We start from the raw sequence: 72,089 nt of genomic DNA, 5'->3' as shown, positions 1-72,089 counted from the left end.
AGCTTAGGGTAGGGGTGCACTCAGAGTGAAGGGGATCCCATGGTGAGGGGGTATAGGTTGAGGAGTGTGGGGCCGCTCAGATTGGAACTGACCTGGCTGAGAGGTGAGGAGTATAGTTTCAGGATTTTGGGGGTCCTGTGGTGAGGCATGAGGGTGTAGGGGCCATAGGTTAAGACCAAGCAGGACGGAGTGTCAGGGCACAGACCTCGGTGTGAGGAGAAGAAGCCCTGTCTTTAAGGTCTGGTGGGAGACTGGGCCTGGCCAGGGGTGGGAGGGTAGTAACAGGGAGGGGAAGGTGAGCAGGGGAAGTGGGGCTGGTGGGGTGTGGCCTGGCCCAGGGCAGTCGTGGTTCTAGTTCAGTGCCAGGACCCAGTCGGTGGCGGGGTGAAGGCTCTGGGGATGGAGACCCGGCGGGACGAGCAGGAGGGGCACCACCTGGCTCCTCCCGGCCCCAGTGGCCAGGTCTGGTAAAGCAGGAGACCCACCCGAGCAGTTTGCGCTGCAGGAGGGAGGAGGAGGAGGGGCGCGCACGCGCTGACGGACAGATGCGCGGACGCCGGAACCCGCCCAGAACGAGTGGAAGCTGGAGGCAGCCGGTTGTTCCTGGACCAGCTCCTGGAAGAGGAACACGGCCTGGGGTCTGGGCCGCCTCTTGCCCTTGGTTTGGCTGCCGCTGCCGGGCAGTTAAGGGGGCGCTGGTGGGGGCGTGCTGCTCGAAGCCGGCGGGTGACGCCTGGGCTGTGCGACTGAGGAGGTGCACAGGGAGGGGTGCGGAGGTGAGGTCACGGCCGCGCGTCCCGTTAGGACCCTGAGGCGGTTCCCAGCCGCCGCTGTGGTTAGTGGTAACCCCGCTATTAGTAGTTCCTGAACCCCTCGTTTTTGCCGCCGCTTATACCCGGGTTTAGGAGAGCAGGTACTGCCCCGGGAGGTGGGAGGGCACCGGACGGCTTCGAAGCATCTCTGACTGGCCCTCAGACCATGACCTGCTCCCGGGAGGCGGGTGCGGTGCGGTCGCGGGGCCTCGGATGCAATGGGGGCTGCCCCATGAGAGCCCCTGGATTTGCTCCCATCTTCCCCGCGGCCTGACCTTGGGGGCGGCCTCTAAATCCCCAGGTTCTTGTGACTCAGGTTACAGGTCAGGCTGCCCCTGGGAGGTGGGCGCAGTGTGATCAGTGTGCTGGGATGGCTGCAGCAACAGCGGGAAATGGTCGCAAACCCCGCGCTTTCACAGGGCAGCCCCAGTCCTGCCATCGCAGCCGCCGCCATTCCCTGACAGCACAGCACCTGCCTTCCAGGAGCAGGCTGGCCTGTAACCTGAGTTCCACGAATCTGGGGCAGCAGAGGCCAATCTCAGGCCATGCGCTGGGGAGTTTGAAGCCAATCCACGGGCTCTCATGGGCAGACCCCATAACCCGCCACTGCCTTTGACCACACCGTGCCCTCCTTCCAGAAGCAGGCTGACCTGCGGACCATGCCTGGAGCAGCAAAAGCCGAGCCCTGGACAGGCCGTGGGAGAGAAGGGGGCAAGTCGACCAGCCTGCCAGGTCGCTGCCCATCTCCCTGCCGCTGCCCCAGGTTCGTGGATCACTTGTTTTCAAGTCAGTGGGTTCCTGAGAGGCAGGAGCGGTGCAGTCAGGAGGCGGGGTCTGCGGGGAGGGGTGCTGCCCCAAGGGGATCAGGTGGACTTGCTCCCATCTCCCCCAGGGCCAGATCTGTGGACGGCCTCTGCTGCTCCAGGTTCACAGGACGCATGTCATGTCAGTCTGTCCCTGGGAGGAGTGCTCAGTGCCCTCGGGGCAGCCTCAGTGGCTGACAATGATTTTGGAAGTGGGCTCTAGCCCAGCATAACTAACTCTCCTTTCTTCTCTTGCTTCCTCAGTTGGTGGCTGTATAGGCTTTTTCATTATAGGTTATTGCTGGATAATGAACATAGGTTTCTCTGCTATACAGAAGAAACTTTATTTAAAATCTATTTTTATATATAGTGGCTAACATTTGTAAATCTCAAACTCCCAAATATATCCCTTGCCATCCCCTTTCCCTGGTAACCTTAAGATTGTTGACTAAGTCTGCAAGTCTGTTTCTGTTTTGTAGATGAGTTCACAGTGTCTTTTTCTCTATTTTTTTAGATTGCACATATGAGTGATATCATTTGGTATTTTTCTGTTTCTGGCTGCTTTCACTTAGAATGACGATCTCTAGCTCCACCCATGTTGCTGCAAATGGTTTTATTTTGTCCTATTCATGGTAGAGTAATATTCCAGTCTATAAATATGCCACAACTTCTTTATCCAGTCATCTGTTGCTACATTTAGCTTGCCTCCATGTCTCGGCTACTGTATACAGTGATGCTATGAATACTGGGGTGCAGATATCTTTTCACATTGGAGTTCTTTCCAGTTATATACCCAGATGTGGGATTTCTGGGTCATAGGGTAAGTATACTTTTAGTTTTTTGAGGGATTTCCATGCTTTCCATAATGACTACACCAAACTGGATTCCCACCAGCAGTGTAAGAGGGTACCCTTCCCTCTACAGCCTCTCTAGCATTTATCATTCATGAACTTCTGAGCGATGGCCATTCTGACTGGTGTGAGCTGATATCTCATTGTAGTTTTGATATGAATCTCTCTGTTTGTTAGTGATATCGAGCATTTTTTCATGTGCCTATTGGCCATTTGTGTCTTCATTGTAGAAATGCTTGTTTAGGTCTTCTGCCTATGTTTGGATTGAGTTGTTTGTTTTTTTGTTTTTAAGTTGTATGAGCTGTTTATATATTCTGAAAATTAAGGCTTTTTTGTTAGTCGTATCATTTGCAAATATTTTCTCCTATTCGTAGGTTGTTGTTTCCTTTTGTTTTACTTATGGTTGCCTATGCTGTGAAGAAATTTATGAGTTTAATTACGTCCCTTTTGTTTTTTTTCTCTTATTTCCATTGCCTGGGTAGATTGCCCTAGGAGAACGTTGCTAAGATTTATGTCAGATAATGTTTTGCGTATGTTTTCTTTTAGGAGATTTATCATGTCTTGTCCATCTGCAACTTAAGCCTGTACTCTAGATCTGTGCTTCAGTTTTGAATTTTGAGCTTCTTAGAGAACACCTACTCTTAGCTCATATGTCAGATTCAACATGTCTAAAGCTGATTTCATAATCATTTTTCTTGCAGCGTATCCATTTATTCAGTGGCATAATCATTCTTCTAGTCTTGAATACCCAAAGGCTTGGAATGGTCTTTGATTTATATTTCTCTCACCACCCTCCACATATTCTTGGCTTCTGGAACTGTATGTTTTTGGTTTCAAATGTCTATTCTGATTGCTGATACTCTGATGAAGAGCGTTCATCCCTGATACAAGAATTTTTCCTTCTGCTGAATTCTTGAATATTCTCTCCCCTCCTTTCAGTCAACCTTCAGTTTTGACCCTCCAACATCTAGAGTCAAGTCAAAGACTTACCACAACCAGATCTCAGCCAGGTAGTCTCGACCCTTAATCACTTTGGCCTTACCTTATTTGTTCCAATCATTATGTGACTTAGCCTCCTAGGGTAACCTGTGCCTTATTAAAAACCAGGAGTCACCAGTCTTTTCCTATCCAGTCCTCAGTTAAAACAGCTTAGAATTGCCCTGAGAACTAGTTGGAGCCCCATCCCCTTCATTGATTCTTCCCTATTTACTCCAAATATTTCTAGCTCCTCTTTGTATTTCTGCACTGTTCATGATCGGTAGCCTGTAATCTAGTCTTTGAGTACTGACTTGGTACCATTGCCGGTTGGTTTCCAATGTGTCTCCTCACTTAGCTGGTAACTGGAGAAGACTCCCTTGTTCAGCCTCCTTTATACCCTCACCCTGCTTAGCATCGGGCAATAGCAGGCATCCAGGCAGTGCTAACCTACTTTATTCGCAGGGGTGGTGGTTTGGAGTATAGCTAATAACTATTAATTCAGTGTTGCAATTAAAAAAGAAAGCCAAGAAAATCCATAAAACTTTATCTCCATGTTCAGTTTAGCGCTTTACCTCAACAGTTTTCTTAATTCTGTGTTTACATTCACATAGTGTTCAGTGCTTTTACAGTTCCCTGAGGCAAGCAGGTGAGTTGTCATTATGTTTGACTTTCACGTTACATTTCATATTGGATATATTTGTGCAATGACAAAACCTTCTTTTTTAAGTAAACAGCTGGAAGCCCAGAGAGACTAACAGCCTAACCCAGGGTCACCTGGTTAGTGTTTGGCACAGGCCAGGACCGCGGTTCACATCTTCCAGCTGCTCCTCTTCCAGTGCTGGGAAATGTAGCCCCATCAGCCAAACGGCCAAGTCTCATTGCTGCCCCTTTACCTGCCAGTGATGGCAGTGCTACAAAACGTGGCAAAGGAAAGGTCAGAAATAGGAGTGATAAAAGACATGGAAGTGCTGGAAATGGATCCTCAGCCTCTTCCTCCCTATTTGAGCACCTCACAAGTGTCCCACTCTGACACTGCTGTTCATTGATTATAACACAGTCTTTAAAATCAGACTGATCTTTTGTAGGACATGCTTTTATCCTGGTCCCTTTCCTGCTAGTAGTCACCGTCATGGGCAGAAAGTGCCTGACTGTGCTCTGTTTGTCACTTAGGTGGGAGGGGAAGTGGGAGACGAAGCGGGTTGAACTGAAGCCGAGCTTTTTACAGCTCTGTTGTTCTAGGACCAGAGCAGTTCCACTCCTGCTTTCATCACCTCTCCACCTCTGAGTCCCAGCCACCCACTTCTGCCTGCTTCCCCACATGCCACGTCCTGGGGGAGGACAGTGTGGTTGGCAATGCCCCCTCCACCCTCCGCCTTCCGCCCTGGGAGGTGCAGGAGTCTGCTTCAACTTTTGAGCTGTTTTGGTAGTTGGGCTTTTCCAGCCTTTCTAGGCATCTGCTTTCCAGCTCTGGGAAATTGGAGATGTAACTTAACCATACAAGTTCTATACTAATGTATTCAGTGGCATTAATGTGATGTTGTCTTTAAGGTGTTCTGGGACTGGATAGGAGGTTTTTAACACAGGATGCTTCACATCCAATTCTAAAGGCCTACAGGATGCAGGTGTAATTCAAGTTCTTACATGGCTGTAAGGCAGACATGGACATTATTTTATAATATGACCATATGTTCATAGATTACGGTTAGTCCGCCGGCTCTGTATCTAATAAAAGTTTAAATTCCAAACGCTTGAAGAAAATTTGCGGACCATGTCTTTTTGCCTGTAACTAGTTGCAAAAACTGAAATCAAGACTCTACCACAAGCCAGTGTTTCCCAGTAGAGAAACCCTCTAATTTTACAACCTCTAAGTAATGCGGTGGTTCTTTGGGTGAGATGAGGGATGCCAGAGTATTTTGTTGGGACACTAGAGTGGCATGACAAGTATTCTGGGACTGGTTACAGTTGAATCTCTGCTTCCTATATCCTGGACTGATTACAGAGTCAATGTTAGTGCGTTAACCAGCTTCTGAATGCAAGGGTAGCTAGGAAGACAACAGAGAAAATAGAAGGATATAAAGTAATGGAGAGACTTCAGAGCAGTACAAATGTTGACTTTGACACCACCAGCTGCTGACGTGAACTTGGCAGGAATTTGTGAGAAATGGTGGGTGTCACTGCAAGCAGGAGAGTCCTGCAGCTTTTGGGGTGAACAGGCAAAGGGGAGAACAGTTATTGTGACCACTCGGGGGCTGATTATTTGTGTCCTGAATGTGAAAATGTCTGGTCTCCTGTTCAATTTTGCAGCCACAACTTCACGTGACTCAGGGCATTATTTCCACCAGAAAACCATAAAAACATAAACAACCTCTGTTTCCCAAAGTGTTTGTTCTCGATCTGAGATGATTGTCCTGTGGTGGGAGGTAAGTGGGCGGTGGGTCCTAATACATCACTCCCTTTCACTAAAAGTCTACCTCGCTGTTTTTCACCCTACTGAAGAGGTGCTGCCATTCTGTTACACCTAGACCTATAAGACGGGCTTGCCTGAATCCTCAGGTGAATAGGGATAGTTATGTGAAATTTTAAATAATTGCTTGGGTCATGTGGTCCTTTGTTCCCTCCATTGGAAATCACTATTCCAGAGCAAATAGTATGAATCTATATAAACTATATTGTTTGTAAGATGTCTTCAGAAGTTTTGCAGTAGGTTTAAATATTTGCTTGGTGATGGCATCTTGATTGTTTGAAGGAGGCAACACTCACTAGGGGCTTTGTTGGCTCCCTTAGAGTTCCCTTACTGGCAGTAGAGTGTTTGTAGGCAGAGTTAGAAATTTAACTGTGCTGAGAAGCCAAATTTGCCCTCAGCTGGGAATTGGCAGAAGAGTCAGTTATGGAAGGAAGGCTTTAGGATTATCTGGTAGCAGAGTTGTGGGATCCAAGCCCTGGGAAACCTCAGCTTTTGTAGAGTATGTTCTGTAACAATAGGCTATTGGATAATTTTAACACTTGTTATGGGATGTAGAGTTGGGGAAAGACTTAAAAGTGAAAGAACCTTAAAAAAGAATCTCCAAATATTTTAAAGAAAACAGTACTCAGAATGAGAGCTTTCCTGGAAAAGACTAGTTCTTCACTTCACAGGGGAAGCAGGGAGAAGGTGTAACTGCACTTACGGTAACTTAAAAGGTAAACCTTACCCTCCCACTTAGCTGTTTCCTGGTGTAAGTTCATATTCCACATCTGTAGTTTTAGACATGATGTGTCATTTTCTGGTACTCCATTCTGCTTCTGAGTGAGAGACTGATGCAAAGTCACATAGCAATTGAAAAATTGCACAAAAGTCTTTATTGTTAAAAATGTAGATATGTGGCAGAGTGCTGCATTTGCAAATGACTTTCAGTACAGAGAACACTTAAAAGAATGCGGTGTTATTTCTTTTTTTATTCCTTTAAGCCTTTGAATAGAAGGTTTTCTTTGCAGAGTTTCTGGAGTACATCAGAACAAGCAGGAACTAAAAATAGCTTTAAGAAAGCACCAGTATAGATGTTGTTTATAGTATGGTATCTGTCTTAAAGTTAACTCTTTAAAGCAGGAAGTTGTAACTCTCAATTTCTTAAGCAAATAAATACATTCTTGACTGTTAATGACATACTTTGTGGGGTGAAGCCGCTTTTGCTTCCATTCTGAGCATTGAAAGGCCTTCAAGGATTATTCTACCAGTCCTCAATATTTTATTTTCCTTCTGTTGTGAACTTGTTATTAAACTTGAAGCAGATATAAATATCATTAACTTGCTACATATGTAGATATTTAGTGTTACATAGTCAGAAAGTTTGTGTACATCACACGTATCTACATAATTCCCCAGGTTCCAACTGTGTTCCTGATAAAAGAATGGTGGGAAATGGCATTATGGGGATATGTCTTACAGTACACAGTGTTTCCCCTGTTCCCTCTACCAGATCTGGATGTTCTTTCATCTTTCGGCTTCTAGAATTTCTACCTCTTTTTCTTAAGACAGGTGTAACTCATCCCCCTGCTCACACAAATATGCGTACACACACACACACACACACACACACACACACACACAATGTGCCGTAGGGAGTAGCGTGCACCATCCCATTCTCTGACTCCAGCTCTGATCCCACACACTGGAGGCAGTGTCTTGCACGAATTCATTTGTAAGTTCCTTTTTAAAACTCGAGTGGTCGGGAAATAGGACTGATATCCTCACCTAGTAGGCAAGCCCTCAAGGATAACTTCTATGGTTAATGCCAGGGTATCTTAATGTTTGAGTACCTGGGTTTCATGTCTTCCTGTACCACCTGTGTGACCCATGATTCCCACAGTTCTGTCTCCCGTTAGACTTTTTCTCTCAAACTCTGGACTCTTATAATATTCTGCTGATTTGGCATCTTCACTTGGAACTCTGATATCTTAAAACCAACATGTGTAAAAACTGAACTCTTGGTCCTCCTACCCCCCAAACTGGTTCTTTATGCAGCCTCCCCCATTCAGTTAGTGGAAACTTAATCCTTCCAGCTGCTTGGGTCAAAAAACTTGGAGTTATTCTGACTTTCACTGACATACCACATGAATTCTGTCAATAGATCTGGTTTAACACTGCCTTTAAAACATATCCAGAGCCCAGCCACTTCTCACCATGGCTCCTGCTTCCACTGCTGCTTCCCTGCCCTGAGCCACTGTCCTCTCCTCCTGCATAGCCCTTCTCAGTAGCTTCCCACCTTTCATCTCTGACCCGTTTGCACTATTCTCACCCCGCAGTCAAGTGAGCCTTGAAAACCTAAGTTAGATTGTGTCGTCCTTCTGCAGTGCCTCCCCATTTCACTCCGGGTAAAAGCCACAGTCCTTACAATCTCCTCCAAGGCCATACAGGATCTGCACTGACCCTTCTCCGCAGCTCCATCCGTGCCCCCATTCTGGAACATGCGAGGTCACGCTGGCCTTGGTGATGGTTATTCCGTCCTCCTGGGACTTCTCACCTCCTAGTCTTAATTCTAACCTCAGTTCACAGTGTGCCCTGCTCTGGTATTTAATACAACATCACCCTCATCCTATACCCTCAACTCTCTTTACTTTGCCCTTTTTACTTTTTTCCATGGTTCCTCTTTCCTAGCATGCCACCTCCTCTGCTGCTCTGTTGTGTGTATTGTCATCTCCACCCCCCACCCCAGCTAGACTCCAACCAAGCTCCGTGAGGACAGGACTTTTGTTTTGTTATTGATCTATTCCAAGTGCCTAGAGTAGTCCTGGGTACATTGTAGGCCGTCAAAAATTATTTGCTGAATAAATTAAAAGGCTATTTTAAAAATGAATCATCCTTTCATTAACAGGTGAGGAAAGGAAGCTGCATGAAGGAAAATGGTGCAGTAAATAATGATATTTGCCTGTTGTACTATGTATGATATATATATATGTGTTTTAGTCTTAATTTGGTATCTCAGTTTCTTAATTTAATAGCTGTATTAAGGTGTAATTTACAGGCCATACAATTCACATATTATAATTGTACAATTCAGCCATTTTAACTATTTCTAGAGTTGTGCAACTGTGTCCTCATAAAGTCCCCTTGTGTCCATCCATATGCAGTTCGCCCTCCCCTCAGTGGCACCCTGATTTTATTTGTTTTTGTTTTTTTGGCAATCACATCTGAAAAGAATAATTTACACAGCAGTACTAATATAGCTTTGCACTTTTAGAAATGACACACTTAAATATGAAATCAGGAGTCATTGCTGAATGTAGGCAGCAGTATCAGACATCGGTGAGAAGAATGGACTTGAGTGTCAGACTGGCTGCGATATTACCCAGCTCCACCATTTACCAAGTTACCCAAATTATTTTCTGCCTCAAGCTCTATGTCTGTTATATGGGTGTAATAATAGCAGCTTACAGAGTTGTGAGGATTAAGCAAACAGGGAAACAAAATTTAGTATAGTGGCCAGCTTATGTTATTACCTAAGAAATAGCCTTGCAGGTAGAGAGCAAAATTCAAATCAGTTTCTAAAGTATGTGTAAAATATGATCCAGTTCCTGCCTGGTTTGTAAACACGTATGCCTACTGCAGAATGTAAAAGCAGGCTAATTTCCAACAGAAAAGATCATTTCTCAGCATTTCTTTCAAAGGTAGTTGCAAAATAATTTTTACTAAATTTTCTGTGCCCATCTCTGACAGAGCTTTGACACCAGGGAGGTAATTATCTACATTTTTGTTAAAATGATGCTGACCATCAGGAAGTGTTCCGAATTATATTTTAGCCTTTATGTTGGGAAATATTGTGAAACTTCTTCTAAATTAATGGAGGAGGGGCATTCATTGTAGCTCTTGTAGCCTGATAAGGCTTCTCTAAATTATCTTTTTTTAAATTTTAATTAAAGTAATTAATTAATTTTTTGCAGGGGGTGGTAATTAGGTTTTTATTTATTTTATTTTTATAAGAAGTTCTGGGGATTGAACCCAGGCCCTTGTGCATGCTAAGAATATGATCTTTCACTTGAGCTATACTCCCCTAAATTATCTTTAATAAGGTCTTTTTCTCTGTTTTGTTATTTTCTTTTATGTACAGATGCACAAAGCAGGGTCATCAGAAGCCTCTCAATTCCAAAGATGATTATAGTGAAAAACATTGCACAGTGACAGTGAATCCTTGGAATATGAAGAAAGATTGTAAAGTCCTGAATGAATTAAGAAGGAATTGTTACATTAACTTACATGTAACCATGGCTCTCTTACCTTTATTTTTCACTTTATAATGAAGATATTCCTCACCCGTCAAGGTTGCTTTGTTAGATATAGGGAATATCTAAAGCCTTTTCTGGAAGTTTTTTAAATAAATAAGAGCAGGTAATTTATCAGAAGTGTGAATGGTGTAATCTGCTCTGTCTAGTATGGTAGCCACCAGCCACATGTGGCTATTGTGAATTGAGATGTTCTATAAGTGGAAAATACATAATAGATTTTCAAGACTTCGTACAACAATAATAATGTAAAATATTTATTAAAAGTTTTCAAAGTGTTAATCACACTTTTGAAATGATAGTATATTGGATATTTTGGGATAAATATAATTATTCCTGGAATTAAGTACACTTGTTCCTTTTTATTGTCTAAATGGGATTACTGGAAAATTGTGACTTGCACTATGTTTCTATTGACAGTGCTGGCTTCTAACTTATTGCAAATAATATGAAAAAAACTTTGATTAAGTATTTTATAATTGAGTAGTTGATTTCCATCATATTATTTTCAGGTGTACAACACAGAGGCTCAACATCTTTATATATTATATTCCATTTAATGTCACCATAAAATAATGGCTATATTTCCCTGTGCTGTATGATACAGCCCTATAACCTATCCATTTTATACATAGTACTTTTTACCTCTCAATCCCTTACCCCCTTCCTGCCTCCCTCTCCTCCTTCTCCCCATTGGTAACCACCAGTCTGTTCTGTGTACCTGTGAGTCTATTTCTGTTTTATTATAGTAATTAATTTGTTTTATTTTTTAGATATACATATAAGTTAATAAATAGAATATTTGTTTTTCTTTCTCTGACATATTTCACTTAGCATAATACCCTGTAGGTCCATCCATGTTATTGCAAAAGACATTATTTAATTTTTTAATGGCTGAGCAGTATTCCATTGTGTGTGTGTGTGTTCATGTGTATATATGTGTGTGTATATGCGTGTATATATGTAAATATACATATATATATAATATACCACAACTTCTTTATCCAATCATCTGCCAGTGAACATTTGGGTTGTTTCAGTGTGTTGGCTATTGTAAATAGTGCTGCTGTGAACACTGGGGTGCATGTGTCTTTTTGAATTATATTTTTCTCCAGACATATACCCATGAATGGGATTGCTGGATCACACGGAAGTATATTTTCAGTTTTTTAAGGAAACTCTATACTGTCCTCCATGGTGGCTGCAACATTTACATTCCCACCAACCGAGTAGGAGGGTTCCTTTTTCTCTTAAAAGGTCAAAAATTCTCTACATTTATATACTTTCCTTACAGTTTAGGACACAATTTGGCAAAAGCCAGATAGAATTTAATAGGAGTAAATACAGTATTTTTTCAAATGTCCATGCATTATGGATAGATATGTTATTGATGAGTTGGTTCCCTATTTTTGTAGATGCAGAAGTTTTTATAGCTTCACAGACATTTCAGTCTTGCAGAAAGAAAAATGTCTTTGCATTTTGCTGAACTTGTCCGGGTGGCTTTATGGAATTTGGTCCAGGCCTGCAGAGGTGAATACACATCCAAACCTGAACCATTTGAATGTCTGCAAGATTTTAAGAGTCTAGAATGTCAGATCTGGACTATAACTCTGGTGAATGACATCAGTGAGTGGACTCAAGAAAACTCCATTTGAGTGCAAAGCCTTTCATAAGCCAAAAAAGGCTTTGAAATTGTGGCAAAGCCAGAGACTTTTGTGCACCACATATGGCCACAAACCCATGGGGACAACCACAGGCCTTCTGGAGTGCCAAGGGAATTCCATGTGAGGAGTCCAGCACTCAAAGGAATCCAACAAGTCCCTGCCAGCCAGAGCACCTTCATTGCTACTGTGGTATTTTGAGCAAATGTCTTTTCTTCAGGTTCAAATTGGTTTGTTGTTTTTTTTTTAATAAAAGAAAATCAAACAACTTCTTGTTCCCTTGGTGAAAGTAAAAGCCTAACATTTTCTGATTTCTTTTGACAGAGAAAACTTGAGCCTATGAATCTAAACTCATCTGTGATGGTCTGCAGCTGGGAGCAAGCAGATCAGTGTCAGTCACTTTGCAGCCGTTGGCTGGGAGCCTGCATGTTCCCTGGACTGATATTTGAAACATGTCACCCTAGCCGTGCCTTCGCTCTGGACTGGGAGGCGAGTCAGTCAGAATCTGCATTATGGAATGTATTTTTCAGATCCAAAGCTACGAGATCTTTTTTAATAGCCAGAGAATGTAGTCATAAATATATCTATTAATGTATTTATGCAAGAACAATTTTAAAGTTTTTTTATTATAAAAATTTCCCCCAAAATTGAAAATGAAAGAACATTGGAATTAAAATCCAATGGAATTAAAAACAGTGGAATTAAAAATCATCTGTACCTTAGTTATACATAAAGAATCTTAAAATCCTTCTAAACATTTTTTTTGTTCAAATGTAGATATTTTTCCCTTCCAAAAATGAAAATTATTATTTCACATTTTTTTCTTTTTCCTTTTATTATATATTCCATATTAATAAATATAATTCTTTTAAATCCCTTTTAATGGCTGTTTAACATTATATTGAACAGATATGTAAATAGTCCTAGGTTTAAGAAATTTAAAAAATTGTCATTACAGTGCCCCTGCAAAGAATTTTTTCGTGTTTCTATTCTTAGTTACTAATTTGGACTAAAAGTTAACAAGTTTACTTTTCTTCATCTAAAACATTGGTTATTTTATGAATGAATTGTAAGGATTTTAAATAACTTTTCAGTAATTTCAACAAAGAAATTAACTTTAATGCAAAAATGTATGATGGTTTGCAAATCTATTTTCATTATATCTTCACTTTTACCAGTGTCATATCTGTGTGTGTTTGCACAAGTGCTTTAACTACCAGCAATGTAAGAAAAATCTGTGTACTAAAAATGTGAAAATAGTTTCCTGGTTTGTGTTTTCATTCTCCCAATATAGGTTTTGGATGACAAGCTTGTATTTGCAAATGTACACACCCTGTGGGAGGTGATCTGTACATACGCTGAGATACTGTACATAAAATTGCCTCTGAATCCCAATCATCTGAAAACCGTGTCCTCAGCCTTTGATACCTTCAGCTGTTTTATGAAAGTCCTCCAAGTGGATGAAAGTATCAACAACCGGAACAAGAGTTTTTCATTGCCCTATTTGAGAAGAGCTGCGTGAACGACTTTTATATTCAGGATAGAGATACATTCATCAATCCAACCACCAGGAGCCGCACTGTAAGTCTAAACCGAGTTTAGCTGCTGTCTTGGGGGTGATTTAGAACCTGCTGTTGAATTATAAGTGATTTGGTTTTGTTGGTTTGGTTTGGTTTTTAAAAGCTGCCCATAAAAATGAAAAAAGAGAAAGAAAAGAAATATGCCTACAGATTCCTGTTAGGATAGTAAACAGTGGCTGGTTATTTACCCTGTATAAACCACACGCTTTCTTAGAATCTATTTAGGTTTACTTCATCCTTTCTCAGATCAAGTATCAAGTAAGGGACAGTTTTAAAAAAAAATTCAGGATTAACTGGATTGTGAGCTCCGGGATCTGCAAGGCAGCTTTCCCTTCCCATGGTGTAAGTCAAATGGCAGAAATGAAATAAAGCACTTCATGTATCCTCCGGTGTTAACAGGAAAAGGTGAGTCTTCTTGACCTTGTTACTTCCTGGGTAAAATGAAGATAATATGTCAGGAGTCGACAAGCCCATTTAGGGCAGGAACCATGTTGTCTTGTTCACTGCTGAATCCCAGGCACCAGGAAGGCTGAGTTTAACAAGTGGGTGAATGAATGAACTGTATTTCCCCCAGAGTTACCATGTGGGGCAGTGTGGATTAGCATCTAAGAACATAGACACGAGAGGTGAGGGTACAGCTCAAGTGATGGGGCGCATGCTTAGCACGCATAAAGTCCTGGGTTCAGCCCCCAACACCTCCTCTAAAATAGACAAATAACCCTAATTACCTCCCCACCCCCCACCAGAATTACCTTATTATCTCCCTGCCACCAAAAAAAAAAAAAAAAAAGGTAGAAGTGGCCAAGAGCATAGACTCAGGCTGGAACACTTGTGCTGGTTTCTCGCTGTCTACCTTGTAAAAGTCATTTAGCCTCTGTGTTTATCAAGTTCCTCATCAATAAAATGGGGATAATAATAGTACCCACCTCGTAGAGATGCTATGGGGATTAATGAATCTGCTTGAATTTTAGAACAGCCCTGGCTAATAGTAAGTACTATGCATTTGCCAGCTCTTTTCATAATTACTGACAGATGTTATTATCAACCAAAGAAGTATTAGTTCTTTGTAAGGGAAATGCATGTTAGACCATTTCATTTATCATTTTCTGTAATTCAGGCTTTTTCCCTCTGAAATACCATTTTCTGTCTGTGCACTAGTAAATCACAGGGCTTTCCAAATTTCATCTGTCTGAGTTCTTGTCATGATGACAATACTGCAGAGTTTTGACATTTTTTAGGGACTCCATCTGAGATGACAGCAACCCCTCAAATTCAGAAGCACTTCTCTAACTGACAACATCTCGCATGAAATGAAGTTTGTAAAATGTAAGAGCTTCAGACGCTAAATGATGCCATAAATGCAAAGATGTTATATCTAAGCTCTTTAAATAAATCCTGTCATTGAAATAAAGGAAATACTATATTATAGCGCTCTATGACTTTGTTACCTTGCTATCCGTTTATCTGACTCTCTAAGACAAAAGAAAGCAAAGACTGAGATTGATCATTACTACTGTGTGGTACACGTATTTGTGGATGAAGACCATACTGAAATACACTGTCTAAGATACTAAAATGGACACTAAACAGCTGCTTGATGCACATGCATGAACAGAACAGGGAGCTGGTTGCAGGGAGCAGACACTGAGCTTCCTGGATCAGAGACTCAGCATAGCAGTCCAGCCCAGCAGTCCACATGTTTTATATTTATATCCGAGCAAAATTAGCAGTGAGAGTCTGAAATGAACTTTGGGGACACTTGCAAACAGCTGTCATGATTACTAATGTGGGACACCAGGATTCTACAGTGTTTAGTTGGCATCTGCACACAACCATTTCTTTTCCACTAAAGCCTGTTGTAATTGCTGGTTCCACATCCAGGCTGAGGAATCATCTCATGTGTTGTTTGGGAGGGAGGTAAGTGGAGTCAGGACCCATGCTAAGGCTGGGTGGGTAATAATCTGGTTCTAGTACAGGAGAAAGGAAAGTAGGTCAGGTGGGAAGGAGAATGACTGGATTTAAATTTTGTTTCTTGAGTAAGCTAAATATATAACATCATGTCAAGTTTCTTTATTGTTTATATTCCATGTGCTGTCACCGAATAACTACTGAATTGTGGGGACAAAATAGCCTGGGTTTTAGAATTGACCCTGCCCCTAAACAGCCAGAGTCCAGGTTCCTCTGGGTGTCCAAGGAGGGGGCTGCTGCCTCCACTGAAGCAGTTTGGGCACTTGGGTGGTGTAGTTTTTTTTGCTGTGGAAGACTGGCCCGGTTGTAGGACATTAAGCATCTGCAAGGCCCTCACCAGGTACCCACGGTGGTCCCAGGAGTGTAACATCCAAGTGTTCCTTTCCAGCCACGTTTGCAAATGACCCTCAAGGGGTTAGTATTAATCCTCGGTGAGAATTATGAAAAATTATATGGTACCTCCATCCCTTCTGGCAAAGGAGGGCCCCTTATTTACAAATGACCACAAAGTGTTAGCACCACATTTTATTAGCAGAACATGTGAACACATGGTGACAGTGACGCTCACCTGTTTGCTTCTGCTTCCCAGTGCAACTTCAGCCTCCATCAGAGGACCTCAGCTGCCCCAGCGAACAGGGCCTTCTGTACAGGGAATGTGCTCCTCCTCGAAGCATAGACAAGAAGCAGCCCTTAGATCTCATCAGGTGAGCTGTTGTGGAGGGCACTCCAGTGGGAAGGGCTCAGGGTTGCCCTCATGGCTTCTGAGTGTGACAGTCCTCCGAGAGTGTTACCAACCAGGAAGCTCACAGGAGCTCTGAGCTTTGTTGCCCCAAGTTTTTACTGGAGACTTTATTACAAAGACATGGTTTATTGGGTCACTACTGACATGGCTACCCCACACAATAACTGTAAGTCAAAGCCCTAACATTTGAGCCCCTACCTCTCCTGATGGTCAGTCACTTGTCACAAAGCTCAAAGCCCCACTCCTCTAATCACATGGTTGGTGTCTCTGGCTGGCCAGTCCCCATCCTGAGTTATCTCATGAACACAAGCCATCCAAGGGTCCATCATGAATAGTAAAGACACTCCTATCTTGGGAAATTTCAAGGCTTTAGGGGTTGCCGTCCAGGAACTGGGAACAAAGACCTACCAAATTCTTCATTAAACAGGAGTAAATGTTAGGTTTCACTTAAATTATAAAATAAGAGAAGTATTCTCACTGCTTAGCTCTATCTGCTGTTCGACACCGTTTCACTACACCACGTGACTGTAATGTCGCGCTCAGCATGTGTATTCTCAGAGCATCAGCGCCGGCTGCTCCCCGGGAGCTTATGCTGTTTGTGCAAGGCTTCTGGGAGGAGGGAGGCCAAGGACAACTGAGCAAACAAAAATAATCGGGCTAATAAGGAAACAATTTCAGATTGAAATGAAGGAAATAATACAGTGTTGAGATGGGAGACTTGGGGGAAATGGAGTCAAGAAAGCTATCTTTGAGAAGGTTACATGTGAGCTGAGATGGTGATAAGGAGGCTGGTCTTTGAGGATCTGGGATAAGTCACCCCAGGAATAGAGGCAGCTTGTCCATTGCCCCGAGGCACAAATGTGCTCAGCAGGTTTGAGGAGATACTGGAGCCAACGCTGGTGAGAGTGATGAGACGCGAGGTTTAGAAGGGCATCAGGAGCACGGAAAGTAGTGTAGACTCTAAGTGCAGTGAGAAGCAGTCATGATAGTTTAAGCACTAAGGTAATTTTCTCTCACAATTTGCAAAGATAATGTGGAGAATGAATTGCAGGGACCCAGGAAGCAGGGAGGCCTGGTCGGAGGCTCTTGGAGTGGGCCAGATGAGAGATGGTGGGAGCCAGGGAGAATGCGTTTGGGGAGTGGAGCTGACAGGATGCAGTTATGGGCTGGCTGTGGATGGTGAGGAGAAGAGAAGGGTCAAGGTAGCCCCAGGTCGGCCTGGAGCCAGGTGCCTGATCTTCCTAATCTCAGTGCCCCATTCAGATGCCCACCTACTTGGGCAAACCTCTTAACCTTCCAAGTGAGGGTTTTAAATCACTGAAGTCTTTTTGTTTGTTTCACATTTTATGGAAAGATACAAACACGTACAGAAGTAGAGAGAACAGCACAGCCAGCCTGTCTGTATCAGTCACCCATCTCCAGAATTATCAACTCAGAGTCACTGTTGTTGCAACTTTCATCTCCACCTCTTCCCCTCCCCCACTTCTGGATCATTTTGAAGGCAATCCTACGTAGCTTAACCTTTCATTAGTGAAATGACAAGGTCTCTTTCAAATACAATTGGAATATTCATTTTTTTTAGGGTTACAAAATAATTCCCTGATTGTCACAAAAATACACTTTTAAGCAGTTTTGGGGTTGAAATCAGGATCCAGACTAAGTTCACACATTGCAGCTAGCATATCTCTCAAGTGGGTTCTAATCTATAATTTTCCTGTTTCTCATTTTCCTTGAAATTGCTGAGGGATTTCTCTATTTCCTGTTTGGTTGATTTCATTCTCCCCTGTGGTTAGACTTATTTCTCCATCCTATGTATTGGCTTTAGCTAAGTGATTTGATCCTCCCCTAAAAGCTTGATCTGAACGAGGTTCAAATTTGTGCAAGAATATTTGTTATATGAAGTTTTGTACTCCTGTCATAAGGTACATAATGTCCAGTTGACTCTCTTTTTTGTGATGACAGCAGCCAATAATGATTGTCACCCGGGATCATTATTACATAAGGGATTTTATTTCATGTGGTCATACTCTAATTTCCTCCCACAATTATCAGCAGGATCACAGTCATGAAGAGGCACTTTCTCATTAACCCGGATTATCCTGTAGAACAGTTTTAAAACAGGAAGTTTTTATATTTGTAAATATTTAAAGTTGATACATTTTTCTATTGTTTCTAATGTTTTTTTCTAATAGAGGTACTGAAGATTGAATCTAGGACCTTATGCTTGCTGAGCACACACTCTGCCACTGAGTGTACCCCATCCCCCTTGAGATTCATATTTATATGATATATTCCTTCTGTTATTTTTGTTTTATGTTATACAAAATTTGATGGCAGGGCAATGGGTTTGATGGCTATTTAATCATTCTTTATGGGATTTTGGGGTTGGTGTGTGTGTTTGTGTTTGTAAAGAAAACAATTTTCCCACTATTTTAAGTATGTTTTGTGAAGGAAATTATGTTGATCTGTTCCCTTCTCCTGGTCCATGTATTCCCTTGTTGCTTCCCACTAGTGGCCCCTTGAGCTCTGTGACAAGACTAGCATGTCTTTAATCCAGGTTGAAGGAGATCTGAAGAGATTTATTCAAGGAGATGAAATTTGTAGACAGTGAATTGGAAAGTATTGAGAAAGTTATTCATTAGGAGAAGGTATGGGGTTGAATTGTTAAGCGCAGAGAAATCTAAGCTATGAACCACCAAGACAATTATTAACTCCAGGAAAAACAAAGTAGGGAATAAAAAAGTAAGCCTAGCAGACAACTTGCTACAGCTGTGAACAGTCTGTAGAGAGTCCTAATAATGTAAAGCAGGGATACTGAGCTGATCAAAATTATAATGTATTTGTATCAAAAGGTTGGAAGAATGAAGGTTTGGGTGTGTAGAGGAGATGTGGTTTGAAAGAGAGCTTAATATTCATTTTCCAAAATAGAAAGTTAAATAGGTGATACATAAAGCTGAAAAAGTCAGTAGGCTGTGTTACAAGGATATTAGTCAGAAATAGGGATTTTTTATTCCAAGAGTCAGCAGTAGGAGCTGAACATTGTTGCTTCTGACCAGGAAATGGGGTGGTTGTTGGGAACTGCTCCTTTTTACAATCGGTGTTCGAGAACTGTTTGACTCTTTAATGAATGTATGGTATAAGTTTGATAAAAAGAAATCAAAGCTGAATTTTGAAAAATTGATGTTAAGAATTGGGGTGTTTTTGACAGAGAGAGATAACAATCAGACAAAACTACATTTGAAGGGATCCTCATTATTTCTAGCCTTTCAGCAAGGACTAGGGGGCAGACATCTGTTTAAGGTTCAAAAATTCTTTCTGACATTCTTGCCGACATGTAACCTTTGGAAGTAATGAACTCTCCGTCATTGTAAATATGCAGGCAGAGGCTGCCTGACCAGCTCTCTAACTGTAGCAGGGTGTGTTTACCATTGGCCAGTTGGAGCAAGCAACTTCTAACATTCTTTCAGTTTTGAATGTGGCATTTTCAGGATGGATAGTTGATAAGAATGTATTACAAAAAGCTTAACAAGAAAGAGTCCAAGATATCTCAAACCCATTGCCAGGGTTTTCTCTGCCAGACACCATCCTGAGCCTGCCATCTGTGAGCCAGGCCACAAAGACCAGTCACATGAGAATGAACACACTTTGTCCCTCCTATCTGATTTGGCATCGGGCTCAGCCATTTTCCCCATGGAATGGTCCACGCCCAGGTCTCTGACGATGGAGCTGGTCTCACAGCAGCCCTGTGAGCGCTGGTCCAGCCCTAGGGGTTCCTGCGTGAAGTTTCTCAGGACTCCAGGCTGTTCTCAGAGCTGAGTCCCCCCTAGACTAGGCCCTCGGAGCTCATCTCAGCTCCAGACTGAGCCGGAAGCTTCCGAGAGAACTCAGAGCTGAGGAAAGTCACAGGTTTTACCCAGCACTGCCGCGTCAGCAGTGCTCCAGCTGAGGGAAGTATCAGCAGCAGCAAACACACCTGAGCCGCCGCCTCATTGTTCCGCCTCATCCCTAAGCCCTCTGTGTCTTCCTGTCTGTGTCTGTCTCCCTTTCAGGACCAGCCTGGCACCGCTTCGTGCCCTGACTCCTTTCTTCTAATCTTGCCTCCCTGGCCTGTTCCGTCTACTCCAGATTAACTGAGTAACATTGAAGGGTTTTTGAAACCTAGGAACAGCCGACGTGCTAGATAAAAAGAATACAGGGCAGTTCCTTACTCAGCCACATCCCTCCTGCCCTCTCCCATTCCTACATGAGTTTTATAAATATTTTGTCAGAGAGACATTGCACTCCCAGTTGTTATCATTATCAGCCATTTCCTTATTATCTGTGGTTTACGATGCATTTGCTCCTGGGAAGTTCCCGAGATAAGGCAGACTCAGATGACTGAGCCAGTAGTTGAAGTCCACTTGTGTCAAGCCTGTTAAGAATGATCTTTGGTGGGATTTGTTGAATGTGCCAGACTGTCCAGTGAGTGGTGATGATCCCCTGCATCTGCTCCGGAGTCGGCCTCGTCCCCTCCTTTGCTCTGTTCTCATTTATCTCTCTTCAGCAGGTGAACCAGTGATCTGTATTTCTATGATACGTAAAATACTTCTTATTTCACGGTAGAATTTGGGGGCTGCTGTGAAAGCGCATATGTTTTAAGTGTGAATTGAGTCAGAGGTTTAAACTTAAAGCCCCCTTGATTTAGAATCAGAAATTAGTATGATGGAAGGAGGGTATAACTCAGTGGTAGAGTGAATGCCTTGCATGCATGAGGTACTGGGTTCAATCCCCAATGCCTCCATTTAAAAAACAAATAAATAAACCTATTTATGCCCCACCAAAAAACAAAGAAAAAAGAAATTAACATGAGGATGAAGCTACAGAGTGAATATGTGTGTCTTCTGAAACTACCTTCTGTCTTTCTACAGGAAATTCTACGGAGAGAAGGTCGGAATCTACTTTGCTTGGGCTGGGCTATTACATTCAGATGCTCCTCCTGGCAGCAGTCGTGGGGGTGACTTGCTTTCTGTATGTATATTTTAATCAAAATAACTGTACTTAGAGGTAACTTCTCTTTATTCCTTGTTACCGTGCTTACTTAACTTAGAATGACATTCTCCAGGAGCATCCACGTTGCTGCAAATGGCCCTATATTGTCAGTTTTTATAGCCGAGTGGTTTTCCATTGTATAAATATACCACTTCTTTAGCCAGTCATCCGTTGATGGACATTTAGGCTATCTCCATGTCTTGGCTATTGTAAATAGTGCTGCTATGTATATTGGGGTTGCAGCTGTCATCCTGAAGTAGGGTTCCTTCAGGATATATGCACAGGAGTGGGATTCCTGTGTCATATGGCAATTCTATTCCTAGTCTTTTGAGGAAACTCAATACTGTTTCCACAGTGGCTGCACCAAACTGCATTCCCACCAGAAGTGTCGGAGGTTTCCCTTTGTCCACAGCCTCTCTAGCATATGTCATTTGTGGATTTTTGAATGATGGCCATTCTGACTGGTTTGAGGTGATACCTCATTGTACTTTTGATTTGCATTTCTCTGATAATTAGTGATATTGAGCATTTTTTCATGTGCCCATTGATCATTTGTATATCTTCCTTGGAGAATTGCTTGTTTTGGTCTTCTGCCTATGTTTGGATTGGGTTATTTGGTTGTTTCTTAGTAAGTCATATGAGCTGCTTATATATTCTGGAGATCAAGCCTTTGTTAGTTTCATTTGCAAAAATGTTCTCCCATTCTGTAAGTTGTATTTTGTTTTACTTAAGGTGTCCTTTGCTGTGCAGAAGCTTGTAAGTTTCATTAGGTCCCATTTGTTTATTCTTGCTTTTATTTCTATTGCTTGGGTAGACTGCCCTAGGGGAAGATTTCTGAGATGTATGTCAGATATTTTGCCTGTATTTTCTCCTAGGAGGTTTATTGTATCTTGTCTTATGTTTATCTTGCTGAAGAGACTATCTTTATTCCATTGTATATTCTTGCCTCCTTTGTTGAATATTAGTTGACCAAAAGTATTTGGGCTCATTTCTGGGCTCTCTATTCTGTTCCATTTGGCTGTATGTCTGTTTTTGTACTAATACCATGCTGTCTTGACGACTGTAACTCTATAGTATTGTCTCAAGTCTGGGACAGTTATTTTTCCAGCCTCTTTCTTTTTTTCTTAAGTTATTCCCTGGAAATTCTATGTCTTTGATGGTTCCATATAAATTTTATTGTGATTTGTTCTAGTTCTATGTAATATGTCCAGGATAATTTGGTAGGGATTGCATTAAATCTGTAGATTGCCTTGGGCAGTGTGACCAATTTAACAATATTGATTCTTGCAATCCAAGAGCTTGGGATACCTTTCCATTTTTTAAAGTCTTCTTTAATTTCCTTCACCAATGGTTTATAGTTTTCTGTGTATAATTCTCTCACGTCTGTGGTTAGATTTATTCCTAGATATTTTATTACTTTGGGTGCTATTTTAAAGGGGATTGTTTCTTTACTTTCTTTTTCTGTTGACTCATCATTTGTGTAAAGAAATGCAACTGATTTTTGAACATTAATCTTGTAACCTGCTACTTTGCTAAATTCTTCGATCAGCTCTAGTAGTTTTTGTGTGGACCTTTTATGGTTTTCTATATATATTGTCGTGTCATCTGCATATAGTGACACTTTTACCTCTTCTTTTCCAATTTAGACCCCTTTTACTTCTGTTACTTGCCTGATTGCTGTGGCCAGGACTTCCAAGACTATGTTGAATAGGAGTGGTGATAGTGGGAATCCTTGACTTGTCCCAGATTTTAGTGGGAATCTTTTGAGGTTTTCATCGTTGAGTGCTATGCTGGCTGTAGGTTTGTCATCTATAGCTTTTATGATGTTGAGATATGTTCCCTCAATACCCACTTTGGTGAGAATTTTTATCATAAATGGGTGTTGAATTTTATCAAAAGTTTTCTGCATCTATTGAGATGATCATGTGGTTTTTGTCCTTTCTCTTGTTGATGTGAAGTATTTCATTGATTGATTTTCATATGTTGAACCACCCTTGTGTCCCTGAGATGAACCCCACTTGAGCATGATGTATTATCTTTTTTATGTGCTGTTGGATTTTATTTACTAGTATTTTGGTAAGGACTTTTTTCATCTGTGTTCATCAGTGATATTAGTCTGTAATTCTCTTTTTTGGTGGTGTCTTTGCCTGGTTTTGGTATCAGGGTAATAGTGGCTTCATAGAATGAGTTTGGGAATATTCCTTCTTTTCAATCTTCTGGAAGAGTTTGAGAAGGACTGGTATGAGTTCTTCTTTGTATGTGTGGTAGAACTCCCCGGTGAAGCTGTCCAGTCCTGGACTTTTATTTGTAGGGAGGTTTTTTATTGTTAATTCAATTTCATTCCTAGTGATCCATTTGTTCAAGTGGATAGTTTCTTCTTGATTCAGTCTTAGTTGACTGTATGTTTCCAGAAACTTGTCCATCTCCACTAGGTTATCCATTTTTTTCCATGTAGTTTGTCATGATATTCTCATATGATATTCTGTATTTCTATGTTATTTGTTGTAATTTCTCCATTTTCCTTTCTTATTTTGCAAATTTGTGCTCTCTCTTTATTCTTCTTTGTGAGTACGGCCAGAGGATTTTCGATTTTATTTATTCTTTCAAAAAACTAGCTTTTGGTTTGATTGATTATTTTCTCTATTTTTTTAATCTTTATTTTATTTATTTCCTCCATGATCTTTATTATTTCCTTCCTTCTGCTGACTTTTGTGTGTTTTTGCTCTTCTGTTTCTAGTTCTTTCAGCTGGTGGGTTAGATTGTTTATTTGGTATTGTTCTTCTTTTTTGAGGAAGGCCTGCATTACCCTAAACTTTCCTCTTAGCACTGCTTTTGCTGTGTCCCATATGTTTTGTGTGGTTGTGTTTTCATTTTCATTTGTCTCAAGGTATTCTTTAATTTCAACTTTGATTACATCATTGACCCATTGGTTTTCTAATAGCATGTTGTTTAATCTCAATGCTTTCCTTTCTTTCTCCTTTGTTTCTCTGAAGTTGATTTCTAGTTTCCATGGCATTGTGGTCAGAAAAGATTCTTGAGATAATTTCTATCTTCTTAAAATTGTTGAGGCTTCTTTTGTGACTAAGTACATGATCAATCCTAGAAAATGTTCCACACACATTTTAAGAGATTGTTTATTCTGTTATGGGGGATTGTAATGCTCTGAAAATATCCACTAAATCCAATTATTCTCTTGTATCATTTAATTTCTCTGTTGCCTTATTTATTTTCTGTCTGGAAGATCTGTCTAGTGATGTTAATGTGGTGTTAAAATTTCTGACAATGATTGTATTCCCATCAATTTCCCCCTTTATCTCTGTTAGTAGTTGTTTAATGTACTTAGGTGCTCATGTTGGGTGCATATATATTAATGATTGTAATATCTTCATCTTGTATTGATCCTTTAATCATTATAAAATGTCTTTATTTATCTATCTTTATGGCCCTTGTTTTAAAGTCTATTTTGTCTGAAATCAATACTGCTACACCTGCTTTTATGGCATTTCCATTTGCATGGAATATCCTTTTCCGTCCATTCACTCTCAATCTATATGTGTCCTTCTCCCTAAAGTGTGTCTCTTGTATGCAGTGTATTGAAGGTTCTTGCTTTATTATCCAGTCTGCTACTATGTCTTTTGACTGGAGCATTTAGACCATTAACATTTACAGTAATTAATGATAGATGAGAGTTTATTGCTATTTTCAATTTATTTTTGCAGTTGATTTGGTATTTCTTCTTGGTTCCTTTCTTCTTCCTTTTGTGGTATGGTAATTTTCCTTTGTATTGTATTTAGTTTTTGTGACTCACTTGTAAGTTTTTGGCTTGTGATTACACTTTTTTGTAAGTCTGTTAACCAATTACTGTAACTGTGTGTACTAAACAGATATTAATGTAATCTCAAACCCATCCTACTGAGAACAAGATTTAAAAAAAAAAAAGAAGAAGAAAGGAAAAATACTCTCACAGTCATGAATTCTCATTTCTGTAGCATCCTGCTTCTTTTCTATTTAGAGTAGACCTTTCAATATTTCTTTTAGCATGGGTTTAGTGTTGCTAAATTCTTTTAGTATTTGCTTCTCTGTGAAATTCTTTATCTCTCCTTCTATTCTAAAGGATAGCCTTGCTGGAGCAAGTATCCTAGGCTGCATCTTTTTTTTTCATTCAGGACTGTGAATATATCTTGCCACTCCCTTCTGGCCTGTAGTGTTTCTGTAGAGAAATCAGCTGAGAGCCTTCTCTTGTAACTCACTCTTTGTTTTTCTCTTGCTGCCTTTAGGAACATTTCTTTATCCTTCAGTCTGGCCATCTTGATTTATGATATATCTTGGCGTGTTTCTCTTTGGGCTCTTCCTGTTTGGGACCCTCTGATCCTCCTGTGCTTGGGTGTCTGATTCCTTCTTTAAGTTTGGGAAGTTTTCAGTCATGATTTCTTTAATTACCTTTTCCATCCCCTTTGTTCTTTCTTCCCCTTCTGGTACCCCTATTATGCATAGATTGGCATGCTTTATATTATCCCATAGGTTCCTTATATTGTTTTCATTGTTTTATATTTGTTTTTCTCTCAGCTGTTCTGATTGGGTGCTTTCTGTTGTCCTGTCTTCTAGGTCACTTATTCGTTCTGCTGCATTATCTAGCCTGCTTTGTACAGCCTTTAGGTCAGATCTCATTTCAGCCAATGAATTTACCAATTCTACTTGGCTCTTCTTTATAGCTTCTATTTTGTTTTTGATATATTTTATGTCTCTAAAGACTATCTCTTTTAGTTCCTTCAGTAATTTGATCACTTCTTTTTTGAAATCTTGATCTAGTAGGCCATCAATGTCTATTTTATTGATCGTTCTTTGAGGGAATTTCTCTTGCTATTTTAATTGGCAGGACTTCCTCTGCTTCTTCATTCTGCTCATATCTCTCTGGCCCTGTGGCTTTTGGAGTATCAGTTATCTATTGTGGTCCTTAAAGGAGTTTATTTATTTATCTATCTAAAGCCTATGTGGGAATAAAACTTAAAAGAGAGAGAGAGAGAATTTTAAAAGAATGGAGGAAAAGAAGGTTTGAAAAGAGTGTATAATCAATAATAGAAGAGCAAGTTGAAGCAGAATAGCAATCGAGTTGAGATATCTTTTAAGAATCTTAATAAAAAGAAGAGAAAATTCAAAATACAATATTTGAAAACTGTGACTAATAAATAACAGATCAAAACCAAGAGAATATAAATGAAATGAGAATTGTAAACATATAGGACTGTTTAAAAATAAAGATTAAAAATGTAATAGGAATAAAACAGATATAAAAAGATTTTAAAAACAAAGATGTGTTCTCCTAGAGACTGTGTGCTCTTAATGGTTTTATTGAGAGGCCTTTGTGTCTTCGCCCTGTTTCACAAACTCACCTTGCTCTGTTTGCCCCCTTGTCTGTGCTGCTCACAGTGTCTTTCGGCAAGAAGATTGCACCCCTCCAACACTGGGTCAGGTGATCCTTTCCTTTGTGGTGGGTGGGTGGGTCACTCCCCCTCCAGATGCTGCAGTCAGTGCTGGGCCAGTTGCTCCATATGTGGGCTCAGCTTCAAAAGTAACAGCTTTATGGAGATATAATTCACATACAATAAAATGCAGCCTTTGAAATTGTGCATTAGGATTTTAAGTACATTTCAGTGTTTTGTAGCCATCACTCCCAAAAAGAACCAGTACCCTTTAGTAAGTCACTCCCTAAACTTCCTTTCCCTTAGACCCCAGCAGCCACCACTCTACTTTCTGTCTCTACGGATTTGCCTGTTCTGGGCATTTCATATAAGTAGAACCATACAGTATGCTGCCTATTTTGATTGTCGTCTTTCATTTAGTGTGACGTTGTCAAGGCTCATCCATGGTGTAGCATATATCAGTACCCAAAGTCCTTTTTGTGTTCAAATAATATGCCATTGTTATAAATACACCACTTTGCTTATCCATCTATCAGTTGATGATGAATAATTCTGCTGTAAATGCTCATGGACAAGTTTTTGTGTGAACACATATTTTCAGTTCTTCTCAGGATATATCAAAAAATGGAATTGCTGGGATGTATTCTACTTTTAACATTTTGAGGAATTGCTAAAGTAGTTTTTAAAGTGACTGCACCATTTTATATTTCCAGTAGTAATGTATGAGGAGTCCAGTTTCTCCAAATCCTCATCAACACTTTTTATTACCGAGTTTATAGATACATATTTATATATCATATATCATATATATTTGTCATCCTATTTGGTATGAAGTGGCATGTCATTGTGCTTTTGATTTCTGTTTCCCTAATGCCTACTGATGTTGAACATCTTTTTATGTGCTTATTTCCCATTCGTATGTCTTCTTTGGAGAAACATCTATTCAAATTCTTTGCCCATTTTAATTGTATTTGTCTTTGTATTTTCATGTTTTAAGTCTCCTTTGTCTATTCTGGATAAAAAGTCCCTTATCAGGGAAAATATTGGAAATATTTTCACCCATTCTGTGGATTGTCCTCTTACTTTGTTGATGAAGTCCTTTGAAGCACAGAAGTGTTTAATTTTACTGAAGTCCAGTTCACTTGATATATTTTCTTTTGTTGTTTGTGCTTTTGCTGTCATATCTTAGAAGTATTTGTACTTCAAAATCCTGAAGATTTTCTCATTGTTCATTTTCTAAAAGTTTTATAATTTCAGGTCTGTGATTTATTTTGAGTTAATTTTCATAAATGGTGTTAAGGTAAAAGTTCAGTTTTCTTTCTTTCCAGGTGTATGTTCAGGTGTCCCAGCATCATTTTTGTAAAAATTACTTTTTTCCCGTTGGATTGTCATGGAACCTTTACGAAAAATTAACTGGCTACATGTAAGAGTTTGTTTATGGACTCTCAGTTCTTTTCTCTCAATCTATTTGTGTGTCCCTTATGCAAGTACCACACTGTATGGATTACCATTTTGTTACTGAGTTTTGAATTTGGAAACTTCAAAACTTTGTTCTTTTTCAAGATTGTTTTGACTATTCTGGGTATCTTGCATTTCCATAGTTTTAGGAACAGTTTGCTCATTTCTCCCAAAAAGCCAGATTTGCATTGAATCTATAGGTCATTTTGAGGACAAATGCCATCCTAACAATGATAAGGCTTCTGATCCATGAACACAGAAGAGCTTTCCATTTATTTTAGGTCATTTTTAACTTCTATCAGTAGTATTTTAGTTTTCAATATACAAGTTTCAGACATTTTCCTCAGTATTCCACAAATTTTTCTTAATATTCCTAAGTATTTTATTCTTTTTGATGCTATTGTAAATGAAAATGTTTCCTACATTTTATTTTTAGATTATTCACTGCTGTTGTATAGAAATATAATTACTTTTTTATATATCGATTTGTGTCTTACAATTTTGGTCAAACTATGTTGTTAATTCTAATAGTTTTTTTTTTCTCTCTCTCTCTCTCTTTTTTCTTTGTGGATTCCTTGTGATTTCAATGTATAATATCATGTCATCTGGAATTGAAATAGTTTTATTTCTTTCTTTCTAATCTAGAGGCTTTATTTTCTTTGTCTGTTTGCTTTGACTAGAACCTCTAGTACAATGTTGATTTTGGGAGGAAATAATTCAGTCTTTCACCATTATGTATGATCTTTGCTCCAGGTTTTTCATAGATGTTCTCTGTCAAGTTGAGGAAGTTCCCTTCTATTCCTAGTTTTTATCTATTATTCTATTAATATGGCATATTACATGAATTGACTTTTGTATGTTGAAATGCCTTTGCATACCTGGATACATCCCACTGAATTGTGGTCTATTTTATATGTTACTGGATTGGATTTGCTTTTATTCTGTTGAGGACTTTTGCATTTATATCCATAAGAGATAGTCTTTAGTTTTCTTGTGATGCCTTTGTCTGGTTTTGGTATCAGTGTGATACTCGTGTCATTGAATGAATTGGGAAGTGTGCCCACCTCTTTATTTTTAGACGAGTTTGTGAAGCATTTTTTTGTTTGTTTGTTTTTTGTTTTTGTTTTTTCTTTAAGTAGTTGATGGAATTCACCAGCAAAGCCATACTGGCCTAGCATTTCCTTGTGGGAATGTTTTGGATTACTGTTTCAGTCACTACTTATTGTAGGATTATTTGAGTTTTCTATCTCTCCTTGAATTAGATTTAGTCACATATCCTTCTAGAAATTTATCCATTTCATCTAGATTATCTCATTTATTGGCTATACAAGTATTCATGGTATTCCCTTATATTCCTTGTTATTTTTGTTAGGGCAGTAGTGACATCCTTCCTTTCATTTCTCATCTTAGTAATTTGAACCTTCTCTCTTTTTTTCTTCAGTATTAGCTAAAAATTTGTCAATTTTCTTGATCTTTTCAAAGAACCAACTTTTCTTTTTGTTGATTATTCTCTGTTATTCATCTATTCTCTATTCCATTTATTTCTGCCTTTACTATTTTGATTAGAATATTTAATTCATTTACATTAATGTAATTTCTTATCAGGTTGAAGTTACATCTGCTATCTGCTTTCTATATGACTTTTTATTTCCCCAATGCTCTATTACTACACTTTTTTGTACAAAGTAGGCATTTTCAAGTGTGCCATTTTAATTTGTTGTTTATTTTATCTTTTTCTTCTCCTCCTCCTCCTCCTCTTCCTCCTCCTCCTTCTCCTCCATTGCCCTGGAGATTATTATTAACATATTGTTTTAAAGCAATCTTATTCACATGAATGCCAACTTAAATTCAATAGTACACAAAAACTTTGCTTTGATAACAATCTTTTCCCTCCCCCTCCTCATGCTGTCACTGTCATACAAGTTACACCTTTATGCATTTATAAGTGCATCTACACTGTTTCATAAGTATTGTTTTATGTAGTTGTCTTTTACATCAAATAGAAGAAAACACGTACATGTAATACTGTATTTATACTGTTTTATTTTCTTACTCATGTAGTAGTGCTCTTTATTTTTCAAGTGAGTGTCTTTTCATTTACACCTGCTGGACTATCCTTAGTATTTCTTGTAGGGCAGGCCTGCTAGCAATTGATCCTTTCAGATTTTGTAGGAGTGTGTTAATTTCTTCTTTTTTTTTTTTTTGAAGAATCATTTTGTTGGCTATAAAATACTTGGTGACAGTATTTTCCTTTTATCACTTTGACGATACCATCCCACTGCCTTCTGGTCTCCATGGTTTTTGATGAGAAATCAACTGTCTTACTGAGGAGCCTTTGAATATGTTGAGCCTCTTTTCTCTTTCTGCTGTCAAGATTCTTTGTTCTTCTCTTTTGACACACTTAGTCTGATGTGCCTATTTTCGATGTCTCTACGTTCATACCACGTGGAGTTTGTTGAGCTGCTGGGATGTACAAATTAATGTTTTCATCAAATTTGGGAAGTTTTCAGCCATTATTTCTTTATATATTTTTTCTACCCCTTCTTTTCTCTCCTTCCTTCTGGCGCTCATATTATATGTGTATTGGTATTGTTGATGGTGTCCAACCTATCTCTGACACAGTGTTTATTTTTTTTCATTCCTTTTTCTTTCTGTTCCACAGACTGGATAATCTCAGTAGTTTTAAATTAACTGACTTTTTCTTCAACAAGTTCATATCTACAGAGAAATCTCTTATTGAATTTTTCATTTTAGTCATTATATTTGTATCTCTAGAATGTCCAGTTGGTTTTTAATGTAAATTTTATCTATTGATATTCTCTGTACAATGAGATGTTCACATACTTAAATTCTTTAGGCATGGTTTCGGTTAGCTCTTTAATCATATGTGTAATTCCTTATTTATGTCTTTGTCTAGTAAGTCCAGTGTCTGGGTTTCCTCAGGGAGTTTCTATTGACTACTTTCTCCCCTGTGTTATGGCCAAACTTTTCTGTTTCTTTGTACATCTTGTAATTTTCTGTTGAAAATTGGACATTTAAAATATTACAATATGGCAGATCTGAAAGCCAGATTTTCCTCATCTCCAGGGTTTATCGTTGCTTCCATTGTCATTGCTGCTGCAGCTATTTATGTAGTTACTTTCCTGAACAAATTCTGTAAAGTCTGTATTCTTTATCATGCATGGCCATGAGATCTGTATGTGTGCAGAAAGCCTAGTTGTCATCACTGTAATAATGATTGGACAGTGAATTCTTTCAATGCCTGGAGCCAATCGTTTGAGCTGTTGCCAGGTGGCTGTGTGCCTGCGTGCTGAGGGAAGCCCTCAGCACCGGCAGGCAGTCTGCAGCTATTCTGTAGACTTTAGTTCTTGCCTATGCAGAACCTCAAGTTCAGCCAGAGTTGAAGGCTTAAGATTTTCTCAGATCTTTCCTTGCCATATGCCACACATGTGTACGGACTTCTACAATTCTCAGAATTTTTTGGAGCTATTTAACCCTACCTCCAACCCCAGAAAGTCTCAATACTCAATTTTGCCTTCTAAGTTTCCTAGTCAGCATCTAATTAGCCTGTACTGGTACCACTGCCTCATGCAGTTGTAAAGTTACTCACTGCTGATTGTTTTCCACAAACACTCTGGGGACAGGCTGTTTGCACAGCATGAGTTTGAGATAGGTGAATTAGTGACAGCTCTCTGGGGGCGGATTTTTTGGGTAACTTCAAATCACTTCTGCCTCTTCCTTGATTGTGAGACTGTTGCTTTCAAAGGCCACCATTTAGGTGAGGATACGGGGATGGGGGTAGTTCAAGTTACGATATGACAAACCTGACTATCTTTATGGAGATTTAGCTGTTATTTTTTCTCAAATAAACATTCCCCTTATTGCTGGAAGCCTTGGTTAAATTTCCAGAGTTCTGCAGAGGTTAATTTTAACAAATTTTGCCATTGTCATTGCTTAACAGAGGAGTAAGTTTTCCAAGATTTTTACTCAGATATTGTAGAAGTGTATCCCATTTGCATTTGTTTTTAACTGAGTTACTTGCAAGAGTAACTAATTCTACAGCTCCAGCCCCATTCACATAAGAGTCCATCTGCATGGCTTCTCCTACAGGGAGAAGTGTGCAACCTGTTGTCCGTTTGTTGTTTTACTTATTAAAGTGTAGGGGTTTTTAAGAATATGCTCATGAATAGCCCTTTGTCATTTTTACACGTTACAAATCTTCCACTAGTCTGTGGCTATTTTTTTCCCTTTCTTTTAGTTGCTTTAATGAAGTTCTCAGTTTTAAGGATTTTCAGTATAGCAATATGTGGATGCTGATTACACGGGTGAGGCATTTAACTACTGTCTAAACCTCAGTCTTTGCTCTGATTCACTGTCTAGAACATCTGAACATATCTACTGAACCCCATATACCAATGGACACTGACAGTCCTAATTAAAAAAATGCTTTTTAAGTAAAGCAAAAAATATTATCTTCGACACTGGAAAAGACAAATTTCAAATTTACTAGCTGATCTTGTTTTCTGTGATCATTAGCTACATCATGATTATAGAGCCGAGAGGCATATTGAGCTACTGATTATATTTCATCGGATTTTAGAATGTAGAACACATTTCAGGCCCACTTATAGCACCATATGTGTATCTTTAAGGATATGTACATATGATGATGTCTTTATTATAAGTACCTTATTTTATTTTAAGTACCAACTCTGTGAACCTCATTAAGGAAACCTTGGAACTGCGGGACTGAAATTTTTCACACCACCACCATCCCGTAGCATCTCTTTTGCACTTAGATGTTGTGTGGCAGAGTATTTTTCTGCTCCCTAGGAATGATCAATGTTGAAGGGGGAAAAAATCCCTCCTCTAATAAATAAAGTCCAAATCACATATTTATCTGAACAATGGCCACCATTTTAGTCCACACCAATCCATCTACTCATACTGACTCAGAGTCCTTAACACAGACAATCCACAACTGTAGTCAGGGTCCTCAGCCCACGTTGTATCCCCTCCTCATTCTTTGTTGATTCTGACCTACTTTTGTCCAACACGTCCTGCCAGCCTCTTCGCTACCTTACTGCAGTTTTTAATTTTTACCTTTGAGTCCCAGGCTGTGCCTAGTGATTTCCAGAGAAACGCCAGACACCTGGCTCATCAGGAGGGGTGGGGAGGATTTCAGGAAGCTATTACCAAAACTCATTTGCAGATCAGTAAGTGGCTGTTGTGAGCATTCCTTCTAGATCTCTGCCAGGCCCGCTGCATCCACCCCAGCAAAATAACGTAGCTCCTCCACCCACCTTTGCCTCCATTCATCTGGTTTTCTGCTTTAAGTGACACTCAGAAGCTGCTGATGGGCATTATATATATATATATTTTTTTTTATTTGAAGTATAGTCAGTTACAATGTGTCAATTTCTGATGTACAGCACAATGTTCCAGTCATTCATATACACATATATATGTATGAATTCCTTTCCATATTATTTTTCATTAAAAGTTATTACAAGATATTAAATATAGTTCCCTGTGCTATACAGAAGAAATTTAGTTTTTTTAGCTATTTTTATATATAGTTGTTAATATTTGTAAATCTCAATCTCTGATGGGCATTTTTAAAGCCACATCTGGAACCCTTGCTGCAGAAGAGTCTGAGAAATATATTTTCAACCTCATAGCATTTTGGTTAGGAAGTTGGAATAAAGGCTGAGCTGGCTCACCTAACTTGTCTGCCTTTGTGAGTAAAGAGGTCTGGAGATTCAAGGCCCAATGAAATGTCCCAGCCCTTCAGTAGCAAACTCTTAAAGCAACCAAAATGCTCCCATCTGCCAGAGCATGACTTGTCCTTAGATACTGCTGGCCATAACCACCAACGCTGTCTAATGCATCGTCTTCATCTGGTGCACACTTTCTTTAGATGTCTAATATCCTGATTAAGAGGACAAGCTGGTTTGGATTCCCAAGGTCACAGGCAGCCTTCTGCCTGACTTTGATGTATATATGTTCATTGAAGAGTCCTCTCTCAGATCAGCTAGAGCTGCCTGGTGTGTGGCTTGCCAGAGAATGTGGGTATATTGCTCCCCACCAGAGTCCTACCAGTTGTTTTATTGCAGGAAGAGAGAGAGCAAAAGAGACAGAACAGAAAGTTCTTGTCCAGCCTCAAGCACAGTCACCCCTGCCCAGGGCCCTTGCTCTGGGACACGAAGAAGTACAGGTCAGCATCGACGTGGCCCTGGTGTACTCCAAAACATGGTGTGGTTTTACTGGGCTATCTGTGTCTTTCATGGACCCTGCAAAATTCTCCCCATTTGTGAAATGGGGAACCAAGGAACTCCCACCCATGCCTGTAGCTCCCAGGGTTTGCACCCTTATGGGTTTTGAGGATTTGCTGGCAATTCATTCTTTTACACCAGGTCATTTCTCAGTTACACGGCAGTCCTGTGACTTCCTCATCAGAACTACTCCTTAAGTACGGGATTCAGTGAAAGATGCCATTCATGTTCAGGGAGGAGGAGGAAGACAACACAGATCAGAATTTCTGTTTTGCTTTTTTTGTTGTTGTTGTTTTCATAAGCCGTCTCCAGTTGTCGAATAGACCCTGAGCAAATGAATGACAGTTACACTCCCATTTGAAGGATGAGGAAAATGACACTCAGGGAGAGGAGGCAAATATCCTGAGGTTCCAAAGACAAAAAGGGATGAGCACAGAATAAGATCCCTGCAAATTTCTTGGCTGTCATCAGCCTTTAGGTCAATGACAGAGTGCCGTGTGTAGTAGTAAAGTTGTAGCGTGCATTTAGAAGGGTGCAGATATTCTTGTTTTAGTTGATACAATCACACTGTTTTGTCTGGGACTCTGAAAAAGAGAAATGGGTTAGAAAATGTTGGTTTCTCATCCTTGGTCCTTCCTCACCCTCACCCGTCTCATGAGATCAGTACTCATTCATTTCATCCCTGCCCACCTGTAGGTGATAAAGCATAGCATGATTTTCATGTCCTGCTTCACTGATTCTTGTGAAATTAGGTGTTTGAAGATAGGAAGTCATGAAAGGAAGCTGCTTTTTTTAAATAAAGTGCAGTAATTTTCTTAGCAGTGTAGGAAATTGAGGATTTTCTTCATTGAAAATCAATAGAGATTTCAAGAATATCTGTATTTCTGATGTGTAGATTAAAATGACAAAATCTAGAGGGATTACAGAAACACAAGGATGATACAAAAAGTATCTTTAAAGAGCTTTCCTAAGACTGGGCTTGTAAAGAGACTGTTAGTTGACAGAGACCCTCTTCTCACCCATAGTCCCTCTCCTTAGGTTGTAAAGGGCCAGCGTTTCCCCTGTGTGCAGTCCTGGTGCTTCAAGTGAGTTGTGGGGTAGGGCGGTGCACATGGTGCTGCCTTCAGTTTGTCCACCCTAAGTAACCTCTAACAGTCAAGGGGCGAGTGTGTTGTAACGGCATGAACCATGCGCCATGCTCTCCGGGGTGTGTGCCCATCTCAGCTCATCCCAGCTCAGGTGATGGCAGAGCAGAGAGTGGTGGCAAGAGGTCAGCCATGAGTAGCAGGGAGCACCTGTAGTCAGCTGGGACCCAAGAGGCTAGGAGTTCCAGGTGGAAATCCCAGGACTTCCCACAGCTCATTCATTCAGCTAATACTTCTCCAGCACCTGTGATGTGCTGGTGCTTCCTTTGTGAACAGAACCAAATCCTTGTCCTCCTGAAGTTGATGTTCTAGTGGAAATAAGAAATGATACACACAGGAGCAGATCCTTGTCAGGACACATGAGTGCTGTCTATTTTGGAGTGCACAAGGTGAGATCCTTTGGGAAGGAATGTATGATACAGGAAAATGTGGGGGAGAGGATGGCCATATCCCAGGTCGTATTTGGGTCCCTGGGATGCACCTCACCAAGTGTGGGTCCTTGGTTTGCCCAGCAACAAATTCGAGAGCCACAGTTCAGTAAAAGTAGATTTATTCAGAGAGATATATACACCATAGACAGAGTGGGCTGTTTCAGAAGGCAACAGAAAGGCCATGAGGCATGGGGGTTGGGTGCTCCAGTTTAAAGTAAAAGTAGATACACACTCCACAGACAGTGTGTGGGCTGTCTATCTCAGCAGAGAGAGCAACCACGAGCTGTGGGATTGTTAGATTTTATGCACTCAGTATCTTCATATGCTAATAAGTGGGAGGAATATTCCAACTGCTTTGGGAAAGGTGTTGGGATTCCCAGAAATTGGGCCACCACTCACCCTTTGACATTTTATGGTCAGCCTTGAACCTGTCCTGGGACCTGTGGGAGTGCCATTTAACATCCTGCTGTATTTCGGTGAGTGTGTATTGAAGCTCAAGATCTACTGGGAGTTGACTTTTCCACCATCTTGGTGCTAAAGGCTGTGCCATTCCTTTATTGGATTTGCCCGGCCCCTTCCTTTCTCATGAGGGAGCTCTGGACTGATTGCACAATTGCAGAGCAGGGGACACAGTGGAAAGAACTTCATAAGTGGAAGGTGGAAGGCAGTGTTTTCAGTAGAATTCTCAAGTCAATTACAAAGTAACGGTCTTCTTTTTGCTGGGGGTACATGGTGTCACATGAGGGAACTGTGAGCCTTGGATACTGTAGTGAGTGGGTGGCTCACTGTGTATACTGTGTTGCTTCTTAGGTGGCCCAAGGACAGTTGGCTTATAGGTGACCCATTCCCTCAAGCAGGGGTCTCTTTGGGGATTTTCTGCATGTGAGGGTAACATGGGTCACTTGGGGGGCAGGACCAGCCAGTCACAGCTTGGTCCACAGTCACCTAGTGCCCTCAAGGCTTTCACCCCATGGATGCGTCACCTCCCCCTGGATGGGGACAAGGGCACAAGTGGTGGGGCAGCTTCTCAGTGGTGGAGGCATTGCTCTCCAGACCCAACACTCAACAGCGTGGACCCCTGGTGTTGGCCACAGTCTTGGCTAGATGAGGCTGTTCGGTAGCTGAGCTCATGAGACATGGGTGCCATGCTTCCATTCTCACCAAGAGCTCTAGTTTCGAAGGTTCTCGTCAGACAGCCACAAATACTCCATAGCCCATAAACAAAGAACAGTCTCCTTCAATCGGGGAAGGGCACACAGAAGGAGAACGGATGATCCCGAGAGCAGGAGAGGACAAATCCGTCCTGCCATCAGGGATCTGACAGACGAGCCAGCTCAGTTCCTCTTACTAGTTGTTTACTTGGAGGATCTGGGGTATTTGGGTGACCTGCAAGTGTCAGGAAATAGTACACGAGGGCTTTGTAGATTTTCTGGTCCGGTGTTTACTCACCCCATTGTAGCTGTCGTGTAAGGAAACAAAACTTGTTGGACAACAGGCCATGGCCTCTGCTCCCTGGTGGAGCCAGGAGATTACAATATTAAGTACGACTGCGGGGGCATCATTTCTATGTTGAGAGGCCAGATGGCCTTACATAACTCTCATGCTGGATGTCTAAGTTGCAGAGGGAAACTGGATTCCATCCAGCTCTCCAGCCAAGGAGGATACCAGAAGTGGCCTCCGCCACCAACTGTGAGCTCTTTGCCTCCACTGACAGCAGCATCTATAGCAAAAAGCTGGGCTGCCACCTGCGTTTCCGTGTAAACATCCGAGTACCCACAGCAATGGCCTCGTGAGGGTTGGTGTGCCCAAGGAAGCGGTGTGTGAGATGGAGGGAGCAGTGCCGGGGTCAGACACCGGGCGGGCAGGCAGGCAGTGACGACATCTGTGCAGCGCAGGGCCCATGGAACTGAGCCAAAGGGAGGCGGGTTTTGGAGCAGGGAGCCTGGGCAGTGCCGTGTTATTCGTAAGAAGATCCTGGGCTCTGGATCCACGAAGTCATTGGCTTGATTCCAGACACTAACCTTCATCTTGGGCAAATGTTTGAAGCTTTCTGTGACTCTGTTTCTTGGTGTCCCAAATGGGGACAATAGTAGCAATTACCTCTGAGAGTCAGGAGTGCCTTTATAGTTGTCATTTCATTACGCTCACAGCAGCCCACGAGCACGGTTCTAGGTCCCCCAGTTTACACGTGGCAGACCGGTAACCTTTTAATCAGTAATCACGCAGCTAAGAATGGTCAGAACGAGCATTTGAATTTGATCCCTTTGTCCAGATTATTTCTATTCTCACCCAGTATTACTGGAAAAGTAGTAAACTCAGAAGAAACACTGCTGGGAAGTGGGTGCTTGAAACATGTTTGTCATTGGGGAGTGTTGAGTTCACGTTCCTCACAGCCCATCCGAGGCTCCCTGCATCTCCGGCTGCCCTTGCTGGGGTCTGCAGGGCTCTGGGAAGCTTCTCCTTGATCTCTACCCCAAGGCTCTCTGCTCTCTACAGGTTGATTCTCAACCCTGACTGCTCAGTAGAGCTAATGTCTAAAAACAAAAAAATGGTGGGGAGGGTATGGCTCAGTGGCTGAGCACTTGCTTAGCATGCAAGAGGTCCTGGGTTCAATTCCAAGTACCTCCATTAAAATAAATAAATCTAACTACCCCCCCAAAAAAAGGAAAGTATTTAAAAAACAATAAACAGTACAAAGGCCCCACACCAGGCTGGGGCGCACTATGTTTTAAAGGCTCCCAGATGCTTCCCATGTGCAGGACGGTGAGAGCTACCCCTCTACATCTCTTCTCGTGAGCTTGTCCACTCACAACCATTAGCCTCTTGAAGCAGGAAAACTACTTGGCTCAGCCTAGAACTTTCTCCCGATTTCTAGACTTTTATTTGCCTATTGGACATCTCTCCTGGAGCCCACAGGCACCCAGCCAGAACTGAATCAGTTGTCTCCTCTCACGACTTGCTCCTCTTCCTGCCCTTCTTGTTTTAGGAAATGGCACTATAATTTAGGACACTGCCAAAGCCAGAAAGCTGGCCGGCATCTTTGACCTCTTCCTGCCCTTCCATCACATCTGTGGCCAATCCGTCCACCTGCTGAAATGTTTTCTTCTCTCTCCTCCTAGCGGGGCCTCAGCAGGCCTTCACATGAACCTGCCAATAGGTCTCCCTGCCTCTATCTTTTTTCTTTCTAGATCAATTTGCATGTCTCCTTTACCTTGGAGGCACACAGAGTCCTGTGTGATGTGCACCTGTGATCTCTCCACCTGGTTGCCTCACCTGCCTCCCACACCCTGTTCTCACTTCTAGACTATTTGCAGTTCCTGGAAGTGACCTGGCTCTCTTTGGCCTCCCTCCTTTGCATGTGCAGCTCCCCAGGGAGAAATGGCCTTAACATTATAACTTCACCTGATCACTTCTAGGGCATCTCAGAACTCACCACAGTGGTTCCCTCCTCTGGGAGAGCGTTGGCTACAGTTCCGGCTCTCTGCCCCGAGCACCCACTGCTGACTGTTATCCAAGCCGTCTTAACACGCCTCCTCAGCCATCATTTAATGATGAGTCCTGTGCACCTAGGAGCTCCCGGAAGCAGGGACTGTGTCTTTTATCTCTTTATTCTCAGAGCATGGTAGAGACTCAGGTATAATGGTGGAGGGAACAGTGGTTATTCTGGAATTTCTCTAGAGTTATGGCCTAGGAGTAACAGTCTGGTTGGAAGAAGGGCTTAGGGGATTTACCCTGAAGCCACATTTTTCAATAAATATTTCATGTTGTTTTTGTCTATTTGAATTGACGAGTCTTAAAACAGAATGACGATTCCTAAAAATTACTTTACCGAAGATTGAGGAAAATGGCAGTTTTCCATATTTAAGAATATTATTTTAATTTTGTGTGACTGGGGTGGTGGAAAATAGAAATGGAGGGGTTACTAAAGCATTCTAATCCCCTTCCCCACCCTCAGGTCCATTGGACAGAAGAGACAGAGGTATGTGAGGAAAAGGACCTCCTCTTTGGCGGGTGGACCGTGCACTGCTTTTAAATTGTGACAGTTACTTTTACTTTTTTTAATTTTCTTTTTTAATGGAGGTACTGGGGCTTGAACCCAGGAACTTGTACATGCTTAGCACGTGCTCTACCACTGAGCTATACCCATCCCCCCGATATTTGTGTTTTTAGCGGGCATAATGTGCTAGTAGCAGATACTTTAGCATCAGACACAGTCACCTGTGTCTGACCATCACGTTAATACCTTTCCCATGAGCTAGAGAGCTAGTCTGTTTCCAAAAGTTCAATAAATAATCTACATTATCTTTTTTCTAAAAAAAAGGCATTAACTCATGTTTCTCTTTAGTATCGCCTATAAATAAAATGTGATTTTATTAACCGTTTATGAAAGTGTTAAGGGTAATAAATATTAAGTACAAATTTCTGAAGCATCAGTCATCACTGAAGATCCACATTCTGCTGTTCTCTCTCTCTGTTAGTCACCTTACTTCTGGAGCTCTGGAAGCGGCACCAGGCATAACTTGAGTACAAATGGGACACGGTTGAGCAGGAAGAACAAGTCCGGTCAGAATAGGAAGAGCGGTGTCCCCACGTGGAGACAGATGAGATTACCCAGGAAAAGCGGGCGCTGTTTAGATTCACTTTAGTCTGTTTACTTCTGGGCTTGTCAGCCTTGGCTGCATGTTGGAATCACCAGGGGACCTTAAAAAATGTTGGTGCCTGGATTCCATCACTGCTAACTCGGATGGTACTTAGTGGCCTGGGGTACATTCTGGCATAGGGAAGTTTTTAAAGTTCCTCTTGTTATTATAATGTGCAGCCAAGGTGAAGGAGCACTCCCTGGAATGGTGGACACAGAAGAGAACTGAGGTCCTTCATTCATATTAACAGTAAAAATGGGGAAAAGAAAAGGTCTGGTATAAGTGTATGAGAAAAGAGGCATTGACTTGTATCCTTTCATAACACCAATAAATAAATGCAAAATATAAATTAGCTGCTATGACATAGATGTAGGAGGAAAGACACATTGGTTTTTATAGTTGACTCCCATTTTTTAACATGTGCCTTCATTATTGCCGCCTCCTTTTCATCGTAGACTAGGTGCCCATTTGTCTTTAACTAAGTCGCGGTCACTGCTCCCCCTTCCGGTTGGGATGTGCACAAAGCAGCATGGCTCTCATCCTAAAGTCAGAGAAAGGGTAGAACAAGCAGGGAAACATTTGTTGAGGTGCCATCAGTGTTTGAGCAGTGTTTGAGCTAGGCATGTTACATAACTTAAAATGTAAATTTATTGCTGCCTCTCCTGCTGCAAAATTAAAAAAATAAAACTATATATCTTTGTATCAACATTCCAGAGCTATGAAAAGATGATTTTTTGAGTCATCTGTATTATTGCTTCTTTCCATCAGCTGAGATAATTTAGAGCTAATGGTACTTGCATTCAGCAGCAGCAGCAGGACAGTAGGTTGTGAGCATGAATAACTCTTGGAAAGAAAATGCTTTTACTAGGAGCATCTGAAAATGTCTCCAACTATAGATTTAATAAATTGAATCACAGATCTACAGAATGTTGGCACTGAAAAGTTCTGGAGGGAGCAGGTCAAACTCTTCTTTTTATAAATGGAAAGAAATGAGGTTCAGCTACAAATAGAAAGTGACATTTGTCTTTTACAATGTAATAAGCTTCTAATAATCCCCATTATGAATATTTCCCATTGTTTACAACTGAAGATGTGAGTCAAAGCATATGTTGGTAAAAGACTGTACATTCAGAGTTGAAAGCTGAAACTTAGACAAAATTAGATGTTCATAATGCTTTTGAGTCCTGAAAAACAAAAACGTATCATATTGGCAGTATACAAAAAAATACTGAATAAAAGTTTTTTGGTCATTTAAACTGCCAATTTTAAATTTAAAATTGCCAGTTAATAAGTTTAAATTTTCATTAGAACATGCTTGTTGAAAAATTGAAGATGAAAACTCATTTCACTTTATTGTTCTTCCTTATTTAAAAAATTGCCTAATATTTTGTTTAGTTTTTTAATTGAAGCATTTTACTTTACTTGCGAAAGTATGCTCCATTGTTTAGAGAGGCCAGCGTTGTGGTAGTGAGAGCTTGGAAATGAAGTTGCCTAAATTCATATTTGAACACAGCAGCTTGCTTCCTGAGTGATCTTGGACAACTTAACTTCTCTGTACCATAGTTTCCTATAAAATCAGAATAAGAGAGTTGCTTCCTCATGACTATGGTAAGGACGGGTTGAATTTATGTGCAGAATCTACTTGGAAGACTTCCTGGCACAGAGGAAAGGCCATGTACTTAGTGACAGCTATTATTATACTTTATCTGCTTTCATTATCCAGGTAAAACTTGAGTCTTACTGATTTCATCTCTAAAAATGAAATATAAATATAAACTCTAAAATGGAAACTCTAAAACTTCATAGTTGTTGCTAATAAACACATAAAGCTCAACAAAGGAACACACAGTGGAGACCAGTTAGCTGCCGACACCTGTGAAACATTCTGTCCTGCACGGACTCTGCTGTCACTAGCGTCACTTCTGAAACCTAAGGCCAGCTCAGGCGTAGAGCTTTACAGCTTGGCCTCGTCAGGTACCCAGATCCCCAAGCTCAGACAATGGCAGGGAAACAGTTTACTGTTCACATATGCATTTTCAAAAAATAGTATTAAAATGAACACTGTACGTATTTTGTTGTTTGTTTGAAATCGTTAACAGAAAAGAAAAGAAAAAAAAAACAGGAAAAAAACCCATGCAATTACAAATAATGATTCTATGTCTGAAAATTATTTTTTTTAAATTATGTTTAGGATTTATTGACCAGTTAGGAGAAAAGTCATTTCATAGGTGTAATCCCTTGATTGACTTAACTTGTTTTTTTAATTAGGAAGAAGAGCGTGTTCCATTTACCACCTGGGGAAAGTGTATACATATAACCCTTTGTGCAAGTGCTCTTTTATGGGTAAGAACCTGCCACAGACTTTTTAAAATCTAATGTGAAATCTTGAGAAAACTGAAAATCAAGCTTGGAACTATGAAGTCTCATAGAGAAAAGTTTTTCCAGAGAACATCTGAGCCAATGCAGGGCGCCACTCTTGAGGTTCCACAGTCTCTTCTGCTCACAGTGCTTCCCCCAATTCTTTTCACCTCATTTGTTCAAATCAGATCATTGGTTTAGGATTCTCCAGGGTCTGATTAAGAGACCAGATGGAGGCATTAAGATTTCTAAAATTTTCCAAGAGTAACAACCAAGGTAAAATATCTAAGAATAACCTAAGAAAAGGATAGTAGGAACTATCATAAAATAAAAGTAAAAACTACTGAAAGATATAAAAGAAGCTTTAATCACATGATTCTAGATTAAAATATCATATCTCCAAAATATCAGAAGTTATAAAATTGATTTGGGGTTTATTGTGAATAAAATCATATTAGTAATATAATAATTAATAAGATAATGAGACTTTTAGTAGTTCAAGAATAGCCAGATTAGAAAATAGGACAGGAAGTCCAGATATGGGCTCTGATATCAATAATAATTTAATATAAGAGATGGAAGGCATTACAAATCAGGGAGATAAATAAAGGTTATTCAGTGAATGGAACACTCGTTAGCTAAGAAAAGAAAAGATTGAAATCATACAGTGAACCATATATTGTGATAAATTCCAGAAACATTTAAAAAGTAACACAATTAGAAAAAAACTAGAAATAAATATGGATGTTTACACAAACTCTAGATGGGCAGTAAGTTTCTGAGGAAAGTATACAAAGATTTCCATGCATCAGAAGCATCCTAATTTTAAACAAAACACCAGAGGATGTTATTTGTTTACAAATCCAACAAGGGGCTAATTCCTTCAATACATAGAGAGTTCAGATCACTTCAAAGGTAACATCAAAAAATCTCAGGAGCATAGAAGGCAGAGAAAAGGAACACACATTCACAAAGAAAAAATAGATGTCACACTCCAATGGTAATTCAGTGCACATCAAAATGAAGTAGTTTTCCACCTCTCAAGTGACACAGCTCTGTTTATGAGGATGAAATGCCAGTGATCACCAATCCCATGACTAGGTTACTGGATATTTTTTGTGAAGTATGGTTGATTTACAATGCTGTGTTAATTTCTAGTGTACTCCTCAAGCCTTCTTAGAAAGCAGTCTGGCAGTTGATATCAAGAGTCAAAAATATTCCTATGCTTTAATCCACTAATTCAGCTTTGAAAAACTTTTAATCAGGAAGAATTTCAAAATGGCAGGGAAAAGTCAGTATGGATGCAAGTCACAGACATACTTTTATATGTGTATATATATATATATATAATCTCAGCCAAAATATTCTTCCAACCCTTCACAAAGTAGAACAATACCCAGCCATGAAAAAGTGTGTCCATGAAAATTTTTTATGACATGTCAAAATGTTATGCTTACGATAGGCTTGAGAATAAAATTAATATATAAAATGATTTGTAATATACAAACAATGAACCCTTCTGAAGGAATTATGTCTATAGGTAGAAGCATTTTTCTTAATTTATTTTTTATTCATTTTCAGAGTTGGAGTCTTTTCATTGTAGGTGACAAAATCAATTTCCAATGTGTTTAAACAACACCCAAAAAATGGGGATGCATGGGATTTATTGGTTCCTGTAAATGAAAACCTCAGATCTGAGGTCTGGCTTCAGTCAAGGAGAGATACTGTAGCCCAGATGATGTCAAGGGCTGGTCTTGTCCTGTCTTCATTCTGTGTCCAATGATGTCTCAGCATGCTGCTTCTAGGCACTCAGCATCCCAGATCATCCATCCAAACCAAGAGAGGTCTCTTTTGGAAGCTTCCTCTCTTGATAGAGGAAGCTTATCATTCACATGGGCACAAGCACGTATCTCCTCACATAATAGTGGCTCTTACTGGGTTATTTGTCAATTCTCCAATCATGTGCGAGGCCAATACAATGACGGGTATTATTTGTCTTAAACCAACTGAGATCTACCTCTGGTGCTTCAGAAAGAGTGGGTTAATCGAGCTTAAATCACAGGACAAAAAACAAAAGGGAGGTTATTTATCCTAAAGCAAAATCTGGGTCCCCTTCTAAGACTGGGGACAGATCCAGGACAACAGTTCTGTCCACTACTGAGTACTTTCAAATTTTCTTTAATGAGCAAATGTTAAAGTTATGATCAGAAAATATGATAAATACGAAGAAACTTGAGGAAGGAGAATGGAAAGCTTTCCTGTTTCATAAGAAATATTGAACCCATTAAGTGCTTGGAAGAAAAATGGAAATGTGTCAAGTTTGTAAAAGTTCTGAAATGAATTACAATTAATTTCACAGACCATGTTGGAGACAGTGCTATACAGTTAGTGTGTCTTTTGGCTCTTTGAGTATTTCAATTCTTTCACTTAATAGTTGCTTCATTTGGGGAAATTGCATCATTTCCACGTGGCTCTATTTCCTCATCTGTAAAAGAGATATAATATTACCTTCCCAACAGGGTGATTGTGAGGATTTAGAAAAACAGACGTGTGCTGAAGCAATAGTAAGCATTTAAAGAGTCTTAACTATTACGATTACTTAATAAATAATTAAAAAATTATTATGCAGACTTTTTAAAAATGCATAGCATTTAAATGGCCTATATGTGCTGTACAAGTGGGAAAGGCTTTATATACCTTCTATAATACATTTTTCTCAGCCTTAACTAATTTTCACATTTAATCACACACACACCAAAAAGTTATTCCTTTCACAATCATGAAGAATTTCTGTGAAGAAAAGGATGATGAAAGAGAGTAGAGGAGAAAATAAAATGCTTTCTCTACAAACTGATGGCTTAAAAACTAAGAAAAACACCTTTTTAAGACTTTGGTCACCATATTCATAGCTAATACTTAGGTAGAGTTTTTCACATGCCTGTGGTTAATGTTCTAATTGTTTTCACAATTAGTAAATCATTGACTCATCACAATAGTCCTATAAATTGCTATTATTATCCCCCCATTATATGGGTGAGGAGATTGAAGCCCCTAGAAGATAAGAAATTTGCACAAGGCCCCACAGCTAGCATCGTAGCTGGGATCTAGATGCAGGAGTGTGGCTCCAGGAGGGGCTTGTAAACACTCCATCTGCTCTCCCTTGCAGGTGCAAGCCAGCCTCCCGCTGTTACTGTAAATAACATGATGTGGTTCACTTAGTCTTGAAATTCACATTCTTTGTAGCTTTCTCTCTGGGGCAGCCATCAGGAGCAGCCAGGGACCCTGAGTACATGCTTCTGGACTATGACCAAGAAGGTAGATGGAAGGAAAACAGTTTAAAAATGGGACCTTTAATGTGCATTCTTCAGTGGGCAGAAAAATACCTGCCTAGTGAGGAACTGAAGCCCTACCAGCCACGTGCAAATTATGCTTCAGACACTCCCGTTGTCCTTGGGTCCACACAGTCAGAACTACAATGGATCAGGGACATGAATCTTGTGCAAATGCAGGGAGTAGGAATACCTGCCATTTTAAGATCTCAAGGAGTATGAAAAGCATGTGAAGCTTTCATCAGCAGAGACCTGCTGTCACTTCCACTATTTCCCTCAGGGCATGTCCACAGCTTCACTTGTCCTATTAAGAATGAAGATGACAGCTAGCAACTGCTGACCCCTGAATCAGTGATAGGTTCTCCCTTGAAAGGAAGCATATCCCCTTCATGGGTTACAACTAGTTCATAACCTAAGTAATTCTATAGATGTAGAAGGGATACTTTCACTGGTTCTGCTATCACAAAATTGTCTCCAAAAGAACATGCCACCAGTTACTCCATTTTCAGCCATTTAATGATATACTTAACAGGCTTCCTTCTTTAGTGCAGTTTTAGGTTTACAGAAAAATTCACAGAAAGTGGAGTTCCCATATATTCCCTATGCCCTGCACACAGCTGCTCCTGCTGTCAGCATGTTATATTAGTGGATGCACTCATTCTTTTTGACATCCTTCATTCCTCCTCCCCTAAAATTTAACATGCCTGATATTCACGTCTCTTGTGGCATTTACATGCGATTTACATCACTTTTCACGTTTATGTGAGGTTTACAGCACGTGCATGTTTTCTGTTTAAGCGTGGATTGGGGGCAAGTTTTCTGTGTAAAAATACGATCATTAGTGAGCCTTATGCTGCTAGGTTTTTGGGTTGTCAGGTCTTGTTGACCATTGCTTCAGTTATTGGGATCATTGTCTACGGACTTTCAGTGTTCATTGTATTTTCAGCAGAACTTCCCTAGAACCTGAATGGAAGAGACCCAATCCAGAAGTACCTGACTGTGCAGGTGGGCCACGCCCATCACTGCTTCCCTCATCAGTTTTATCATCATCGTGACCCTGAACGCCATATATGAGAAAGTGGCAATCAAGATGACTGAGTCTGTTAAGCTCCTTCTGCAGCTGAGGTCATTTCTACACCAGTTTTAGAACCAGGTCAAAACAGAGACTTTATCTTTTAGGCACTTCAATTCCAGTACATTACAGTCTTTAGAAAACTTCAAGTGTAAACGTATTTTCTCTAGCCTATATGAGAAGTGAATTAGCTGCAGCTTTGCATTAGTAAAAGGGATAAAGAAAGCTTTAGAATGTCCAAGCTCTGTGTAAATATGTCAGTGCTTAATAATAATTTCAATTACATTAGATCATGTACCCTACTGTTGAAAGTAAATAGTCTCTCTATTGCAAATAAGTGGAAGAGGGTCGTGGTTCCAGTGGCAAATTTGCTTGTGCGTTACGGAGAGGACAAGTAATCACACTGTTTTGTGTCCTCCCCCCATGCTGTTCCTGTTAGTGTAGCTCCATTCTCATCAGCTGTGGCTTCTATAACAAATGTTTCTTCTCTCTGGCTTGTATCCCAGCCAGCAGCTTAGCGGCCCAAGTTAACTGCTTCCCACACACTGCATGTGGCTGGGTCATTCTCCCAGTTGTCTGCTCAGTGGTCATCTTCTGAAAACACTAAGACCAATTCAAATTTTGAACTAGGAGGATGTTTTATGTTCCCCAAAAGCTTCTAGCAAGTTGCCCCGTGTTTTGTTTGTTTTCTTCAATAGTCCTACCTTCCTGCTGTTCAGGGAGACAAGAGAATTTCATTTAGCAGGATGTTTAGAAGTAGCTTTCTTTCAACTTACACCTGACAGAGGACAGTTCTTGCCCATTGGATACTGTTGTGCTTATAAATTTTAAGGAACGGGTGACTTTTTTTTTTTTTTTTTGCCTTGTGTGATATTGCATTCATAGTGGGAGAAACTCTTACAACAGTGTGTACAGTTGGAATTAATATAGTAGCTATGTTAAGGAATTCAAAACAGCTTATATGGAAAAAAGTGTGAATTGTGTATATATATATATATAAATATATATACATATTTAGCGTGTTAACTCATGTGTCCGTGGCTTTGATTAGGGTCTCAAGGCTGTTCACAGTTTTACAGACTTAACTTTTCTTTATTCTAGCTGCAGAGATCCCAAGGACCAGACTGACTATGAGAACAACCTAGCCATGAAGGTGTTCTTCTTCCAGTTTGTCAACTACTACTCCTCGTGTTTCTACATCACATTTTTTAAGGGAAGATTTGTGACTTATCCTGGAGATCTGGTGTATTGGCTGTGAAAATACAGAAATGAAGACGTGTGAATACAGCTTTGTGTTCTGACAGTCTAACCTGTTTCAAGTTTTCTCTTAGTTGCCCAATGAAGAGTGTCTTTACTCTCTGTTCCTTAGATTTTTTTAGGCATAAAATAATGACTTTATTTCATGTTAGAGCTATCTAAAATTTAAATGAGATTTTCTGTCTAATATTCCAGTGTGACCCAGGTGGCTGTCTCCTTGAACTGATGATGCAGCTGACAATAATCATGGGAGGACAGTCCATCTGGAATAAGATACAAGAGGTGTTACTTCCGTGAGTAATAAGTCATGTGATCTTGGGGTGAGAACGGCCCACCCATCCAAGTAATTTTCCTGCATGCCCATCTCTAAAACAGGGGAGACTCTCTGCTTATTAAAGCTCTCCAGATAAGATGATCCAGCCAACAGTGTAAACATACCTCCTGTTTAATAATTATGTTTAAATTCCTCCCTTTTTATGTTTAAATTACATCCTCAAGTGCTATAGTTTCTGCTTATTAGCCCATCACTGGGGACTGACTGATCAGAGCCCGTTGAGAGATGGCCCTTTTTGGGGCCGTGAACTAATTTTCCCACAACTTCCCGCAACTTTCTCCTCCTTTTATACATGCATTTAAAAATCCATAACAGGAATTTGTTGAGTGCCTAGTATGTGTTAGTCACTGTATTAAATGCTGTACATATATGTGTGTGTGCGTGTGTTTGTGAGTAGAATTTAATCACCCAAACAATCCTTATTCTTATCTTCCTTTTCAAATGAAGATCCTGTGGCTTAAAGAAGGTAAATGATTTGCCCAAGTTCTCATTGCCAATAAGAGACCACTGTGGGACTCAGATGTAAGACCCTATCTCACGGAATCCATGTTCTTCTAAGAACAGAGACTCTCTTGGGGTCCTAAGGCAAAGGGTTACATAATGTTTTAAGAGACACTTGTCTAAAATAATAACTACAGAGGTTTTGACTTACTGTTCTCTTCCTAAAAATCAGAAAAGCAGATGTTAGCAAAGGTCACACTGTCCTTTCGATTTTCACATAAGCCCAATCCCATATCAAAGTGGACAGTCCAGTGTTATCTGCAATTTCTGAACATTTCAAGGAGCTTAGTGTATTCGCTTTCTGTTGTAACAAGTATCCCCAAATGACATGGTAGTAGGAAGAAAAAAGAAATAGTCTCCACTAAACAACACAAATTTAACCTTGTAGGGTTCTTGAACGCAGGAGCCTGCTGAAGTCAAAATATTGGCACGGCTGTTTCTGAAGGCCTCAGGGGAAACTGTATCTTTGACTTTTCTGGCTTCCAGAGGCCACCTACGTCTCTTGGCCTGTGACCTCTTTTCCTTCTTTCAAGGTCAGCATGGTTGTGTGACTCTGACTCTGATCCTGTGGTCAAATCTCCTCTCCTCTCTCCCCTCTTCTGTCTCCCTCTTCCTCATTTAACTACCCTGGTGATTACAATGGGCCCACCTCTATAATCCAGCTCATCTCTCTTAGAGTAGGCTGGTTAGCAACGTTAACCACAACTGCAACCATAGGCCCCCTTTGCCAGGGAATATTACCTCTTCCTATGTTCTGGGGATAAGGACATAGACATATTGGGGGGGGACATTTTTCTGCCCACCACACTAAGCTTTTTAAGATAATTTCTGGCTTTGAGTTTCTGTCCTCATGAAACTGTTGATCTCTCTTCTGTCTTGCCTTCCACAAAAGCATTCTGCTCCTGGCCAACCGAACTGCATTGCTCACCCCTCTCTGTGGTGTCCCCCAAAACCAATTACACAAGCAGATCTTACTGTTGTTTGGAGCATGGAGGAGAAACTCAAACAACTTGAATTTTGAAATAAAATCCTCCATCATTTTACAATCTTCCATGTCACTATAGAAAAATTACTTTTTAACTTCATTTTTTAATTTTTAAACTATTTTAAACTTTGTAACTTTTTTTAAACTTTACTTTTTTTCTTATCATCCTTCATTGTAAGCTCCAGAAACCTGCTATTCTGCCCACCGCATCCAAGTTCCCTTTCACTGTTTCTCCTCCCTTCCCTAACTTTCCTTCACTCTCCCTTATTACCAATTTTCTGTCCATTCTCTTTATAGGGCAGTTAAATTATTTTTTCTTTCCTTCTTTCTGTTTTTGCAGAGTGAACACATTTGTGTGTCAGTGTGTCCTTCCACATTTCTTCACAAGGTCTTCATCTTTCAGCTTCAGGATGGATTACTGTGGTCTGTCTCCAAACAAAGGCATTTCCCTTGTCCCCCAGCTCACCATGCCCCTCAAAAAAAAGATTCTGATCTTTGCTGTGAAATGAATCTTTTTTTTCCCTACTGTGCAGTAGACAACTCTTACCCTGAGCTCACAGTCAGATTTCTCCAGAGGAGTAAAAGTAGCTCATGTGCAAATAATACTACTTTTCTCTGTGAAAAGAAATAGATCAGATAGAGGAAATACTTAACTCAGATTACTCAAAAGCATTTCCTGAAGGAAATAGGTTAATTATTTAACACTAAATTTTGTTGAATCTGGTTATCAGTGAGCTATTTTTACCAATCAAGAAGGATATATTTCCTAAATTGGTACTGAGCAATTCATGTGAAATGAAACTTGCTCACATTAACTAGTTTAAAGTAAAGGATGCATTATAGTATCTGTGGTCTGTTTATACCTTCGCTTAAGTAAGCACATTGTTGTAGGTTCCAGTGAGCTGAACTTTGCCTACATGTATTTCTACTCTGGGCTAAAATATTTAGGGAAAATATTTTGAATTATGTTTCCCTTTTTTGAATACCAGAAATTCTGAATGGTAGCCAAGTTCGAGGGTGGCTTGTGTTTTCCTCACTGCCTCTTCCCTTTGTATAAGGTGCCAGTTTCCTTCTTAATTTTTCATATAAAATCCTAACATACTAAAGATCTATCAATTACTCTTGCTGCCCCAAAACTATACCCATCCTCAAAAATACATCGGAAGGGAAAAGAAAACTTATCAAAGTTAGTGACTATTTTCATGCTATTTAAATATGTCTAAAGGAACATAATGAAATGAATTTTACCATATCTCACCTGCCTCCACCCCCCAATCCCATGTGGGTTTGTTGAGTAGGATTCTGGGAGCAAATGAAGAAGGACAGTGATGCCGTGATCCAGGCTCTCTCTGGGGTCTCCCCAGCACTTGGATCGGCACTTGGTATAAAGTAGGTCTCAGTCCGAGCCAGCTGAGTGAGTGAGTGACTCACAGGCATCGAATGAGTAACATCAGTGAATTAACAGCATTCTTTGTAGGACTCAGAGAATAAGCTGAGTGCCCTATGGCCTTCCCAGCCTCCCGTACTATTTTGATGTTGGGGTCATTTCTGGGAATGTTATTCTGTACTTGACAAAAGTCTAGTACAATTCCAGGGTTAAGTAACTTGCCCTAGGGAAATTTTATGATAAAATATTAAGAAAAATGGTTAAATGCCCAACATGACATAGCACTGTCCTTTGGTGTTTAGATAATGTATGGCTGTAATTTTCTTACTTTATATGCTTTCTACATTTTCCACCGTGTGTACGCACTACTATATAGTAAGAAAATGCAAATATTTAAAAGAGAAAATCTCTCTTCTCCAGATATGATTTGGTTAGAGGATGAGTCAGATAGATATATTAAGAGAATCTTAAATACATGTGTCCATAATTCACTCTTTAAATCCAGGAACAGGAAACTCAGGAATGAAATAGATTAAGAGAATCAAAGATACTTGTATTCAAGATTAGCAAGTAGGAGTGTCCTCAAAATAAAAGGTGATTATCTATAATTCAGGGATTAAATGTGATAATGAACGTACAAAGACAACATGAAGTAGAAAATGCCACGTGGGAAGCACTGAGTAAAGGGCAATTTACCATGATTATGCCAATATGTGTGGTCAATTCCCAAGCAAATTATTGTGTAACCCCTGCTAGAGGGAGAAAGCTTCCAGCCTTGGCTGAAGAGTGGGGAGGATCCAGTGTCTGTATTTTTTAAAATGTCTACAGGTGTTTCTCATGTGCAAATTGGTATCCCTGCATGAGAACCATAAACCAACAGAAAACCCAAAAGACCGAGGACAATGATGGGTTGCCGACAGCCCAAGCTTTTCTGCCACAGAAGAGTGGTTCCAGTCAGGAAGACTGAGCAAGAGGCTCAGAGTCTTAGCTAAGGACAAGCAAGTCGGGACTTCTAATACGACCTAATGTCATCGACGGGGGAGGGCAGTTCAGCACAAGAAGGGAGCACCAGGTGAGTTAACATGGAAGTTACATCCTGGATCCAAACAGTGATGGATTTGGGTCCCGGAGGGTTAAAGCCCTGCTTCCGTTGGGCATGGACCGCATTCCACAAGAGGCTGAGACAGGAATTATGAGGCAGAGAAAAATTCCCCCAGGGGACTCCCGAGTCTGGGTGCCTGGAAGGGTGATGGACGAGCACGGTCCCAGCTCCACCCGCACCGCAGGGCTCCGAGTGGCTGTGGAGCTGTGCGCTCCCGGCCGGACCTCAGACCTGACTGCAGTGCTCCGGGCTGCGGCCTGGGGAGCGGCATCAGGAGCAGGCTGTCCCCGTCATTCTCGTAGGTGCTGCAGTGACCCCCACCCCGGTGGCCACGGCGTTCCCAAGCCAAGGGTCTAAGTGACTTCAACCTTATTTACAGGTGACCACAGCTGGTTAGCCTGTGCTGCTCAAAAAGAAGATCCCATATGGGGTTTTGATGTGTTAGGGGGTTTGCTAATACCTGGCCTGCTTTGAATCGTTTCATCTTGACAGCAGCCTGGGCAGTCGAAGTTTCACCTCCCAATTTTATTTCAACATTTTTTGTTGAAAGTATAGTTGGTGTACAATATTGTGTTAATTCTTGGTATACAGCATAGTGATTCACATATACATACATATATATATATATATATTCCTTGTCATATACTTTTCCACTATAGGCTATTAAAAGTTTTTGAATGTCGTTCCCTGTGCTATACAGTAGGATCTTGTTGTTTGAAACAAAAATTACTAAACAAAGTAACAAAGGAAGCAGACTAAACCTAGCCATGTATACGGCACAGTTGAGTTTATCTCAGGATTTAAATGTGGTTTTGAACTCCAGGATCTCTTTATCAACTTATCTTATGTAAAGTGCCTGTGGAACACTTCTCAGAAAAATGTTTAAAAATCATAAGATTTAGAGAATAAAGAAGGAAGATAATTATACTGAAAAGCAGGTATCAAAATATAGAAATGGGCATTTTGTGATACAGTAATATCTGAATTATTGGAAGGACGTGTTGAATAAGAGGATCCAGTGGTGGGTCTACTGACCGCAACATTCTGCCACAGCAGTGAGTGTAAATCAACTTCTGAGATCTGCAACAATTGCATTTTGAATGTAAATAAAGTTAAATAACAAATAAGCCATGAAGTGTGGATTCAGATTCAGGGGTATCACGAGTCCATATCCCCACCCCTTCACAGAGCTCCCTGCTCTTCCCCTAATATCATTGAAAGAATTGGGGAAAGTTTGTGAAGCGAAGGGCATGTTCCATTGCAAAGAAATCTCGTAGCAACCCTGGGAGCATGGCCAGGGAAAGGTTAACGCTGAGATCAGAGGCAGTGGGAAACCTAGCAGGGGAAGCTCTTTGCAAGTCACATCATATACTCTGTGTGTGTCCACGTGTGTGTGCATACAGACGTGTGGGCATGTATGATGTATACACCTGCCTTTCGTGTGAAGACGCCTCACTGTCCAAATTTGAAATCCATCCAAACGTGCAGTGCAGTCAGCCGAAGCTCCGCCAGACGCTAAGTTGTCTGTTGTTGCTCTGTCTCTTCTGCTGAACTCCACGAGTAAACCACGCGCCAGCTGTTGCTTTCAGGAACAACAGCTCTGTAGTCTACAGGTCCATGCCTTGTTTCACTGCCAACTCCGAATTCCTTTCAGGACAAATTGCCATTTGAAAAAGGGGGAAGCATTCAGTTGTCCCACAAGCCTCTGAGTGAGGAAAAAATTTAACCTTAGAGACAGCTCTGTGGGACAACATCCAGAAGGGTGCAGAGCACTGGGCTGCGAGTCGAGGCTGTTTCTTTCAAGCTCTGCACTGAATTTGAGGTGGCATGTCACTTCTTTGGCCCTTGATTTGTTCAGCTGAAGTTAGGGTCTTGGACCTGTTCGATCCAACGGTAGAGTATCACTTTTCTGATCAGTGATCCTCCATGGTTCCACAATTCCTTCAGAGGGAAAAATGAACATCCTCACGGCAGCCTCTAAGGCTCCACCCCCCAAAACCACCACTTATTTCCTATTCATTCTGGCCCACACCAGCCTCCATGCTGTCTGTCCAGCGTGAGGGACCTCAAGGCCTGTGATCACTCTTCCCTCTGCCCACACCTTTGTCTCCGTCTTTGCCTTATTCAAAGGTCACTTGCCCCATCCACACTCCTCCCTACCACACATTCCTCGCCCTCCTTTATTTTCCTCTGCAGCACTTATCACCAGCTCACCGACCCTGTATTTCTTTCTTTTACTTATTTTCTCTGACAATTTACAAACTGGAAATGCCATGGTGGATAATAGCAGAGAAATAGGGGGAAAAAACTAATGAGGGTAGGTATCTTCTAAAAGCTAAAGTGCCCACCTGAAAAGGAGGTAGGAGATAAAGTAGTAGTAGTCGTTACAATTTTGGTAAACACAAGGTACGTAGTCAGGACTAGTTTTCACAATACTTGAGTGTAGGTAGGCAGCAATAAAAAGAAATTTATCCTGAAAACAAGAAATTAAATTCTTGGGAAGATGATGTGTTCAGCTTGAAATGTCAGTAATACTTTTATGACCTTGGTCTGATAATATCTTGCTTTATAATTTGATCTGTTTGACAGCTGGGTCATGAATCTAATGATGCCACAGTTTCGGAAGCAGAACAGACCACCCCACGATGGGAATGGGACAACCATCTGTATCCAACGGGCAAACTGGGGTTATTTTATGAATACCCTGAAATGAGTAAGTCATCAGTGGGGATTTCTGTGCTGTCGGTTATACTAGAATATGCTTTGGGTCTCAGAAGCATCGGTTACCGAGCCAAACAAAGACCTAGCATACCGAAACGGATCCCGCTTTTCTCAATTAGATGCAATTATGCAGTCAGGCTTTCAAATAGGTTGCCTGTGTATATCTTTGTCAATATTTATGTTGTACAATGCTGAAGGTTTACTGCCAAGGAATGAAATGGAATACTCATTCAGGTAATTCTCCATCATTGATTCTCAGATCCTTCTGGTCATGTCGTCTAAGGATGAACTCAGAACCGTTACTAGATGTGACTCAGCACGGGCTGCAGCCCGTGTGGCACAGCTGTTGGCTGATATCCTTCTAAACAGAGTCATGTGAGCCCGCCAGCCTGTGCAGAAAGCCCGCAAGAGCATCCTGCCTCATGGCAGCAAGGGTCACAGGGTCACCCCTTCCACACCTCACACCTGCCTTTGACATTTTTCCTATTTCTTCTGGCCGATGGTTTCAGCCTGGTTCCTTGAGTCACCTCATGGCACATCACTGGCTTGAATTCAGGATGAATTTGCTGATCTGGAGTATTGGTAGAACACAGATCCCCTCCTTCTCCAATGTCTTTGTCCATTTCTGTAAATTTGCTTGGCCTTTGTTTCTCTTTGTTTGAACTTGGTTTTGAGCTCTCGGTTGCCTTTAAATTGTTGCATCTCAAAATAGATTTCCCTAGGAAACTTCAACTTTTCTATTATGCATGGCGCACTTTTATCTACTAGAAGGCTGATGATGTGCACGTTTTGTATCTGAGACCTTTGAGCTCACCACTGCCTTGAATTACTTTTTTTTTTTTAAGCTTAGGAGACAGGAAAGTATTTTTGTCAATAGGCTTTGCATTTATGCATGCCGGTTCATGTCTGCAAGACACCCCATTGGGCTTCCTGTTTATAAGTCTACAGAAAGAGGGAGTTTTCTTTTTCCTAAATTACATGCTATATATATAATAATTGCTTTTAAAATATATAATATACATAGAAACGCATCTGATTCCCTCGGTGAATGAAAGGTCATTTTGTGTCATCTTCAGTCAGCTATGCTTTGTGGCCTGGTGTCTGATTTGAGTTTCATCTTTGCTTTTGTTGTGCTTAGTGACCAGGTTCGATTAAGGGTGCAGCTCCTGTCCCTGGTGTAGAAATTATGTTCGTTTTTTCTGCTTATTTTCAAAAGGACTTTAATCCAATGACCTGTTATTCCAAAATGAGTCATAATTGTAAATATTTCTTATTGGGGCTATTATCAGCATTAATAATAACAACAACATTCTGAGGGCAGCATATCATTTGGTATTTTAACACACACGAAAAAAGCCTTGGAAAATAGTTATTGTTCTAGTTAAGTCAAATAAAGGTCATTGAAAGGAAAAGTTGCACGCTTTTGGGAGAAATGGATAGGACTTTTAGAACTTTATAGTCTCATTAAAATACTAATTAAATAATTCAGCCTAACTCTACCCTACATAACAGGATGGAGTAACAGCTATTCTAGAGAGATTGTTCAGATTTATTCGTTTTCGTATTCTCTAAATAATCCCTAACGAATTAGAAATTTCAATCCATTTTTGAGAGTAGGCAGTCTGTTATTCTGTATTCAACGCTGGAGTGAAACTTATTTTGTGTTCTTTTCGTTCATGGGAGATAGGATTTCCAAGTGCTTTTTGAATTATTTTTGTTCCTCTCAAATAAAGTGCCTTTGGTGGTGATCTCCTGACCTCAGTTTCCTCCTCCCAGTTTTCCCCATGATCATTAATGACACCCCACCTGCCTTTTTAGTTAGGCCTCTTAGCTGCTGAAGGGGAACAGCTTCTGACAGATGACCCTGGAGCCCTCCACCCTTGCTTCTTTAGGCCTCGCACCCTGCCACCATCCCTAGTCTCCTTCGCCAGAAGTATCTTTCTCTGCTTTTCTGCCTGGAAGGGCTCTTGCCAAGCCTTGGCAGCAAACCCTCAACTTTTTAGAGATTTTCTGCTCTCCTTTCTAAGCATGAATTGCAGTTGATTCTTGTCTTGATGGTGCGTGATCATGTCTGTGTCCATTGCGCTCCCCGGCTGGACTGATCCTGTCGGAGGCAATAGTCAGGCTTTTCATCTTCCCGTGCATGTCTGAAGCACCACAGCCTGGACCCTGGTTCTCATACGTGTTTAAGTGACTTGAGCTTGGAGTTTCAATGCACTCACATACAACTGTTAGATGAGTTGGCGGTAACATTGCCCCCAAGGCCCCCACAAGTTTCTATAGGGCATATGTTTTTTTCTGAGTGAAATTTCTCTTTTATTTGTTCTAGTGATTTCCCCACTGTCCTTTGAGATTATTGGAGTAACCCTGAGTTATTAACCACAATAGCTCACCCCCAGAAGCAAAAGATCCTGCTGTTTGAGAACTCAGACACGGGACATAAGAGAAATAATCTATCAGTCTTAAAATCTGGAAGCCATAAGATACCGTTTTGTACTTAGAGCACCCACAGCACAAACACCAGTCTCTCAAGAACTTGGCGCTGCCTTCCCAGAGGGCGGGTGCCGTAAGTGAAATGCAGTAAGTGATGAAGTGAGAGCTCTTCGTCTCTGGTACTGACTTTTCCATCCTTGCTGTGTTAACTTGATCTTCCCTTCATTTATTATGTTCTCTATTTAATTTACTGCATTTAATATCAGTTGTTCTTCAACATCTCCTTGCACCCGCCCCCTCCATTCCCTCTCTCTCCAGTGCTCTCCCACCCACGCCTCTCCTGCGCTCTCCAGGACCGCCTTTCTCCCCCACGCCCTTACCTCTGTTCTGTCTGCTCACCACCTGCATTGACATTTCCTTAACTCCGCAGAATGAACTTTCCAAAATGGCAGCTGAGTTACTGGGGGGGATTGTAGACTTCTCATCTCTTTACTGATTCATTCGTTTATCTATCCAACAAACACTGAGCACCTGCTATGCCAAACACTGTATCAACTGCTGGGGAGACCAAGACAGGTAAGACATGGTGTCTGCACTCTGCAGGGCAGGCGAGACTTGGCGAGTAGTTGATGGATTGCTAAGCAGGTGAACACACATTGGACTTCATAGAGCTGGAAATATTTGAACTGAATTTTGAAAGGTGAAAGGAAGTTAGCTCTCTAATGTGTGGTAGAGGGAGTGGACACTTCATGCAGAGAGGTAGAGACATATAAGAGTACACGGCATGAAGCGGCTTGGCCAGACTGAAGAACAACAAGTAGGGTTAGAACAAAGTATCCACAGGTGGGAATATCAGGTGCACAAGGCCTCTGTCACAATGGGTCTTGTGTGCTTAGACTTGAATGTATCCTTAAAGAAACAGCGCTATATTGGAATATAAGTAAGCAAGAGAATTGCATAATGATTATGTTAAAGAAGATCTGGTTATACTGGCAGCAGAATGGAAAATAATATTTTTGGGAGGAGGTCCATATTTTGGTGGGAAAGGATATTTCGGGGGCCACTCCAGGTAATCCAGACAAGTGGCACATGCCTGCAGAGAGGCCCTGGGCAGAGGGATAGAGACGTGGGCGGCAGAAGTGGTGACTGCTGCAGAGGGGACTGCAGGGCCGCGGCGGCGGGCCACAGAGCTGCTGAGGTGACTTTCCAGTGACCCATCTGGAGAGCGGATCTGCAGGGGGAGTGTAAGGGGAGGAGATGGTTTCCAGGAGATTGTTCTGTGTGTGGCATTTTGATTGCAAAGTGTCTATGGGACATCTGAGGAGTGATGCCCGTTGTTAAGCTGGATTCAACAGTCAGGAGCTCAGAGGAGCTGCGGGTGAGGCCGTGGGGGCGATTCATTCCTGCCAAGTGAAGGATTGAGGACGAGGCCCTGGGGAAAAGGGCCATGTACATGGCACATGGGAGAAGAGAAATCCAGCAAGAGAAAGAATAATATCAGAGCAGTTGGGAGAAACTAGTTGAGGCAACACAGAGAAGGCTGTAACTTGGCTTCAGAGGGATTTGAACACTGACTAAAAGGAGCATAGTGAGAAAGGGTGTGTGTGTGGGGCAAAAAAGCAAGAGCTAAAACCCAGCTTTAATTGCCAAGACTGGGGAAAAGGCAGAGGAGGACTATACTTAGGTAGACTTTAAAAAACAGATCTGTGTGTATCTGTGTGTGTGCATATGTGCACACACAATTTTCTGTCTGGGCTTTTTAAATTTATTTAAGTAAAACAAAAATTAAGGGGGGAAAATATTCCACTGAGAGGAAAATATTTGTCCACGGCAAAAGCTAACTGGTAATCAAATAAATAGGAGCTGGAAGTGCCGACTAGTTTGAAACACGCAGCCACCGACAGTGCAACTCCTGTCTCAGTGCTGCGATGAGGGCCGTGGGGGATGCAGGGCTCTGAGCCCTGGAGAAGTCTTCAGCGCAGGTACTTCTCCAAGAAACTGGACTTTAAAGGGAAGAAGAAAGTGTAGAAAGTATCAGAGAGCAACACAGGACCGTGAGAGAGGGTTGGGCGAGGGTTAGTTTTGTTTTACAGTGGGCGTTTCTGGCCTTGCTGAGTTGCTGGGCCTTTGCTCTTTTTGGTCTTTGCTCCAAAAGCTTTTTAGAAAGTTCTTCTCGCTTGAAAATCTGAACAGATTAAATCATGTTGGGTTATTTCTGGTGTTTTATTTTTTAATTAAAAAATTATCTGGAATTTATTTTAATGTCATAAATGAGGACACTGTACCAGGTCTTCCAATGATTTAGCTAATTACTGCAGTACTTGAATCCACTGATTTGAAGTGTCAGTTTTATAATATTACTAAAATCTCACAAATATCCACGTCTATTCTTGAAATGTAATCTATTTCATTCATACTCTCAGTGCACTATTTCTATAATGTTTCCATGAACATAGATTAATACCTCCTAGAGTTGGTCCTGTTTTATCCTTTTCCAGAATGTCTCTAATACTACAAATTCAAACATCCCTCCTCATTATTTTATTTGTATATATGGGTATATTTCTGGAATACATTTAGGATCACCTTTCAGATTTTTTTCTTAAATCCATTTGGGAATATTAACTAAATTTGCATTCAGATACTAAATTTATTTTGGAGAAAAAATGTTCTATGTCCCCCAAATTTGAGTCTGCCCACTGAAGAGGGTGGTGCATTCTACTGTTCATTCAATCATCTTTTTTTTTTCTTTTTTTAAATCATTTATCAGAATCTTCTTAATATTTTTCATTAATTTATTTCTGAATAGTCTGTGCCTGCTTTGTCATTATAAAATGATATCTTTTCTGGGTTTTGATCTGGGTTGATTGCTAATAAACTCATAATTTCTGGCTTCTCTTGAATAAGAAGGAGATCTGACACTGTGAGGCCCTATTTCCAATATGGTGATGGTGAGCATTGCGTTTCCTTAGGATGTCCACTTGCCAATTTGCCAGTGGCTGCACCCACTCCAAGCATTTCTGCTACTTACCTGCCCCCGTAGGCAGATGAGCTCATGTAGGGTTAGGTGGGTTATGGACACAGATACTGACATCAATGCTGCCACGCTGCTGACGCTGTGGCGTCACTAACTCTGGTTCTTGCTCTCTGACCTCCCTGAATATGACAGCTCCTTTTGGGCTGTGGACCTACTGCATCTTTCCAGCACTGTCGGCTTTTCTGCAACACACGCCTGCCTCTCAGGTCAGAAGCAAATGTCAGCTCCTCCTACCCATCCACCCCATTCACGGTCTTGCCGTTCCTGGCCAGAGTGGTCCCTACCCCTTGACTGAGCAGTAACACTAAAGGGACTATAAATTTGCCTCTCATCCACTGTCTTAGTTACATACCTGTGCTAGTTTACTTTAAAGGTCTGCCAGTTAGGAGGGGAGGGTCTAAAAGTCTTTTAGATCTCTGACCTTATCATTTCTAACCACTCCCCCACCCTATGGAACAGCTTACCACAGATCTCTGCTGCCCCATCTGTAGCATTGCCCTGTAAATTACACACAGAGAGAAAAGAACTTCTAAGCCACCACCATAACTTTGACTTCCTGTGACCACACAGACCATAGAAATATCAAGATAAAAATTCCTGAAGAAGAATATTTTGCTTAGGAAGACACTTTAATTGCATACCTTTCTGTGACTTGTAATAACTTCATAGACCCTCTGAATGTGCTGCACTCACTTTCCCAGACTCAAGGGAGCTTGCTCACTTGCCTATATTCAGTGTATTTCCTCCAACATTCTCTATGCATAGCTTTCCCAAAGGTACATTTCTTATTTCTATTTAAATTGTTAGATACATCCACAATATTCTTTTTTTAATCCTCAAATACAAATCATCTTCCAAGATTGTATTATTTCAACACTGAGAGTGAATAATATGCTTCAAGATTCCCAAGTTTATTATGAGCAAATAATTATGGTTGGTTGAAGATTTTTAAGTATGTTATTCCTACTAAGTGTATATATGTGAAAGAAACAGGTTGTAATGAGTCTTCTTCCCAGAGATTTTATATTTGCCTTTTGTTTGGATTCTTTCACTGTTGAACATTATTATTACCATGAACTTCTTTTCTCTTTGGGATTTAGTTCACCATTTTCCCCTCTCTCTTTACAGGAGTAAAAGAATTTATGTTGTCCTTCCATCCATCCACCACTCCATGTTTTGTGTCCATTCCTTCAACAGGTATTCAGTTTGGGTTCACCACAGTATATGTGGCCTCTTTCCAGTGGCCCCTCTGTTGGCTCTGGAGAACAATATATTGGAAATCAGAGTGGGTACGTGGAACCTTGACTACCCAGTATAGATGCATTGTGCCAGAAAGCCCAGAACATCGCAGCATGGCAGCCCACCATGCAAGGAACTGCAATTCTGGCTTTGGTGGACCAATGTGAATAAAAAGGCTTCATTGGGTGAAGACTTAGAAAAGTCCAAAAATGCATTGGTGTTGTTTCCTAAGGAATCTAGTGTTGGGTACTGTTTAATATGAGAGGGAGATGCTAACACTATCATCGTTATAAACAACATAGTTGTTGTAACTGTAATTGTTATTATTTTTAATATATTTTCTTTATAATTATTATTTGTGACTTACAAGACCCTTACAGAGGCAGTTGTTAAGGAGCGTGGCCGTTATACTGTTGCTGAAGTGTTAATTCAGTAGAAGCATGGTAATAGCATTAATAAGTACTCACTCTTTTGATCCTCACATTGACTATAAAGGTCACCCAGCAGTGCTTGTATAATGGAGATAGAAATCTATCCGTTTAAGTGTTTGTAGAACTTAAAATAAGAGCAGACATTCCACCGCATTTGACCATATATTCCAGACTATCAGTTTAAAATAGGAACTACCTGATGAGGCCATAGAAACACTTTGTGCATCCCCAATCATTCACTACCTTCCTGGTCCCCTGGGGCAGCGGTTCTTCCAGAAGGTGGCCCCATCTCTCCTCCCCACCCCACTCTTGGCCTTTGATAACAACTGTTGGTCATTAGCTAAGCATCCTCATGTCCTGCATGTGTCTGAGCTGTGAGGGAACAGAACTCAGCTGTTTACAAACTGTATTGACTATGACCAGTATGAACAGCCTCTCTCCTTCCCTGCCCACAACCCCACAGTGCAACACGGGGCTCACAACCACAGCGATTCCCATGCCAGCCCATCAGGGAACCTTCTTCCCTAGAAATATTCTTACAACCAGAGATGTTTCCTCCCTTACTTCACTGCCAGTTTCACTCCCAGGTTACAGTCCCCAACAAAAGGCTATCCCAGTTTGAATTTCTTAATCAAGTCTCATTGACCCTGAGTACCTGGCTTTTTCCTATGAGCACTCATAGAAATAGAACAGGGCCAGGCAGTGGCTGTGGGCCAGGTTCCTGGGTGAGGGGACTTGCTGGGAGCTTCAGGTTCTGTAGCCTGGCCCGAGCTGAGCTCCCAGCACGGCGTCTTCCCATCTGCATTATTTCGGGCCAGGCTTCAACAGTTCAGAGTTTCATTTTATCATCTGCAAACAGAATAATCCCCTGCTGCAGATTTTAAGACTGTTATGTACCACAAAGGGTTCTTAGGGAATTCAGTGAGTCAATGCATGGAAGTCACACAACCTGGTCCTCAGGGAATGTTAGTTATCTTCATTATGCACCATCGATAAAATTGGCTCACAGACTTGGCCAGGTATCAAAGCTACAGGCACAAGAATTTGACAGTGTGTTACTGTCTGGATCATAGTCACAATTTTACACAGTAAAACAAACTACCTGGGACCACCCAGCTGTCAGCCCACCTGACTCCCCACCCCAGGATCCCTCAATTTATCTGATTTGCTTGCTACCCCTACTTTTTGGAGAAAGTTGGCAAATCACACACAGTCAGTGACTGCTAGGTTATGTCCATTCCCATTCACTCAAATTGCCCCATTTTCAGTATCCACTGTGCTGCAAAACATAGACTAATGTTCAGAAATATGACAGCAAGGCCTTTCCCGTTCCACAGTCAGAGAACTAAGAATCTGTCATGTTTAATATGCCATGTGACACTAAGCAAAGCAGGAAAACAGGCTTCTGTGCTTTAAGAAAGTTTTTAACAATGACGTTTGAAACTAAAAGTGTTTTTGTTTGGCCTTCAGCTAACCAGAAAATTCAATTGACTCCTATTACCCATTACTCAGGTGTCCTGGTTTGATTGTATTAGGCACTTTTTCCTCATCCCCCCAGCATGGCTTTGCTCCATCAGCACAGATGGAGTGTCTCCAAGGCTGCTCCGTGTGCATAGGCGTGTGTATGCACACATGTGCACCCACTGATTGGTGCCACTGATTCACATCCAGGAGTTGTTCTGTCTTATAACTCAAGCACTGCTTTATTATATCCTAGAAAACTGCTTTTAGATCATTGATTGAACTATAGACCATCCTTTTGCCCACATTAGAAAGTGACATCTTCCAAGACACAGGTCCTGTGTGCTTGTATTTATGTATAAGTAAGAATTAAATATGTATGTCATCCCCTCACATATTTAATTTGTGCCTTCCCAATTGAATGTGCACAGTAAAGGCTAACTTCCCATAACAGGAGAACTTTTAGGAAGTAAGAAGAAGGAATTAGCCACCATGGAGAAGACAGGATATCAAGCAGGAGTTTGGTATAAAGTCATTTATTCTAAAGCTGCTCTGGCTCAATAAATAAGTGGAATTGACATTGTTGTATCATGCCAGAGCATCTGCTATTGAAGACTGATTTTAATTTACTTTGATATAAGTGGAAAATTGTGTCAGAACAGCATGGGAAATGAAGAACACTGCATCTATCTGTACTCCTGAAGTGTGTTTCAGAGCTGCTCAATTTTGAGGAAAATTATCTTGTCTGGAGACAATAGAATTATTTTCATTGTTGGAATTTTTGTAGCTCCCAGAAGCACATCTGCAGGTGATTGTGTAAAAGTCTAGAGTTGACTTAAATAGCAGTAAATTTTAGCCTATTGAAATCAGGAGATGTGAAATATTTTTGCCTACCACCACCACCGCCACCACCACCACCAGGCAAGCACTTGTACACCCAGAGAGATTTCACATCAGAGGGAATGACAAAGCTGGTTCTGTTACTGAGGCCAAACTTGTTCTCCTCACTGCACAACAGTTATAAATAAATAAATCAGGAGACAAGGTTTTGGGGCAAGGAATAGTAACTTTATTCAGAAAGCTGGCAGACCAAGAAGATGGGGGACTAATGTCCTGGAGAATCATCTTTCCCAAGTCAGAATTAAGGCTCCTTTTGAACTAAAAAGGGGAGGGGGTGTGGTTGGTTGTGAAACTTCTTGCTGCCGGGATTCTTTGTTCTTGCAGCCATCCATGTGGCTCAGGCTATTGTGTCCCTGTAAGCCTCCAACAAAACAAAGGTTATTCTCTATTTTGCAACTTGCCATCTCTGCATAAGTGCAGAAGTGCTAACATCCTTAAAGGTCAGAGCCCCGAGAATAGGCTTTCCTGTAGGTTTTAGGCTAAAGGCAACGTTGTTTTACAAAAGGTGCAAAGCCAGCAAGATTAAGCCTGGAAAACAGGGCACAGTGCTTCAAACTGAAGGAACAGATCCAATATGGCGTCAGATTTGTTCTCAATTACAGTTTTAGTTAGGGGAAGTTTTGCAGCAGAAAATCCCCTCAGTTGTTTTTCTTGCTTTGCCTGAGATCTTGTTTGCTGGCTTGTGGTCTCATGGTGTCAAAACCGTATGTTCAGATGAATACTATTAAAATCATATGGTGCACAAAACATACCTATTCTGCTTCAAAAAAATGACTGAAACATTTAGCTTTGTTTATTCCCATAGAATTTGGATTGAATCTATTCTCGACTTTCTTCTTCTTCAAACCAGTTTTTTACTGGAGGATTTAAAGCCCAAATTAAAGAATTTTGGAGAAGACTCATGTAATTTATAAGACGTTTACATCCGAATTTAAGACTGACTCATATTTGTACTTTTAATCAAGGAACACAATAAACTTTGTTAGTCAATCATTTATGACGTTTTAAACTTTGTCCATGTAATCTTTTGGAAGTTGAGAGGCTTAGACAATTGATATAACAAAACAGGTATCATTGCTTAACTGTGTGAATGAAAGAATCCCAGTATAGTTTCCTGAAAGTATATTTTATTAAAAATAATAATGAATTCTTGCTCTCTAATAAAGCAACAGACAGAAGCACATACTGAGTGTTTAAAATAAATAATACTGCGGGAAAAATTATCTAAGCAACTCAAGATAGTATAGAGAAAAAAGGATGAACTTGAAGGAAAATACATATTGTGCAATTAATATCTTATTTTTAAGAAGCAAATGATAAAAAAAAACCAATTTTTAAATGATTTATCGAAAAAGGATTTATATAAAGCCAACTTATTTTCATAAGTATTACATAAAACAGGGCTATCTAAATCTATATTATTAAAGAATAAAATATATGAAATATATCTCCAAGGTTAGATTTTCATAATATTATAATTTTTGAAAATATAACTTACATATACATATTCAAGAAGCTCTTCAGATAAACACAGTAACCTAGTATACAGTTATACCTATTCCACATAAAAAATGAAAAGGCAAAGATAATGCCCTTGCTTACGAACTGCCACTGGACTTCTGGATATTCCTTTAGATTAAAGACCAAAAGCAAATAACTAGTCTACTTTGAAGCGGTCGCTCAAGATTTTAAGATATTCACTATCTATATCCAGTTACAGGAAAAACTTAAGTTTTCTGAAGTTTAAAAAAAAGAAATCAACTGCTGAAAACGAAATTCTGTAATGTCTCATGGCCATAACTATAAAGGCTCTAAATTAATGCTCCCTTAACTGTTTTTTTACAAGCACAGGTAATGATCATCACTTTCAAATTCCATTTATGCTAGATGAACGAACGTCTCCCCACATGCTCAATTCTGAGAGTTAAGTGTGTGTGAAAGCCGTCAGTCACCTACCTTATTGAGAAAACACAGTTTCATTTAAGTGGGAAACAACACTACATACATACATATGGGGAGGAACAAGTTCCAACTGGGAATTAAAGTGAAAACTGCAGGAACTTAAAATCGGCAGAGGAAACATACTGAGAATCCAGAGTAAGTGTTTTAACTGCAAACAATTTCCCTTAAGCTAGATGAACGAATGTCTTTCCACATGATCAATTCTGAGATATAAGTGTGAGTGAAAAAGTCAATCACGTAGCTTGTTGGGAACACAGCTTCTTTTCAGTGGGAAACTACACTACATACATATATATGGGGAGGTTCTAGCTCCAAATCTGTTTTACAGTAAAAACTGCATGAACTTTCAACAGGCACTAGGAAACATACTGAAACCAGAGTAAGTGATTCTACTGAAACTCACTACATTTGAGCTAGATGAACGAATATCTCTCCACATGCTATGGTCTGAGATATAAGTGTGAGTGAAAGAAGACATTCACTTAGCTCGTTAGGAAAACAAATTTCTTTTCAGTTGGATTCTACACTACATAAATATATATTTATTGTTACTACCTCGAACTCGGGTTTACAGTGAAAACTGCATGAATTAAAACCCGGCATTTCGAAACAGAATGAGAAACCAGAGTAAGTGACCCTACAGCATCCAATTCCGTTTGTGCTACATGAAAGAACATCTCTCCAAATGCTCAGTTCTCAGGTATACGTGTGTGTGTGGCCGTCAATCATCTAGCTTGTTGGGAACATAAAGTTTCTCTAATTTGGAAGCAACACGACATACATATATATGGGGAGGTACAAGCTCCAACTCGGTTTTACACTGAAAATTGCATGAACTTCAAAACGGTACTAGGAAAAATACTGAGAAACCAGAGTAAGTGTTTTTACAGCAACCCATTTCCTTTGTGCTAGATTAACGAACGTCTCGCCACATGATCAGTTCTCAGAGATAAATGTGTGTGAAAGACGACATTCACATAGTTGGATGGAAAAAAAGGTTATTTTCAGTTGGAAAAAACAGAAAATATATATATGTGGGAAGGTACAAGCTCCAACAGGGTTTTAAGGTGAAAACTGAATTAATTCCAAACCAGCACTAGGAAACATACTGAGAAACCACAGTAAGTGTTTCTACGGCAACCCCTTCCGTTTCTGCTAAATTATAGAACGTCTCTCCACAGGCTCAGTTCCGAAAGATAAATTTGTGTGAAAGCCTAACTTCACCTAGACTATAGGGAACATACAGCTCCTTTTATGTTGGAAATTACACTCCATACATATATATGGGGAGTTTCTAGCTCCAACACGGTATTACAGTGAAAAATTTAAAGTTCAAACCGGAAATAGGAAAAAGACTGACTAACCAGAGTAAGTGTCTCACCTTCAAGCCGTTCCCTCTGTGCTAGATGAACGAAAGTCTCTAAACAAACTCAGTTCTGAGAGATAAGTGTGTGTGAAAGCCGAACTTCACTTAGATTGTTGGGAACACAAAGTATCCTTTCACTTAGAAACAACACAGCATGGATATATATAGGGAGGTACTAGCTCCAAATAGGTTTTACAGTGAAAAATACAGGAATATCAAACCGGCACTAGGAAAGAGACAGAAAAAACAGAGTAATTGTTTCACCTGCAACCCGTTCCCATTGTGCTAGATGAAAGAAAGTCTCTCAACATACTCAGTTCTGAGAGATAATTGTGTGGGGAAGCCGACTATCACCTAGCTTGTTGAGAACACAAAGTTTCTTTTTAGTTGGAAACTACACTGCATAAATATATACGGGGAGGTACAAACTCCAACTCGGTTTTTCATTGAAAACTGCAGGAATTTCTTACCAGCACTAGGAAACAGACGGAGAAAAGAGAGTAATTGTTTATCTTTCAAACAGTTCCCTTTCTACTACATGAGCGAACGTCTCTCCACATGCTCAGTTCTGAGAGATAAGTGTGTGTGAAAGCTATGCTTCACCTAGCTTGTTGGGAACACAAAGTTTCTTATCAGTTGGAAACAACACGACATACATATTTATGGGGAGATACTAACTCCTAGTCGATTTTACAGTGAAAACGGCATGAATTTGAAAACGGCACTACGAAAAAGACTGAGAAACCAGAGTTAGTGTTCTACAGCAACAAATTCCTTTTGCGCTAGATGAACGAACGTCTCTCCACATGCTCAGTTCTGAGAGATAATTGTGTGTGAAAGCCGTCCTTCAACTATCTTGTTGGGAAAATAAAGTTTATTTCAGGAAGAAACTACATAATATAGATATATATGTTGTGGTATTAGCTCCAACACGGGTTTACAGTGAAAATTGCAGGAACATCAAACCGGCAGTAGGAAACAGACTGAGAAACCAGTATAAGAGTTTCCCCCGCAACCCGTTCCTTTTGTGCTGGATGAACGAAAGTCTCTCCACATGCTCAGTTCTGAGAGATAATTGTGTGTGAAAGCCGTACTTCACCTAGCTTGTTGGGAACATAAAGTTTCTTTTCACTTAGAAATTACACTATATACATATATCTGGGTTGTTACTATCTCCCGCTTGGTTTTACAGTGAAATCGGCAGGAATTTGAAACAGGAACTAGGAAGCAGAGTGAGAAAAAATAGTGTTTCTCCTGAAAACTTAACTTTTGTGCTAGATGAACAAACGTCTCTCAAAATGCTCAGATCTGAGATATATGTGTGTGTGAAAGCCGTCCTTCACCTAGCGTGCTGGGTACACAAAGTTTCTTTTAAGTTGGAAACTGCAATATATACATATATATGGGGAGGTACAAGCGCCAATACGGTTTTTCAGTGAAAACAGCAGGGACTTCAAACAGAACCTAGGAAACAGACTGAGAAAACAGAGAAAAATATTTTCCTGCAACCCGTTCCCTTTCTAATAGGTGAACGAACGACTCTCAACATGCTGAATACTGAGGGATACTTTTGTGTGGAAACCGTCCTTCAACAAGCTTGTTGGGAACACAAGATTCTTTTCAGTTGGAAACTACACTACATACATATATATGGGGAGTCACTAGCTCCAATTCGTCTTTACAGTGAAAACGGCAGGAAAATGAAACCGGTACTAGGAAAAAGCATGAGAAACCAGAGTAAGTGTTCTCCTGCAAACCGTTCCTTTTGTGCTAAATAAACGAACGTCTCTCCACACGCTCACTTCTGAGAGTTAAGTGTGTGTGAAAGCCGTCCTTCACCTAGCTTGTTGGGAACACAAAGTTTCTTTTAATTTGGTATATACACTTCATACATATATATGGCTAGGTACTAAATCCAACTCAGTTTTACAGTGAAAAGGGCAGGAATTTAAAACCGGCACTAGGAAACAGAATGAGAAACCAGACTATGTGTTTCTCCTGCAAACTGTTCCCTTCGTGCTAGATGAACGAACGTCTCTCCACATGGTCTTTTCAGAGAGAGAAGTGCGTTTGAAAGCAGCCCTTCACATATCTTGTTGGCAACACAAATTTTCTTTTCATTTTGAAACTACACTACTTACACATATATGGGGAGGTACAAGTTCCAGCTCGGTTTTACACTGAAAACTGTAGGAACTTCAAACCGACAGAAAGAAAAACACTTTGAAAGCAAAATATTTCTCCTTTATCACGTTCCCTTCATGCTAGAGGAACGAATATCTCTCAAAATGCCCAGTCTGAGACATACGTATGTGTGAAATGCGTAATTTACCTTAATTGTTGGGAAGACAAAGATTCTTTACAGTTAGAAATTTTACTACATACATATATATTTGGGGATGTTCTAGCTCCAACTCTGTTTTCAGTGAAAATTGCAGGAACTTGAAACGGGAACTGGGAAACTGACTGAAAATCCAGTGTAAATGTTTGTACTATTACACTTTCCCTTAGAGCTTGATGAACGAAATTCCTCCACTTGCTGAGTTCTGAGAGCTACGTGTGTGGGAAAGCCACCCTTCACCTAGCTGTTTGGGAACACAAGGTTTATTTTTAGTTCAAATTACACTGCATAAATGTATAAAGGGAGGTACAAACTCCCACTCATTTTTTCATTGAAAACTGCAGGAATTTCTAACCGGAACTAGGAAACAGACTGAGAAACAAAGTAAATGTTTCTCCTACAACCAGTTCCCTTTGGACTACATGAAGGAACGTCTCTCCACATGCTCAGTTGAGAGAAAATTTTTTGTGAAAGCCGTCTTCAACTAGCTTGCTGGGAACATAAAATTTTTTATCAGTTAGAAAGTACACTATATGGATATATATATTGAGGTACTAGCTCCAATAAAATTTTACAGTGAAAACTGCTGGAACATCAAACGGGCACTAGGAAACAAACTGAGAAAGCAGTAAAAAGTTTCCACTGCAAACCGTTTCCTTTGTGCTAGATGAACGAACGTCTGTCAACATGCTGTGTTCTGAGAGATGTTTCTTAGAAAGCCGTCTTTCATATATCTTGTTGAGAACACAAATTTTTTTCAGATGAAAAACATTATCTACATATATATGGGGAGGTAGAAGTTCCAACACGTTTTAAGTTTGAAAACTTCATAAACTTCACACAGGCACAAGGAAAAAGACTAAGAAACAAGAGAAAGTATTTTCCCTGCAACCCGTTCCCTTTGTGCTGGATGAACGAACGTCTATCCACATGCTCAGTTCTGAGAGATAATTTTTTGTGGAAGCCGACTTCACCAAGATTGTTGGGAACGCAAAGATTCATTTCCTTTAGAAACTACACTACATACATGTATATGTAGATGTACTAGTTCCAAGTATTCATTACTGTGACAACTGCAGGAGCTTCAAATCGGCACTAGTAAACAGACTGAGAAAACAGAGTAAGTGTTTCTCCTGCAACCCGTTTTCTTTGTGCAAGTTGAACGAACTTCTCTCCACTTACTCAGTTCTGAGGGCTATCTGTGTGTGAATCCGTCCTTCAGCAAACTTTTTGTGAAAGCAAAGTTTGTTTTCATTTGGAAACTACACTTCATACATATATATGGGGTGGTATTAGCTCCAACTCTGTTATAGAGGGAAAACTGC

General features: G+C 40.5%; 1 long non-coding RNA gene across 2 annotated transcripts; it reads left to right on the top strand.

The window, feature by feature from the left end:
• Nucleotides 1-13,162: 13,162 nt before the first annotated feature.
• On the top strand, nt 13,163-63,648 carry LOC135320953 (uncharacterized). Of its 2 annotated transcripts, none has more exons than XR_010380321.1 (7): nt 13,163-14,767; nt 15,999-16,113; nt 21,059-21,158; nt 48,760-48,857; nt 52,600-52,843; nt 55,463-55,586; nt 62,193-63,648. It is a non-coding gene; the product is annotated as an uncharacterized LOC135320953 (long non-coding RNA). The 2 variants fall into 2 exon arrangements; XR_010380320.1 differs by having other exon boundaries at nt 13,170-13,442.
• The last annotated feature ends 8,441 nt before the right edge of the window (nt 63,649-72,089 follow it).

This window comes from Camelus dromedarius, unplaced genomic scaffold, assembly GCF_036321535.1.
Source record: "Camelus dromedarius isolate mCamDro1 unplaced genomic scaffold, mCamDro1.pat HAP1_SCAFFOLD_186, whole genome shotgun sequence".
In the NCBI taxonomy this organism is placed as follows: domain Eukaryota; kingdom Metazoa; phylum Chordata; class Mammalia; order Artiodactyla; family Camelidae; genus Camelus; species Camelus dromedarius.
Note: the sequence above shows the minus strand (reverse complement) of the source record. Positions and strands in the feature narration are given on the sequence as shown.